We start from the raw sequence: 60,948 nt of genomic DNA on the forward strand, positions 1-60,948 counted from the left end.
CTCAGAAATTGCAGTAGCTCATGCATTCAGTCCCTGGTCTCTCTGCTGTTTCATGTGACACATTGTGAGCTTGTGGATCTGCTATTTTCAAATAGCCAATGTATACAGGATTAAAGTGGTTAAAGTCCAGGGGCCGCCATAAGATACGCCAAAAGAAATGTTTTAAATGATATATATATATATATATATATATATATATATATATATATATATATATATATATATACACACACACACACACACACACATTTAATTATTATTATTATTGTTATTATTTTTTTCAAAGATTTGTCACAAATTTACAAATTTACTTTGCGTAGTCTTGTACCAAACATATATACATGTCACAGTTAGTTTGAGATTCAGTTAGATGAGAACAGGTGGAGCAGGTGTTGCCTCCTTGGTTCCCCTAGGAACTTGGAATAATTTGACTGAGGTTAGGGTTAGGTTTAGGCATAGTTTTACTGAGGTTAGGATTAATGTTAGGTTTAGGCATAGTTGTACTGAGGTTAGGGTTAGGATTAGGGTTAGGTTTAGGCAACGTTTTACTGAGGTTAGGGTTAGGTTTAGGGTAAGGGTTAGGTTTGGGGTTAGGGTTAGGTTTAGACATAGTAGCATTCAGGTTAGCTCAGGTTAACTTCACCAGGTTAGCATTCACCAGCGTGGGACTAATGCAGTCAAATGCTCTACCACTGGGACATGAGCTTCTTCCACATCCAGGTGAACAAAAACAAGCGCTCCTACCCCAATCTAACTGAGTTACCCAAACTAACTGGAACATACATACTTCATGGATATTAGTTCATAAAGTGAATTCTAATTCATATTTTATTTTTGGTTTCCCCCTAGGTCGTGCGTTACCCCCACACCTTACAATGGAGCATCTATTCAGGATTCTGTTTTGGATTTTTACCCTCTCAGATTGCCTTCAGGCAAAACCTTATATTTCAGACTTCAATCCTGAATTAATCGGGACGCCCCTATGTGTAAGTAAAATGTAATCATTAATCGTTTTTTCAATCTGCATTTTAAACAAATCTTTTTTCAATTGCTACCAATATAATCTGATTTGTTCCACACAAATAGGATCCAGGTACACTATTCTTCACTCCCTCTGCAAAGGTAAGAGTAACTTGTATTAACTTTTTCGCCGCCGTTGACGGTGAGGATTGTCATTGAAAGGGTTAATACCATGGCGCCGTTGACGGTGAGGACTGTGAATCTTACTGTATATACAGTAAAGATATTATTACTTACTTAATGTCGCTCCGGTCCCGCTCGCATCGGTAATGTCGGCGATTTGTTTACAACGCACGTTGGGCGTGCACGCGAAGTGAAGCTCCTCAATGTTAAGTCAATGGCGAGGCCCATAAAGAAACTTCATTTAAACAAAATAGCCATTTTGAGACATTTTGCAGCAGATCTAAATGTAAACAAGGCAAAAGGCAGGGCGCAGCCATCTTCATCTTCTTGTCGCACACTGTCATGTGACTAGATGACGTAATCGTTGCCGTCAAGTGATAATCCAAAAAAACAAAAACAACCCCCTTCCGGCCCTTCAAAATAATAGCGGCGGCCGACGGAGGAAACGACGTGGCGCCGAGGCACCAAGCAACCTTCAGATTAAGAGGCAGCAGATGTGTTAACTGCAATTAGGTTAAGTGATAAAAAGTGATATTGTTGCATCTACAAGTAGATCACAAAGGCTGTGCAGGTAGACCACATGACATGCCCGTGAAAGGAATATGTATAATTAAAATATGTATAACGAAAAAATATGTAGGCAATAAACATAAATCACAAAAACTCTCTTTTTGGCATCTGTCACTTGAATTAAGGTGACTTGATTGATTCACATCACAAAGGGCCATTGTCAAGAGTTATTACAAACAACCTGAAAACCTACCATACAGAATGGGATGAAGACTTTTCCCCCACTCGAGTATTTGCCATTTCTTATATGTAACGCCAGTGCCGCTATCGGGTAAAAATACATTGGGGTGTGTAGATCATGTTGAGCAACTTCAGCTGTCAAAAAAGTGTGAGCACCCCTTTTGTAGCTATTCTTGCATCTACTTGTATCAGAAAGTTATTTGTTTATCTGTGTTTTTAAAAACCACATGCAAAAGGATGCATATAGGAGACGAGCTTGGCAGGTGTCACTTTTTCACATAGCTTAAACACAACCGATCTCATCTTCATTCAAACTACTGAACAGTAGAACTATCTATTATTCCTCTTCACAGACTACCAACATCCCCACAGGCTGTGTATACAGGTGTTTTGAGGCTGAATTGGACAATATTAAGCGTGAATGTACCATCACTGAGGGACAACGTTTCTTCATAGACATGACAAAGGATTACTTGAATAAAATACAAGATGTGAGTATTTATATTTATTTAAAATGACTGCATGACTGAATGCATTGCACAAACAGCCAGAGTTGAGATGAACTTGAAATGTTATCCTTGGTTGAATTCCCATTAGAGAAGATTTTAACAGGTATTTAAACCAGTGCCAAGTAGGGAGGCTTTGATTTACCTTTCTTTGGGTAATAATAGTCTTTGGTGGTCACCACAGATGGAACCTCAACCAACCAGTCTCAGGGAGAACACTCATGCGAGCTTTTAGCTCTTTTTGATATTATAAAAGTTGAGAAAGGATTTTGGCCTACAATAATATGTCAAAATGGTATAGCATTACAGAAAATATATGTTTATTTACCATATTTATTTAGACCTGAGGCCGATTCGAAAACTGTTTTCTTAAGAGTTCTCTGAAGAACATTCTCATAAAAACAAAACATGTTTTAAACCTTAAAGCTTTTACAGAAACTTACTCTAATGTTCAAACAAATCAATAAACAAACAATGAAAGACAGACATACATAGATTTGTATTTCTATTGGTTTGTTTTGATTTAATTTGGTTATAGAACTTTTTTAATGAACATAAGGAGAAATTCAAGTAATTTATAGCAATAGTCAGGGGTCTAAGCCCTCCAATGCATTTTATTTGATGTGTCTATCTGGATGAGATATAAATATATACATAACATCTAAAATTACATCGATGTGTTCCCGACATGAAAGGCCTACCATATAGGGTTTAGGCATTGGGTTGGAAATGGTTTGCACTCTTAAACACACTCAGTGCCAGCTATTTTGAAATAATCTTAGTGGAGAATTGAACCGGATGGAGTCTTGTTTTGTTTCCGGTTATTTCTGTATGCACTAGCATGCTAGCAACCGAGGACTGTACATGACGGCGATATTAATCAGTGTCTTCAGATGTATTCACTCTGGGACCCAGTTTCAAAGATGTGCCTATTGGGGAACCCAAAACGCCCGTGTGGCCCAGCTGAGGTTAGCCACACCTACAGTGTTGGGTGAATGGTAAAGGGGAGGGGTTGATTATATGATGTCATTTAATCAGTGTTTTTCGACCGGGCCTTTTGAGGCCCAGTCTTTCAGCTTTCAGGAAGTAACCAAAAATACACAGGGAAGACAAATCTTCACATTATAACCACACCTGGGGGTCTATTAGAGTAATATCAACTCCATAGACACATACAAAACAGAAAAAGTACAAAACTATGGCACCACCAAATGTATTTATAGAGTGATCAAGAGTTTATAATTTGCTGGAAATAATGCCATGCCTCTTCTCTACAGGGCCCGGCAAACTCAGAAAACTGTCACTGTGACAACTGGCCACAACGTCCTGTACAAGAGTTTCTTTTCAAAATGAAAGAGGTGGTTGAAGAGATGAAGGATGTTAAACGCTCAGAGCAACAAGTCTAAAGAGAAAGAGAACACATTGTACACCAAGCTACAGCGCTCAAAATAGCGCGCTACCGCTTGCTTCATATACATGAGAATAATCATTTATAAAAGCACTTTACTAATTAAATGTTGTTCTTAACACTGATTAAACAAAGTTGATGTCCTTTTCTATAATACCAAAATCCAGTGTTCCAAAACACAGTGACAGAGATGGTACCATCCTAGAAGTATCCAGGTTTCCATCTTAAAATCCATATCAACAACTAGAATATGGATTTGTAGCTGCTACATTTCTTGGATTATGGTGATATTTTATGCACTAATGTCCCAGGATCACATCTTCGGCAATTAGACTATATCACACTGCTTAATATTTGGAACACCGCAATTCATCCCTCAGTGTCTCAGTTTGTTTGCTCCGTTATTAGTTGGTCACAGACCAGTTTATGATTGATCATATTATTAAACAAAATGTATAACAGACACCACTGTTGCTTTTTAACTGTATAATAAATCATGCACAATATGTGTTGTTCTTTATTTGACTCCTTGAAACCTGGGGAGGGTATAGGCCCAGGGTCTATATACCTTCTGCTGTTTTCCTCCAGTAGACCACAGCAGTGTGGCCTTGTCAACATAGTTATTAGTAGCTTTTGATTGATTAGAATTATATATACATACAACACATGTTCTGTCTTATCAGGCCTAAAGGCCCTATGTGACTTGGTGGTCTGTTATCATAATTCTATCAGCTTTGGAGTGTTAATTTAACTACAGTAGGTCCTTGTTTTGGAATTAGTGGCTAATAGAGGGTATGCGCGTGACATATGCTATTAAAAGTACTGTAGGCCTACATCAGGCCTTGGAGGCATCTATTAACCAAATGTTATTAGTACTCTATAAGTTCTTATGAGTTCTAGAATTTCTAGACAGCACGATCGACAGGCTGCGACCACTCTTAACAATAAATTCACGCATAAAAATGTTCATGAAAACTTTATCAAATCCATCAAACAGTTTAAATGCAGAAAAGCATGAACATTATCAGTTCAAATTAATATATATATATATTTTTTAACTTCAATAAAAATACAAAATAAATTGCAACACTCTGCAAAGGAGATAAAATAAAGAATTTTAAGACAGCAGAGAACAGGTTATATGTAAATGGTGCATTTATATAGTGCTTTTATGACCAGCGCATCTGGTCATAAAAGTATCTGCCCATGGATGTTATGTATTTTCAGTTTTTCACATTTGTAGTAAACACCCATTTATTTACATTCACACAACACACAAGGAGTCATTGGACCACGAGTTATGAAGTATTTTGTCAGCAGACGCTAAATGAGTCCCATTGCAAAAGAGATACAATGTCTGGAGTTGGTGAGGACTACGTATGTAACGGTACGACATTTTACAGTATGGTACGGTATCAAATAAAAGACTGCAGTCTTAACTCATTGAATGCCAGCCTATCACCACTAGAGGGCGCCCAGTGACCAGAGAATAATAGAGATATGCTGGTAATGCATGCCCAAGCCCTGGAGCCATGACTTGCCTGAACACTTTCCTTTGTGCATGTACAGGAAGAGGATGAAGTTAGCTTGAAGTTAGCTATTGGCTACCAAGCATTTTAGAAGCCTTATTTTCGTCAACTTAGCCATGATTAAACCTTGCACACCTCATGCATGGGAAAAAAACAGAGAAGAATGAGCTCTAAAAAATCCAATGCAATCCTGGATTGCATTGGAGTGGATTTGTGCAGTTTGTTCACAGCTTTCAAACAAAAAAATCCGATTGGAAATCCGTTCAGGCATTCTTGAGATAATCGCCATTATGTTTTACATGTTATGTAAACAAAAATGGCTGCCCTGTATGTTAGATGGGGTTGTATGGGGGTGGAACATGCAAAATCGCGATTGAAATCATGTTCACCAGATTTGATGGGGTCCAAAAAAAAAAAAAAAAAAATTCAAAAACATTTTTTTCAATTTTTTTTTTTTTTTTTTTTTTTTTTAAAGCCGAACTTGTTCGGGATCGGCACTCTACGATACGCTAATAAAGCCGAACTAGTTCGGGATTGGCACTCAATGAGTTAAGTATTTGATTTCATGGTATTAAAGTATATTTTGAAAACTTTTTTTAAATGTATTTTTATTTTTGGTACCCATCAAAATTATGTTATTGCCTCTGATATAAAAAATTCTACAACATAATATTCAAATTGGGAGCAGGTTGTGCTTTGGCATAACGTCACTGCCATGCGCCAAAAACAGATCTACAAATGGACAAAGTCTTGCATTCCGGCAATACTTTGAAGTTCTGCACTTTTGAACAACAGAATTGATTGCGACATGCAGAAGTACTCTTTTGAATGAGAGACCAATCAATGTATTTGATTGTATGATGATCATCAATCAATGATTGAGGATCATACAATCAAATACATTTGCCTTTTTTCAATCCTCGTGTGGATGATGGATCATCTTTTATAGACTACCTTTTCCTTTTTTGGGGGACTAGCTTGGTTGGACTAAACCATGGATGGATGGCGTTCGAATATGAGCACCAGATGACTCAAAGTCGTTGGTGGCAGACAATATAGACGTGAAGTGAAATGTTTTACTTTATCACAAGTCTCTTGTGACTCGTGCGAGTGGAGTTGTGCATCATTATGCGCATAAAATAATTCATAAATACAGTGAGCTCGGAAATCTAGATACCGTGGCTGTTTATACCGCCGTAATATGGTATAGCGTTACATGCCTGGTGAGGACAGATGCATAGCTGGCCATGTTTCTTGGAAGTTCCCTGTAGAAAAAGCTTCACACAGCATCTATCTTCTCTTGGTTCCTCCAAACCCTGACAACACAAACAGTAAATGGTTTAATGTCTTTAGAAACAAAGGTGTGTCTTGTGTAGAGGTGATGAGGACTGTCTCTGGAGCCACAGGTGTGTCTCACCCTCAATCTCACTCCAAACCTGTCTCCAACTCATCTTTCCTACAGTCTGTCTCTCCTACCTATGCTTTGCTACATTTCAGCTTTCCTTTTGTCTTTTCCTTCCTACACAGTCTCCCTCTCATTTCCAGTGCCTATGTCATTTTGGAAAATAACTGATCTACATGCTCAACGCAAGGCGTTGTGAGCATGTAGATCAGAAATCTTCACAATAGAACCGTGTTATACAAAATGTAATGCCTCAACTCTTAGTGCTCGTCAGGGTGGTGGGGTCCCCAGTTCAAATATGATTATTTTGGGGGTCTCTGCCTGAAAAAGTTGAGAACCACTGCTCTATAATGACAGGCATGCCGAGAATAGGTTCAAAGTGTTGACTGTAAAGTGGCCCATGCTTTCTACCTGATGCGGTGCGTGTCCCAGTGCTGAAGGTGGGAGCAGGTCCAGGTCTGCTGTCGGTAGTATAGTGGGTGTTGTTGTAGCCGTAGGGTTGTCTCCTGCTACAAAAACAAAACTCAACAAAGCAGCTCAAATAACAGAACAAATGGAACAATAGAATGCCAATATCCAGACTATCTGCAGTGAGTGGATTAAAGTTGAGACGTTTCTTAAATTATGGTGTCGTTTTTTGGCAGATTTAGCAAAAGGATTTTCCACCCTACAAATGGCTGTGAGTTTTGTCAGAGAACAGAGAAGTTTCACAGCGATCTGAAGCACACGTCTGCAATTGACCATCAATAGCTCAAGTCAAGCAAAGAAAATTGGACTAACTGCAGGGACTGTCCTGTCCACCAGGGGCTGCCATTTAGACAACATTAGGAACTTCACAACTAAATTATTTTATTGCAATCAATCTACCAACCTCTGACTTCCAAACAGGTATCCCAGCATTCCTCCTGTCCCCATTCCTGTCCAGAAGCCACCGCCAGTTCCTGCGGAAGCACGGCCTCCTGGGTAATGTTGTCTGTTGCTGTAGTCACTGTGGAAGCCATAGCCTGGGTTGGCTCCAGCATAGCCTGGGTTGGCACCAGCATAGCCTGGGTTGGCACCAGCATAGCCTGGATTGGCACCAGGATAGCCTGGAGAGGGCCCTAGGATGGATATAACATACAACGTTTTACTTTTGTTACCATCTTATCTAAATACCCCCATAGGGATCAACACACTTTACCGATAGAATTATGAACTAGGCTTGTCACAACATAATCGTCTAATCGCACTTATTTGACATAATCGTCATAATAGTTTCCATGTTGAAAAATGGTGGAAATAGCAGATCTAAAAGCTCACAACGTGTCGTGATGCGACACATCGTGAGCATGTAGATCAAGCTTGTAGATCATCAACGTTCTTTTTTTAGTATAAAGTTGTCAAATATGTGAGTAATTTCTCTGTATATTTAGGTTATGCGTCATATCTTCCATGTGCAACTTCAAAGCCTAAAAGCCAAACAGAAATGTAATTGTCATCGACAAAAACACAGTTAAATCGTTAATCGCAATTACTTGAGATCGCCATGTCAAAATGTCATAATCGTGACAGCTCTATTATGAACTAGATTGGAATAATGAATCTCATCTCATCTTGTTTTTGTGTGTGTCCTACCAGTGAAGTCTGGTTTGAACCCAGGAGGTGGGGGTCCTGCGGTGTCTCCAGGGTTACCCTGGCCTCCGTGCTCCTGTTCCCTGGGAGTGCCGTTGCCACTGAGGAACAGCGTGTAGACGCCGTAGGCTATCAGCAGCAGCACAGCCACTCCCAGCAGACTGCCAGTGTCATTGCCTCCCAGTGGAGAGGAGCTCTGCTGTCTCTGCTGACTGTGCTGGTGATGATGCTTGTTGCCAGAGAAGAAACTGGAAGCAAAGTCTCCGAAACCTGAATGAAATGTACACATAAAGAGAGAGAGAGAGAGAGAGAGAGAGAGAGAGAGAGAGAGAGAGAGAGAGAGAGAGAGAGAGAGAGAGGGGTCATCATCAGACGCCACACCTGAAGTATCTCCATAACCAACCAACCTTGTATACTTAGTTGCCCAGAGTCCCACAGGGCTCTATACTAGGTACACTAGTATTCCCTCTAGTCTATACCAGATCTCTTAACAGAAAAGAGCAGATAATCAGCCTGTATATGCCCAAGATTAATAATATAAAATGGAAATCACACCCGTGTGAGCAGTGCCGATGATGATGATGATAGATCCAAATATGTGTGTGGTCAAACCGGTAAATTATTGGTACAATGGAAAAACACTTGGATATGTGACTAGATCAGTAATCGATTCCACGGAAAAGCATGTGGTCATACACACAAAGCCACGTATTGGAGCGGTTAGCACAGCTCAAAAATTTCAATAAAAACGTAGATTAATTGATTATGATGATACACTTTTTAGTGATGCTTTAATAGACTATGTTAGATATCGTCGTTGTCTGGTGGAAACCTTGTATGGCCAAAATCATTTTGTATTTAACATTTTAAAAACGATTTAGAACAGTGAAAATAGCCACTCTACAAGCACACAACGCCTTGTTGTGTGCTTGTAGATCTTCTATTTTCACTGTCGTCATACAAGACGACAGTCTTGTATGACGAAGCAGGGCTTCACCTTACGAAAAAACATGCAAATTGTGAAACTTGGAGATACAAGGTTTCTGCCTGACAGTGACGATATACTTTTATGTTTTTCATGTTTATCCTTTATCCAAAATCTAATTTCATCTAACATGATGCAATTCTTTTCTTCCACCCATGCCATGGTCATCATCCCTACCCCCAAAGGAGGAAGAGGAGCTGCCGGCTCCCCTCTTGCGCCCCTCCTCGGTCAGCTCCAGGGAGTATTCCAGTCCACAGGAGCCCTTCAGGATATAGGGGTCATCGGAATGGCTGTAGCCCTCACAGCTCACCTCAATACGACCAAACCGGTACGCGTTGTCCATGTCTGTCTTACACTCCCACTAGGAGCGAGAGGAAAGAGACACCATTTAAGAGACACAAGTTAATGACAGTGAATGCATGATAATTGTTGTGCAAATGTGGATCTGCTGGTGGCGCTAAAAGACAATGTTTTTCACATTGGCATGACAAAGGAGAGGGATTTGTTCCTCGACCGAATGGGATTTGTATTTTTTCTTTGTTTGGCGCTTCGCTTCATTACCTGTGCATCGACTCCATCCCAGCCTTTATTCACACACTGGACCACTTCGGGGACAAAGGCCCCGCAGCCTGCGGAGCCTCCAACACATTGGAGCTGGAGGACAGGGCTGGAGCGGCGGGCGGTGGTGTAGCGACCCTTATAGAGGGTCAACACACTGACATCACGCAGCAGCACACTGCCTGGACCTGGGGGAGGATAACACAGGCTGGTTAGTGGTCAGTCGCTGTTTAGTAGGGTTGCAACACTTCTTTTCTGCTATACCACCAAAATGTGGAAAGCCTTACCGAAGGCCATAAAGGAGTGTGGATCACTAGCATCCTTTAAAATTGCCCTGAAAAACCACTTACAGGCAGCAGCCATCCGCAACCGCAACTGGTAAAAAAAACTAACCTAGCCCAACCCTACCCTCCCCTGCCCCTTCTTTGTATATACTTACTTACTTACTGTTTAGACTTTTTTCTTTGTTCTCTCATTTTTCTTTTCTTTATATATCTACTGCATAGTACTGTGTTCTATTCGTCTCATTCAATGTTATATGAGATACTTAAATGGTTTCCTGTGGAAATAAGCTTAGTCTGTTCATGGATCTCCTTTTAGTAGACCTTGTACCAGTGAACTGTTCCGTCATGAAACTGTACCTTTTCCTATGCAAACTTCTAATAAAGTCTTCAATCAATCAATCGAACTAATCAATTTTTTTTTTTAATTGAATATATTGATAGATTGATATGTTGACAACAACTCTCATTTGATCCCACCTGACTGATAGTAACAGTGTGAGGTAGAGGTTTGTTCTTCCAGCACACGTTCAAGATGCTCGAAATAATTAGCCAATATGAGTCAATAAAAAGTCATCATTGCCATTTCATGAATTATGTAATATATGAAATATTGAGAATGAGATTGCAACGAAGTTATTGTATTTCTCTCTCTGAACACCAGCAGTGGAAGGGGGGAAACAATTTGCCCTAATCATATTGTCTCTTTCAGTGTAACCTATGTTATTCAAAATTCTGATTGCAGTACCACGTTAAGACACAAAACATAATTAAAGACTTTCTTTATGACCTCTAGTCCATAAATATTGTGATCACACTTTTAGGTGACGTCTGACGTGCCCTTATTGCTTCATCAGTGAGAGCGTCTTTCACTGCCTGCCTAGTTCCTCTCAAGCCAAGCGCAGTCTTTACTGTCTGCTCTGCAATTAGAGCTAGATTACTATCAGCTGCCCTAAAACCACTTTAGTTATTGGATACTCTCTGAAACCGGTGTTCAAGAATGGGATCCAAAACACTGTATTTCCCAGGGTCCCTGGTATGCATAGGAATCCGTATCCATAAATTATAAAAGTTCTCGACGGGAGTTACTTATAATTTATGGCTAATGCCATGACAAAGAAAGTTTAAGAGATCAAAATTCTGCCTGCATTGCACAGTATGCACACGACACTAGTACACCTAATCAATTACACGAATTAAAGCTGTGCGAGGCGTTGTGAGCGTGTCGATCAGCTATATTCGAGCTTATAAGTGGTTTAAAAGATTGACTAAATCGATTATTTATCACCGACGGTCTCCCCAGCTTGTAACAAAATGGACCGTCGTTACCAATACCACCAAACACGGAAACAAATTAACTCACCTTCATTCCAACTCCTGACGTGAACAACAAAAACAAACTGAACAAGAAATATGATAAATCCCTTCATCGTCGGGGTTTAAGATTCCAAAACGGCTTGAAATATGAGTCAATTACTGTCTGTGTCTAGTTGTTAACAGTAACAAAAGATGTGTGAAGGATGTTTACGTATACAATGCAATCAAAAAGTCGACATCGCTGCTGGCTGATGAAAGCCAAGTGAAAGATGAAATGTTTCCGGGTTATGTCATCTGTTTTGGTCGCTGTGGACCAATCACGGACAGGCACGACGTTTCTACGCGCGATCACTGTCCCCCTCGGGCGGACAAAGTTAAGTAGTGCATGTTATAATATGCTATGATTAGTAACATGGTAACACATCTTATATTACTTTAAACTTGAAAGAATGGGATTTCACTCAGCAGGTTTATATTTAAAAGCACTCATATGAGTAACAAATGTTTTATCTTATACTGTAGCTTCATATTATTCTACTTTTACATTTTATTTAGACTACTTTGTAGCTCTTGTTTCTCTACCCAGAATAATCTAACATGTAAAACATTGTGAATTGTTGAAAACTTTGTTAGATAAAACACATTTTATTTCATAGTTTTAGTGTACTCACTCACTATTACTCTACTAGAAAATAGGAACAACTGTAGCTGACCAAGACAAACAAATGAGAAATACAGGAGGGCCCATGATAAAACTACAGATTCTTCAGTGAGTAGGTCTAGTCTACATTCACTCGGGGGCTCAACTCCAAAATGTCAAGTGAGAAGACACAGCTGATACTGCCGTCACAATGAGCTATTTATGTACAAACTGAACAGTACTCTACTTATAAATATGTGTGTAGACCATACAGGATTGTTGATAGTTGGCTATTTTGCTTTATGGGCAATTATTCCTTTATTGTCTCTTATTGATTACTACTGTACCTGTCCATCTTACTTTGTATCTTATTGTTGTCCACACTGGAAGGAGGAGGTACAATAATTTCACTGCCTAGTGCCTACAGGCTAGCTATTGTAAGTCTTTGTGTCAGTAAAGACCTTGGAACTTGAAAGAGCGCTATAGCTTTTTGGTACACCTTTTTGTTTTGTTTGCTCAATTAATAATTGCCAATGATTACCAGGTGGAAAGGACAAACAGACATTTACAGGAATACAATGTTTATTCACTCAAAGTCCAAATAATTATTGCACATTTCTAATATTTTATTTTTAAACATTTTGGACAAAACAGCCAATTTGACATCGGGTGGCAAGACGTCCCTTTTGCCCATCTGACCTGTTACTGTTGTTGAAAGTTTGATTGATTGAAGACTTTATTAGAAGTTTGCATAGGAAAAGGTACAGTTTCATGACGGTACTGTTCACTGGTACAAGGTCTACTAAAAGGAGATCCATGAAAAGACTAAGCTTATTTCCACTGGAAACCATTGAAGTATCTCATATAACATTGAATGACAGACAAATAGAACACAGTACTATGCAGTAGATATGTAAAGAAAAACAAAAAAGAAAACAGTAAGTCTAAACAAACAGTATATACAAAGAAGGGGTAGGGTTGGGCTAGGTTCATTTTTTTTACCAGTTGCGAACGGCTGCTGCCTGTAAGTGGTTTTTCAGGGCAATTTTAAAGGATGCTAGTGATCCACACTCCTTTATGGCCTTCGGTAAGGCTTTCCACATTTTGGTGGTATAGCAGAAAAACGAGTTTGACCCTTTGTTGGTTTTGACTCTGGGTTGGAAGTGATCTGTGGCGCTGCCTCTGGTGTTGTAGTTATGGACATCCTTAATGTTTATAAAGTATTTTGACAGGTACTTGGGTATCATAGTGGTGTAGTGTATCTTGTACACCAGGCCCATTGCAAGTTGCTGTACTCTGTCATCTACTCTGAGCCACCCCACTGTTAACTGGTGAGTAGCGGTGAGGTGAGTCTGATAGGGAAGGGTAAGCAGGACCCTAATTAGTTTATTTTGGGCTGTTTGGAGTTTAGTTTTAAGGGCTTGTGGGGCGTCACGATACCATACGTGAACTCCGTAGTCAAATAGGGGCTGGATTATTGCACCAGCTATGGTCTTCAGTGTGTTGAAATTGACCATTGGGGCGATCCTCTGTAGGAAGCGAGTTCGTTGGTTGATTTTATTTATTACTTTAGAAGTCATCTTTTCGCTGGAAAGATTAGCTTCAAGGATACATCCTAAGTAAGAGATTTCGTTTTTTCGTGTTATGACCTTGTCACCCACTATGATTGTGAAGTTATCAACTTTTTTGAGGTTATGATTTGTTCCAAAGAGGATGGACTCAGTTTTTCCCAAGTGAATTGATAATTTATTATCGTTAAGCCATGTGCAGATCTTACTTAGTTCAGAGTTAAGTGTCTTTTCAACCTGCAAGTGGTCCTTGCCCGAGACTAGGAGAGCCGAGTCATCCGCGAACAGGAACAGATTGCAGTCGCAAGCAGATGCCATGTCGTTCACGTATATTAGGAACAACAGAGGCCCCAGTATGCTACCTTGAGGAACACCACAGCTTACTGGGAGGGGGGGGGACAGGGTACCGTTAATCTCCACCACCTGTTCCCTCCCCACCAGGTAAGATTGCATCCAACTCACTGCTGCGCTGTCAAGACCGATGGCTTTTAGTTTCTCAATCAGAATAGAATGATTTACGGTGTCAAATGCCTTCTGGAGGTCCATCATGACCATGCCGCTATATTTGCCGTCATCCGCTTCGCGTTTGATTTGGTCAGTCAAATAGAGAAGGCATGTGTCAGTGGAATGAGATTTTCTGAATCCAGATTGGAAGTTCTTTTTGGAAATGCACTTTGAGGCACCTCTCAACAAGTAATTCCAATGTGGGGTCAATTGCATAATTTCAGAATCAGAGGGTGCTTCAGAACCCATGAAAGCACCCACAGGGAAAAATGGCTGCAGATATTTTTAAAGAAACGTTAGCAGATGTACAAGATCCCAGCGTGTCACTACACACTGTCAGATTTTATATCTGCTATTTTTGAGAACTGCGGTTCTACTCTGTTAAACCAATTTTCTAAATCTTATGAGTTTTCTGAGAACTTATGATGCTATGGCTAAAATCTAAAATGACATAGATGCTTTAATTCCTTGAGTTAATGGTTAATAGGACTGGCCAGTTGGATGAGATTTGGACTAAAGTAATTGTAATTGTGACTGACTCCACCACAACAAGGGAGGATTATGGCACAAGGGAGGATAGCTATATTGATTCTATATTGAACCTTTCTATATTATTACAAATTAATAAACGAGTCCATACCCAAGTAATGCATGTACCCAAACTATGTTTGAAATGGGGAGATGCTTTGGGAGAGATCATTCGGATTCCGCCATAAATCTAGGAGATTAATTTAACCAATCAAACCTCCCCATAGAATTCACCGTGAAATAAGCTGTTCATACATAGGCCTATCAGACAAGACAAACACAAGCAACTCATTTTTGTATTAAACTCAGAACTAGAAATTGCATTTTAAACTAGAAATACTGTCCCTACGAAACAATGTGGGCTCGCATGGAACACCATGTATGGGCACAAAGATCTATCCAACAGGCACTCCAACTTATATGGGCATAAGGGTATTTAGGAGAATAAACTTGACCTATAAAGTTTTGGTATAACATACTGGTCTTGCCTTTCAGTGAGCCCACATCTTTGCTTTCAGCGAGTCGAAAGATTGCATTGCATGTGGGTGTTGTTGTTATTTATATCAGGTCACACTTGTTGGTGGTGATGTCACCAAGAACGCTGCTCCTCATTGGCTAAGGGTTTGTACTGTCGATAATTTATTTTGTGGAGAATAAACTTTGGTATAACATACTGGTCTCGCCTTTCAGCGAGCCCACAATGACCAAACTCAACCATAATTGTGACTTCAATTGCACCTGTAAATACAGCATACAGAATAACAATAATCATCAGAACGTATTTTTTAATTCCAAATTCCTTAGATCAAAGCAAAGCTTTGAGGGGAAAGTGCTGTCCAGAACAGCACTGTCCGGGCCAGATACTGTTAAGTCATAAAGTCTCAAAAACAGTCAATGCGTTACGCGAGTTCAAAGTGTTCTTTTCAACCGAGACAAGATGTGTGCGTAAATGTATTTATGGGGGACACAGGAGAGGACAGCGTAACCGTAGGGCTCATAGAGTCCATACATAGGGACTTAAATGTGTACACACACACGCACAAAGGTTGAGTGCATAAAAGTAGAATTCTTGCATAACATAGCCTACGTACACAAATATGCATACAAACTCAACCCTCTTAGGCTTCCACCCTTGGGGTCACACTGTGAAAAGAAAAAAAAAAGGTCAGTTGACAAATGGTCCAATAGATCTTCAAGACAATGCCAGCCACGTCTGATGCTGCTGTGTGTGGCCATGGTGGAAAATCTGACATTGCATCCAGGTGGGCAAAATCCCAGGTTAATCTCCACATTAAAAAAATAATAAAAGGCAAACAAAAGTGACAATGGATGGTGGGGCATCCGAATGCCGCAGGTTTAATGTACTGTACCTGCCCACCACTGAAGAAACAGCTTCAGTTCCTCCTTAGTGCCTCCGGTTTGGATGGGTGCTCCACACAACCCATGTGCCTAAACTGAACCAGCTGAAAGCTATAACCAATAACCATTTGATTGGTTGACGCCCCAACCAATCAAATAAATACGTAGAACAACAGCTGAATACCAATTACCAAGGGGACCCTTCCAAAGGGACTCCCCAAGGGCCCTGAGTTAGGACTTGGGACCATACATAATAGACTTGAGGTCGCCCCATTCTGCCCATTCCGTGTTGAGACAAGCTCCTCTATGGGTGACTTTGTCGTGGGCACTGACCTTCCTCTAGGTGCAGTGGCAAAGTATCTCTGGCATCTCTATAAGACACCATATGTGCTATGTGTTGTCTGCTGTATTCTGTGCTCCTCAGCGCTAAAACCTGGTCCAGGTGAGCCAGTATCTCTATATATTTCACTAGGAGAGCCCAACCCAAACCTAGGCCGTGTCTTCCTGAGATAGGTACCTTTCCTGATATCAGCCATGAGACGGTCTCGGTCGCGACGGTCTCCCTCACTTTGAGGGAGACCCTTGATTTTCTTTCCTTTCTTTCCTTTTCCTTTCTTGGATTCTTCTGCTTGTCGCTTCTTTCTTTTCTCCTCCTTGGCTGAATCTTCTTTTCTGTTTTTGTTATCCTCCAAGGCCTTGGTGAAGAGTGCACGGAAAGCCTTGATAGTTACAAAAAGCTCCTCCAGGGAGAGCTGTTGAGGATCTTCAAATAGGTACGCTGCCAGCTCAACTCTCTTTTTGTCAATCTCAGTCAACTTCTCATCTAAAGCTTTGCATGCCTGCAGGCATTCATCAATGTCTTTTGCATATTGCTCTGTCACATCTTCCACAGAGTTGGAGACCTTCTTTGACGTTTCCATCAGTCGTTTCAGTAAGGTACGAGTCTCTGATTGGCAATACGTCAAGCTAACTCTTGATGCCTTTTCACAGATCTCTAAATCATCTGGCAGTGCCAACAGTTCTGGTTGGTGCAGCTCTGCCTGCTCAAGGATGTGATGAAGCAGTGTGATATGGTACTGGTTGGATTTGATCTCACTAAGCTTGAGCAGGGAGCTGATCTTGAATCCTTCTGCCATCCCTATATGACTTCCATAATTAAGGAAGTTTCCAACATCCAGGATATGTCTGCAGAAACTGGCCCAGCGTCGGCTCTCCATGAGGGACTGGCAGGCTTCGTCCACCAGTTCGGCTTCAGTGCTGAACAAGTCCAGCACTGAAGAGGTTTCTTCACACAGCAGCATACACTCCATCCTCAGCTGATAACATGGGACAGTGAGGAGTGAGTTGTAGAGGCGGTCTACGTTACCCAACTTATCTTTGTCTCCTTGGAATTTACTCAGATTTTCAATCTCATGTTTTTCTGGCAGGAGTTTTAGGAGCTCTTTAAGCACCTCTACATCCAACTTCTCCCGATTCCCTTTCTGGATCATTTCTGCAAGTTCCTCATTCGAGCATTTGAACTGCTTCAGTAATATTGACAGATTCCTGATTTTATTAGGCTCAATGAAAGTAATCTCTTTAGGCTCTGTCCTTGCCGGCCCCTTGACTTTGTGTTCAGTCATTGGGAGACAGAACAGCTGTTCAATGATGCTGTAGTTGGGCTGTAGTAGTTGGGGAGGGTCTTTCTGACAGCCAGCACCCCACATTGACTTTGTGTCAGAAACGGGACAAAGCTTTTGCCAGGTGAGCTTCTTCATCCTTATGCTTGGGCGTTGCCCCTGGTCTAAAGAAGGTGGACGTGGTGGTGGGGGTGGGGGTGGAGGCGGAGGAGGGGGCTTGGGAGCAGAGGTCTTTGTTTCTCCATCATCAGACTTTCTCTGGTCTTCCGGATCGCTGTCCACTGCGTCCTGATCACCGTGGTCTGGGAGAGAGTCCGCTTTGGTGCTTCTGTCAAGTCTATCTTTCTCTTCATCTGTTGGGTCCTGCTGTTTGTCCGTCTCGTCCTGTTTTACGACCTGTACATCAGACTTCTTGAGGTCTTCTTGAGGTTTGACACTTCTTTTATCTGCCTGGGAAGGGCGGGGAGGTCGGGGCCTTCTGAGAGGGACTTTCGTTTCATCCAGAGGGTCTCTGTAGACTTCTGAAACATGTGGGGCTGAGGGGAACATGGTGGCATCTCTGCGCTTGGGCTGGGGTGGAGGTGGGGGTGGAGGAGCACACGGTCTGAATTTCTCCACATCCATCAGGTCTGTCTGAATGGCTTTGTGCGCATAACTGACCGGCCGTCTGTCGACCTCATAATGATCTTGGCTGGTCTTGACAGTGGAGATCATCAAGTGCTGCATGATCTTGTCTAAGGATTCCACCTGAGCGTCTTGTGGCAGCAGAATGGCTCTCGTAGTTACAGTCTCCAAGGCCTGCCAGATATCACAGCGCTCAGGCCCCAACAGCAGCAACGTCTGTAGGATGTGCAACAGTTGAAGGGAGGCTGGGGAGTTGCCCAACTTGTTGAACAGAGTAGTGAACACCTCCAGGTGCTTGCTCATGTCACAGGATCTCAACTGAGAGTCCTGGGGCAGCATGACGGCTCTGATAGTCAGAGTTTCCAGGTTCTGCCAGACATCATATCGCCCAGGGTCCAGAAGCAGCAACGTCTGTAGGATGGACAACAGCTGTGGGACAACTGGGGAGCTGCTCACCCTCTTGAACAGAGTGGTGAACACTTCCACCTGATTGACCACGTTAATGCCCACATCTTTCGCAGACAGGCGTATCTTGTAGTCCTCCAGGTGGAGACAGTAGAGACTCTTTTTGAGGGTGTTGATCTCTTCCTCCTTCTCTTTCAGCCTCTTTTGGAGTTCGCCAATTGTCTGGAACGTGTACTCTTTCATTGCACACTGTTTCTCCATAGCCCTGATTGTTTGTTTTGCACAGAATAGGTCTTCAGCCGACGTCCGCAGCTCATCAACCAGTAGTGTTTTCTCCTTATCCCATATCTGCTGCTTTAAAAACATCTCTTTTCTAACCGACTCTAAATGGTGTTTGATCACATTGTAGGTATCCCTATACATCACCTGAATCTCATGTCTAGCTCTGGTCTCCGCTGCTATCTGTTCCATTTCGTCTATCCTCTGCACCGCAGAGCATATATCTTCACAACTGAATTATGTTATCAGTGTAAAATATCAAAACACAGGACTGTACTACTAAATGCAAAAGACAAAGTTGTATCTCATATATGTAAGCTTTTCAGAACTGCTAATTAACTATTAGCATCCTGTGCGGAGTGTCCATTCATTGTAAAATTACGACACAGCAGTAGATGTTGTTATATGCCTTGGCATGACGTAATACAGACGTCATAGGGAGGGGAAACAGCTATATAGTTCACTTCAGTCTTGAGCCTGAGGAAAGTCCTGATGCAGAAGGCTATATGGATAGACAGTGGTGGTGGCCATTTTATGGTTCCACACATAGAAACCTCATTCATTTTTCCCATAGAGATTCATGAATATATGTGTGTGTGTGTGTGTTCGTTCAACTCTCCCAAGTTAGTGACCTAAAGATGACATGTCAATGTAGTTGACAGCAGTTACTGCAGAATCGTAAGGGCTACACTTATTGCCTTAGATATCGTTGTCTCCGCCAGGAAGAAAGGCATGGCCGAGACTGTTTTGCACTCAGTCGGTCTGTGTGTATGTCTGTCCGTGTGTCTGTTACCAGCTAATCTCTGGCACCGTTGACTCACTGCCAAACTGTGCGCACACACTCTGCCCCACATTTTTCACGAGCCTGTTCTAGTGCCGCCAGGAGGCAGACTTTTGTAAAACATTTTCTTATATGTTAGTGTCCAAAAATCATGCAAATCGGTACATAGTGTCTCTATAGTCATGTGATCAAGACGTTTGCAGGATTGGTCAATTTAGAACAAAATTCCACAAATCATGAACGCAGCTTGCGTTTGCCATACTTTTTTGCATGCATTTTCCTCTAGAAATGCCCACTTTTTTAACATTGGCCTGTTATAGTGCCACCAGGAGGCAAACTTTTCCAAAACAATTATTTTTACAATAAAATACCAAACAATGCACACCCACAACAACCAACTTTCCTCACCTGGCAGAGACCTGTGCTCAGAAGAGCACCGCTTCTAGTTAGGAGCTTATAGTTTGCCCTTGTACTGGTGGGTCTGCTCACTCGTACATAAGTTACAAATCAGTATATCAATTAACGAGTTTAATATACAGTAGAAGGCTGGCGAAAATAAGAGAAATTCTCAAAAATACTCAATCTCATAAAACAGTCTTTAGTTCGTATAACTATAATCATACAGTGTTATAAGCTGGTTATAATGCATTATATGGCATAGCAACTGTTACCTACTTTTAGGTTGCCCTCCCTTAGCTCTGGTCCATAGCGTTGAGAGGTCCACAAACGCTAACGTCCCCATATCCTCATAGTGTAGGCCTTCTGTCACGGACTGTGTTTGAGACATTTTAATATCAAACATTTTACATATAGGTTGAGAATGAGAATATATGAGAAACAATGTTTAGTCCCTTTTATTATCACTCGCCCAGTACAAATCTTGGCAGCTTCTTTGACATGTATACAAGATGAAATATGTTAAGGAATGGAGTTTAAAATAAAAGCAAACTCCACATCAAAAATGTTTTGTTCTTAGAATAAATGATATTCCATCCATCAAACTCCATGAAAATAATATAGGAAAATAACAAGCAAATGGTAAGAATATACAGAGTAAGCTTTTATATGATGGCTTCATTAACACCAATACATGAAAATGCTATTTGACAATGCTTTTAAAAGGATACACAATCTTTCACACCATTGACATAATTGGATGTCTGGTCATCAAGTTATACCAAAGTGACCTATAAAACTAGGCCTTGGAAAGACGAATCACAGTTAAGCAGATGTTAAATAGCACCCAATTGTCTATAGATTCCCTTCCAGAAGCAACATTATATAGATAGGCAGCTCTATTCATTCATAGAGCATGACATTTCTTCTCTACTTTATTTATTTTTACATTTTTTAAAGCTGCATACATCGCTATGTCAAATCCAAGTATTAAGTGAAGAATGTTGGAAGAGGTATTTTTACAAGATGACATAACACAGTTATAGAAAAAGAGACTGGCTGTGTAATATTAAAAAGATTCAACAGTAACCTAGGTCAGATATCTGTATAACAAGTAGCTTAAATCAATTTAAGCAACACATACTGTAATACTAGAAATGGTTCTGTTTGTCAGCACTACTTCAAGTAAAGTACTGGAAGGAAAATGTGGTTGGTTCTGTCAAAGAGAACCATGCTCATGTACCAACAGCATCACAAATGTGTATAGCCTACTGTATACACCATCTGTTGGGCTGAAACCTTGTACACACGTCCATATTTCAACATAATATTTTTGCCTTCTCGTAGATTAATGCTCCATTTCATCGGATACAAGTGTCGTGCAAAAGTAGCCAATCTCTACAAACTGACAATGTGTCGCAAAGAGATTGTCTATTTTGGCTCTATTTTTTCTCTCTCTCATTATTACATCATATTTATTGTGGGCCAATTTTACATCGGAGAGATTAGAGCTCTGCAATAGGCTTGTGTGGTAGAGGTGCTTGACCTTGTCCAAATTGGTCTCAGGGAAAGTCTCATTCAAATATTCAACACATTTGGTCAAAGGTGATCAAATTCTTGAATTTATCAAGCTCCTTCTAATACCGAGCAATGCAGGCTTTGTACTGTTAGCACTGTTATTTGCCTCTGCTTTCAACAGGCTCAGGAATCTGCAGCACGTTGGAATTCAAACTCATCCACCATCCAGGTCTGGCCACAGCACTTTTTAAGTTCAGGCAATCACGGGACGTTAGCTTGCCACAGATGGCATCACAACATGTCTTCAGGAACTCTAGTTGGATGCTATCCACTCAGTGAATGTCACCCATTCAATGGCCTTATGAGCATTAACAGCAAGCTGCCATCCTAATCTCTCAGTAGTTCTCTTGTTTTGCTATTTGTTTTTAAGTGAAAGTGCTTTTGTCTGTTTGTGGGTGTTATATTTAACCAATTCAAAGTATATCAACAAGATCTTTTGCCTAATAATAATACATATATTGGGTTCCCCTGTGTTGGACATACAAGGTTTCTGCCCGACAGCAACAGATATGCTGCACATGACTGGCTATCTTTGCACAAGTCTGACGAAGGCCTGGACGAGCTGGATGATTGTTTCCTGGCCTTCATGGCTTCCCTTGGAGCCTGGTGTGGGAGGTTTTGTCTGAGAGGAAGGCAGAATGCCACTGGCTGGGGACGAAGGAGAGCCCCTTCGGAAGTGACGAGACAGGCCAGAGAGAAGAGTGCTCTAGAAGTAAGGAGAGAATAAAGATCAGAAGAATAGCAATGAAGTGAAATAAATAAATAATAATAATAATCATAACCTATATTTAATCACTTAAACCATATACTGTATACACCTGGTTTTACGTCAAATAGAGATCTACAAGCTTGCAGATTTTCAACAAATGTTCATCCATTTCCCCCAAATCTTTGCCTATTATGACATGTCAAGAATAGAGTTGCTAGGGTTCGTGTGTTCAAAAGCTTTGGTCATTTCAAAACTAGAAGTCTTAGAAGTGAAAGAGAACCGATGAAGTCGGGAGGTCTCACCAATTCAGAGCTCAGCTCTTGCTTAAGCCTCTGCTTGTCTCTAGGGAGGATAGTGGGGTCCTTCAGACATCGTACAGCTTGGGAGATTAGCACGTAGAAACAGTTCTCCATTGTGAACATCAGTAAAGACCTGGACAGTGGGGGGAAGAAAATAGTTCACCTACTGTATAATAGAAAGACATGCCTAAAATAGGGACACTAGGTTGAAATTGCAATGTTATAGAGCACATTCTTTAGGTGGAATATTGCTCACTACCTTCACCTAGTATAAGATCAAACCAAATATGCCTAGATTTGGTCTGAATTTGATAGTCAACTTCCAACTTGGCAGTCACATCCAGACTGTCCCTGGATGATGGGATTCAAATGATCATACATCATACATCATCATTCAAGAGGAGCTGACAATGTTGAACTTCATACTATTTAGTAAAAAATGGCTTATAGTGACTGGGGAATCAATGTACTGTATAGTACTACGGGTTGGCACTGAGGAAGTGAAATCTCAGCATTCTCAGTGAACCAGGGCAAATGTGTCAAGAGTAAAACAAAAGTAGGGAAATAATCCTCGGTACTGTACATTTTCCATATAATACCAATCATACTTAAACACAGAGGGAAGAAAGGGTGCCTTCTTACTTGAGTGCTTGGATCTCCTCTGATGATGCCAACGAGGCTATACTCAATGAAACTGGCTCTTTCTTCTTCTCCATCTGCTCATGGAAACAACAAAGTTGGGGACAACGGCTATTAGGAGCACAAAATACACATTTGGTACTTGCACATTTGGAATTTGCACAATGTGGGCGCTGGGAAATGACAACATTGGTTGTAAACTAGCATTGACAACTGCACTTTTACCTTGCTAATTGTTAACACGCAGCTATAGCAATGAAAGCTGAGAGATTGCACTCAGTCTCTCTTGAGCACAGAGTTTAGAAACTGACTGGTAAGTTTACGGGGCACCTACCTCTCCTAACATGCTGAGGGCCACATTAATGGTGGCCAGCAGAGTTCCAAAGGAAGGAGGCACATCTGGGTCAAAGGGTGATGTTGTGAAGCTGAGGACAAACAGGGTCCTATACTCTGCCATATCCATACACTGACACAGACAGAGAGAGATGCACGTTATTTCACACACTGACAGAGATATACATTGTGGACACATTATGAATTGGACGCCTAGAGGTTTGTGAAGCGTGCCTGGGCAAGCTGCTGGGTGAGCAAGATACCCCCATAAGTCCGACATCTCATTACTCTGCGATGGTTAGGTATAGCGTTAGGGTTTAGGCATAGTTTTACTGAGGTTAGGGTTAAGGTTAGGTTTAGGCATAGTTTTACTGACGTTAGGGATAAGGTTAGGTACCATCGGACTAATGGCAGGTCGGAACAATGGGAGGTCGGCACAATGCCAAGGCACGGAACAGCCGATGGCCTTGAGTCAACAAGCACGGCCTCTGAGTTGGTGAGCCACGGTGGACAGTGGTTAAGAAAAACTAGCGCTCATTTACCCCCCCGTCTCAGCTGTGAAATGTTTTAAAAGTAACCTGAAAGCTCACAATGTGTGGCGATATACATAGCAAATACAGCGACAGTAATACGTTAGATTACCTGGTCCAGTAGGATCTGGCAGCAGTCTGGAGTGAAGTGTTGCAGAGTAGCCAGGGTTTTGCTGAGGATCTTCAGAAGGCTGCACTGTACAGCCAGCAGGGCCTTCTGCTCCGCCTCCTCCCTCTCCCCTCCCCCCACCGCCTCCTTGGAGGGAGTCTGTGCTGGGCGGTGGGATCTTGGGAGAGGACCAGGGGGTAACGTCTCACCATTTTTAACCTGTATGAATTACATACAAAAAATACATGATTATTAATCATAAAAGGCATAAATTTAGTGATAATAGATTAACATTCTGTGAAAATATTCTCCCGGCTGTCCCCAACAAACACCAGCTAGGAATTAGCCCAATGAGAGAATGTATAAAAAAATGACTATTAAGCTCATAGGTTTCACACTCTCTGCTGTTATTTTCCCTCCTACAGTGTAGAGTGTACTGTTGTAGAATTGTGTACAAAATCTTATAAAACAAAACATACTTTGATTTCAAAAGACTGGAAATTAAAAATGTGTGAGACCTGGAGATAGTGATGGAGCATCTTCTTGCTATGGAGGAGATATGTACACGTCTGACACAGGTAACACAGGTTTACCTGCATAGAGAGAGAAATGGAACCAAAACGAGAAAGGGTTAGGGTCGATCCATACCGTTATAAGGAGCCTAACTAAGTTCGGTTCGGCACTAGGCAAACCCAAATATGGTTCGCATCCCCCGGTTCGGGGGGGCGTCAACCGACTAAATTCGGCTCTACGGTGCTGACGAAATGTTGTGACCTCCCGACTTAATTTCGGTACTCAGCGGTGTCTTCTCATTCATTCAGCCCGGCTTCACGTTCATATTCTCGGCTGTGAATCCAAGGAAACAGCGGTCGTTTGGGAGGGAGACACGCCGACTTTCAAATGCTTGTGTGGCCGTGTATTGGGCTTCGCAGAGCGGACACAAGTCAGCTGTCTCTCGCTGTGGCTGGAGACGAAGAGTGGTGGACTGGGAGGCGCGCGCGCGACACACTCACTCACACACTCACTCACACACTCACACACTCACACACTCACACACTCACACACACACTCACTCACACACTCACACACTCACACACTCACACACTCACACACTCACACACACACACACACACACACACACACACACACACACACAGCTGCGTGTATCGCTAACGCGTCGCCGACCGTTTTAAAGACAAAAGAAGAGCTTAAACACAACTTTGCTAATTGCTATTTGCTAGTGTTCCGTGTTGATAGGTTTTCCACGACGAGTTGTGACTGTGTGATGACATGCATGCAGCAAGGGAGGCGGCAAGTCTATAATGTGAGCTTGTAGATTAAATGTTTTTACAGAGCTCGATCGAGCGTTTGTGAGTGTGAGAGAGAGAAGAGACCCCGGCCCCGCTGGAGCTGCTACTCACTCACTGGACCTCCAGTCATTCAGCGTGCAGCGCGAGGGAAAGTCAAATTTGTATCCCCCCTGCAATGCTCATTCATCGGCCACAAACGTTGTCATGCCACGGACCTCCAATATTTACAAGCAACTTCGGCACTAGCCGTTAAGAAAGTATGGATGAACTCCCCCCAAACCTAAATAATTTCGGGTCGGGGCGTCCTCCCGAACCGAAATTAGTTCGGCTCCTTATAACGGTATGAAACGACCCTTAGAATCTAACCGTTAGATAGTTGTACTGCAAAAGTATCAAACATATAACTGAAAGGCAACAATAGTGTTAGTTTCTCTTCGGACGAACCTGTACATCTCTGAGTAGTTTGGGCAGGTGGAACTGCCATTCCTTGCAGAAGCTGGAGAGCTGCAGCAGGAAGCCTACTGTGTGGTCGGCCTCATCCAGACACACCAGGCTCTGCACCGTACGCACTGCGTTTAGACACTGGGCAGCACAGAGGGGAAAGCATTAAGCCTGGTCCGTAGCATATCGATCTGGTGGAAACCTTGTTATGTACAAGACTGTTTCTTTGATATCATTTTATTTTAATTGGTGAAAATTTCAGAATGCATTGGGAAGTGTTATGTGCAATTTTCACCTGTTCTCAACATGACAGGATTCACATTAAATATATATCATCTTCTTACCTGCAGTATGCGTTCTTGATGTACTCCAACAAAGTCCAGGGCTTCATTTATGAAGTTATAGCGTAGGGTCTTGAGCAGACTCTCCATGAGAGACATACACAGTCGGTACACCCCTGGCCAGCAGGGGGAGTCCTGGGCTTTGCGAGAGAAACCCTAGACAGACACATAGATACTGTTAATATGTCATTCCATCACCTCCATCATGTCACTGTATCTAAAAGAATCTAGGGTTGTTTCAGTGTAAAGCTCTATTCTTTTACCTGTGAGGCTCCATTTGAAGAGACTTCATACACGCTGAGAAGTGGAAGACAGATGCTCTGAATAACTCCAGCTCCAGCAACGGCTGCTGCCCCCTGCAAGACAATTTGAGGCTTGCATCAGGGGTATTTCACTTAAAAAATATTTTCATCATCTACTCTGACATCATCTAGACTGTTGCGTGCACCGACTCATTTAAGCTCATTTAACTTCAAACACAATATCTAAACATCGAAAGAAGCAACTTTATTTAAAAGTGCGAAAAACGGTAAAAATTAGACGTGTACTGGTGCATTTACCTGCGGCGTGCGGGCCAACGTGAGGAGCAGGTGCAATGCGGCCTCAGTGAAGTAAACGTTCTGCTTGGAACGCAGACTGAGCTCCAGGGCACTGAGAACAGAGGGAAGGACTGGAACATTCCTCATCACTGACACCCAGTGTTCTCCGTCCTCATCAGCACGACACAGCTCCTTGGCTAGGTGCAGTGCCAGCACACAAACCTGACAGAGAGACGCACCAAATGGACAGAGCTTAGTTTGCAGTCGGAAATTGGCACAGCGTAAAACGCCTGGCAGATTCAGAGCTCTTTCACAAATACCTTCTCTAAAACTATTGAATGTTGCCATGGTAAAAATTAAAACACTTTTTCAAAATGGTTCATAATATTAACCTGACCAGTCAACTTATATTAAAGCGCAGTTAGCCCTGTATGTATACTGTGTTGTACAACATGCTCCAACAACGTCATCGTTATAGTTGGCATGATGTATTACTAAAAAGTGACAGAAAAGTCTTCGTCACTCCTCAAATATTAAAGCCTTTTCATCAATTAATCCTAATTGAACAGATTATTTGCTCTAAAACATGTACTTGATAATTTGCTGATACTTTCCATTCCTTTTATCATGTGATAAATGGTTTACTTTTATGGATAATTGATTATACTATTACTACGTAGCCATGTGTTTCCTAAAACCTAGTGAGAACTGAATTTGGTTTGCGGACCCGTATTTACAGCATTAATTAGTGCAAATAGCCTACGTATTTTCACTATTTATTTTGTTTGGGAACCCGTGATGCATCCCCACCCCATCTCTTTGGTCCTTTTGAAGACTGCGGGGAGTGTCTGTCTCCATGCTGTCCTTGTCCTCCAGCACGTCTCCTGCTTGGCTCGTGTGGCGAGTGCTGTCGATCAGAGCCAGGGCCTCGTCCTTCACCGTCTCACAGACACACAGCAGAAGCTGGGGCAGCTGGGATATTTCGCCACCTAGTGAACAGTGAAATTGCAGGGTGCATTCATCCAACGACTAATGCACACATACACTGTTACTGTGTGACTAGTGTACACACTTTCATAAATGCTTTATCTGTCTGGACTCATCAACAATATTTTCCTTTAAAAAGTGTAAAACGTGATTGTAAGAAACGCACCATTGAGTCCCTGTATCTGCAGCACAGATATGAGCGCAGAGAAAACTTTGGCCGTGGTCCTCTCCATCAACTGCTGGTCAGCTTGTAGGACACTCTCCAGGATGAGGGACAGGGGGGACAGGACGTCAGGGGCTGTCGCCACCACACTGCAAAGGACAGCAGTGAAAGACATGGATGTGCTGCCACAGAATGGAGTGGAAAAACGGTCTCATACTAACATACTTCACAGAGTGCACGTATTCAGTACAGTGTAGACACGCACCTTCTCCACTGTTTGAGGAGGGTGAGGAGCAGAGTGGCCATCATGGATCCAAGACGCAGACAAGGGACCGACGTAGGAACCATCAGCTAGAGTAGGAGAAGCAGTTCCGAAGCAGAACAGAGAAATGGGAAAATCTAACTGCTGCTGGACAACTAATGTAAAGAAATTAACAAAAATACAAAGACAACGATGTTATAGGTGACAAGAACTTAAGGGAGCCAATCCTGGTAACTCACAGCTGCTTTGGTACCATCCAGGACATCCATGAAGAGCTTTAGTCTGGTCGAGTCCTCTGTCAGGTGCATTATGTCAGACTACAGGCAAAATCACACATCAATTAGCACTAGAACACAATGTATTGTGGGCAATCAGCTCGATAGCGCTGTGTTACACATCTACTGTAGATGTCTGCTGTACATAATGTCAACACTGCACATTTCTGAACTAGGGCTGAGCAATATCTTGATATGGACAAGCTGTGATGGTTCTGATAGTAAACTGTGGCCTATGGTCGCAATGAAACTAGATGTTGGATTATTGGATAACGTAATTTTTTTTGTGATATGGCATATACGTTTAGCCATTTTAAAGGCTGCATTACCGTTAACGTGAATTTGGGGAACTTGCCTTTACCTATAGCCACTTACAGTATATCGTCGTTGTCGGGTGGAAACCTTGTATGTCCAAGACCGTTCGTTTTGTATTATCATTTTAAAAATGAACTAAACTAGTGAAAACAGCAGATCTACAAGCACACAACGCCTCGCACCGCGAGGCGTTGTGTGCTTGTAGATCAGCTGTTTTCACTACTTTTGTGCGACAGCCTTGTATGATGAAGCAGGGCTTTACTTGGTGAGAAAACCTACGAACTTGAAACTTGGAGATACGAGGTTTCTGCCCGACAGCGACGATATGCATTATTGATGATTGTTTATTAAAGATCTCATTTGTCAAAGCATCAATATTCAATAGTCATCTCTACAACTAACTAATGCACTAATGCACACCAACCTGGGGGTACTTGAAATTAAAGTTTGAGAAGCACTGGTTTGTGTACAGACATACATGGCGAGACATTAAGTGTACAGACATACATGGCAAGTGGACAGCTAAATTATTGATAGTTAGTAACCAAATGGCCCCTTACAAGTTGGTAACACTGAGAGTTATGGGATCCTTGAGAACTGGTTAAAGGGCACTCAGACATACATGGCTAGTGGACAGGATGAGCAGCATCCTCCAGGCTGAGATGAGCATCTGGGTCTCAGAGAAGGAGTTGATGCCCTCCTCTTCCGTCTCCGCCACGTGGCACACCAACGACTTGACGTACTGGGACCAGTACTCGTAGCGCCTCCCGTTGGAGAACTTCTGCAACGAGTCCTTCAGGGACTGCTCCAGGGAGCCACTGTGACGCCACAGAGAGTGCAATGTTTATTACCATGGCTTTAACTATTAAAAATAGCAGATATACAAGCTCACAACGCGGCACAGACTGCCACGCTGCGAGCTTGTGGATATTTGTAGAATCGGATCAAAGATATTCAAATACTTGCACAGATTTTCACGATTTAAAATAAATAGCAGATCTACAAGCTCGCAGCACGGCACTTGCACTGCGAGCTTGTATATCTGCTATGTTTTAATAGTTAATGCAGACAATAATGGTTAAAGTACTAATAATGTGTTACCGGTTTTAATGGATTAAAGTAAAAACGAATCCCACGACTGAATATCACTACGTATTGTGAGCTGGTGGATTGGCCATTTTCGCTAATCATTTTTGCACAGAATAAAATAGGGGAGCGATTTATGAAAGAATAAATAAAATGAAAAATGGACGTACAAGATTTCTGCCATATACAGCGATTATATAGCAATGATAAACATGTTAAGAATTGAGAAATTACCTGACAACATAGTAGATCTCCAGGCCAATTATTTTCATGACAAAAGCACAGGTTTCCAGAACACAAGGCTAAGAGGAGAACATTTTAAGATCATTAAGTTGACACATGACATGGCTTTATTCAATTTGGATGTATATTTGGTTATCAAGGTCTAAGTCAGTAAATACCTCTGTGGTGTCTGGAGGAGAAGTGAGGGTTCCAAACAGAGGGGTTGTTAAATTTTCCCAAAACTTCTCTCTGTGGGAACACAGCCATACATTAGTTGTAATCAATCATCCATCTAATAAAGAGATCCCACATTCTAGGAGTGCAACAGCTAATGGAACAAATCTGATTATAAAAAATAAAGGATTGTTTAATAAAATAATCAATCCATATTTTGGAAATGACATTATAGGCGAAGGAATAAAAAAAGGAATTGCAGATGTACAAGCAGTGTGTAATCAGCTATTTTCACTATTTTCTATGACACTGTTGTGTTACGAAGTATGAAATAACACAAAAGTGTCTTATATATAAATTATAACACTTCTTGCTTATACAATTAATCAAAAAGGTTATTGGTAAAATAATTGCAAAGAAAAGAATCGACAGTTGCAGCCCTACTACTCCCTGATCCAAACAGATATTAGCCAGAGACAACATGCTTACTTGGTCCGTAGGACAGAGATGGCACTGTCCCTGCGATCTTGCCAGAGGGCCAGAAGGAAGGCCAGGGCGGCCCGGTGAAGCAGAGGAGGGCACCAGTACTTCCCCTGCTGCTTGGAGTCAATGAGATCCAGCACCACCTGCAGACAGCTCCATTCTCCCAAGAGGAACTCCTGCAGGCCAACACATGCCATGAAATTACCAGAACATTTTTACCCATTTAGGCCTAGAATTATTGAATGCTTTAACCAGTGAAAAATAGCAGATATACAAGCTCACAGCGCGGCACAGAGTGCCACGCTGCGAGCTTGTAGATCTGCTATTTTTGAAAAAGTCGTGAAAATGTGTGCAAATCTTTGAATATATGTATTTTCAAAGCGAACGTTTGTAACTCAAATTTTGCTTCTGGGGGGTCCCTGGAACTAGATATTTTGAGATGCGGGTCCGTGGCCAAATACATATCATTTTGGGGGTCCTTCACATGAAAAGGTTTGAGAACCACTGACATAGTAGTCTCTCAAGAACAGACGAACTGAGCTCCAGTTAAGTGAAAAGGACCTTTTCTTTGACGATGGCTGGCCAGATTGCTGACATAGAAACATAGGGTTTTCAAAAAAGTCTTAGAAGGATTCAAAAGACACTTATAGAATCGGGTTTCACGATTTTTCAAAAATAGCAGATCTACAAGCTCGCAGCGCGGCACTCGGTGCCGCGCTGTGAGCTTGTAAATCTGCTGTTTTTCAATAGTTAAAGCATAAAATAATAATACACTATAATGTGTACCCGTTCTAAATGGGTTGACAACATGAACCCTAGCATCCTTTTTCTGGGCGTGTCAAGAATACTACCGACCTACAGACTTAAAACACATGGCACAAACGTACACCGAGATTGTAGATCAGCTATTTTTAATATTTCACAATTCACACACTAAGTATACAGGGTTTAAGAGGTGAATATACACAGAAGTGAGTATCAAACATGTTTGTCCTCACAACAGATTACATTTTAGGGTAAAAGGTACGCTAGTAAAGAAATCATGTCCCGAAAGAAAATAACACTGCCTTTTTATCTCACCCTTGAGCCCTCACTTCCGTCTTTGACTTCCAGATTAAGGAAGAGCTCGATGAGGCCAGGCTGAGTTTCCACGGCCACAGTGAGGAACTCCAGGATCATCACTTTGATCCTCATGTCTTCTGTCTTGCTCTGCAGTCGAGTCAAGAAGGCATCTCGAATGGCTGCAGCATCGCTGCCTAAACACGCATACACCGACATGGGCGCCACCTAGGGAGTCGGGACAAAACAAAGATGATTTGGGCCATAAGAGATCTGTGAACATTTGTTAAAGTTCTTTAAAAATGTTATTCTTTTCACTTTTGTTTTTATTTTTCACATTTCATTATATAAATAGCAGATATACAAGCTAACTATGTGTAGATGACTGAAGTCATACTGATGATGGTACTGCAGGAAGATTCTAAAAGAGGGATTAAGTGGTTAATCGATATGCTGCTATCAATAGAATAATCGCTTAGAAAATAAATAAATAGTTGCAGTCTTAAAGCAAATATATGAATTGTCAAGTAATGTTCAGCTGCCTTACAGTGGCAAGCCTCTTCAGCAACTGGATTGCCAGACGTGGAAGAGCCGGGTCATGTTTATGGTAAATGTACTTGGCCAGGACAGCGATCAGGTTGTTGCCATGGCCCCCATGCTGGGTCAGGGCCTGTTCCAGTGGCGACACCACGTCAGAGGGCGGCTTCAGGCGGATCACATTGTTTGTGACAGAGAAAGCCAACTTCACTGTCTGGATCAGGATCTGACCTGGGCCTTCAGAGCCACCACTAGACGATTACATTTCAAAGAAAAGGCAAAGATATCACAGCAATAGTGACCACAAGTTCAACGTCAACAACATTATTTTGAAAGACAAAACGCTTCATGTTTTCTGTTGATGAATAGAAAAGGACAAAACGCATTCAACAGACAAGTAGCAAAGTATATAGAGTAGATCTGACACTACTAGGCACGATAATAAGAGACAAGTATTTGTTATTCAGTCATACCTGCTGGGCTGTGCGGCTATAACCACATCGATGGTGTCTACTCCTACCCCCATGATGTTGACCACGGCCTGGCCTGCTTCAGTGTTAGCCAGGCTATAGATACATAGAGACTGCAGGGTGGGAGAGCTGGAGCAGGAGAGAGAGCACCAAAAATGTGTCCTATGAAATCTGGTAATTGTAGTTGAGCAGCAACATCCATTTAATCTGAAGAACCATAATTCCTTTCTCCAAACGGTCCTATTCCTGCAGCACGTCTCTGGCTTGGCTCATGTGATGAGTGCCGTGACTGCTGTCAACCCCTGAACCTAACCCTACAGCCTTGATATTTGGGTGTTTTTTTTTTTATTATCCTGAAAACGGATTTCTCCTGATGTGAGCTTACAAGCTTATATGCTTTCCAGCCAATGTACATGCTTTTCTCTAAGTTAATTAACTTCAAGAAGATACAAGTTTGCAATGCAATCTGAATACAGGAATCTCCTGGCAGAGTTTAATATGATTATAATAGGACTGTAGTTCATGCAGGGAAGTACAGAAACGTTGTCAACTGGATATTAAACAGTTTAAATAGTGGATGGATTGTTACCACTAACTATCCCAAAGCCATGATGTGAGCACGCAAATGATATAATTTTGCTTCAGTTAAAAGGAACCATTTAACAAGTATTGCATGAAACATTAACATCAGCCAAGGAGACATCAGTCTTACCTGACTGAATCCTCTCCCTCTGGAGTGAGGTTGAGAATTGCATGGACCAGCTCCAAGATCAGACAGCCTGCATTAAACAAGAACAGTAGCAGCAGATGTTCACTTTATTTACCATACAGCCACTGCAGCTTCAGCTAGAGGCAGACCGATGCCAAATCTTTGGGTCCAATGTCGATTTTGGAGAGGCCTCGCCCACTGTTTGTGTGTACCAATGATTACTGATATTTAATTAAAAAAATCCATGTAAAGTGTAATCAATTAGTAACTTTTCAAAAATAGAAAAGAAATCTAAAAAACCCAATTTATAAGCTTGAAAGGCAGTAGGATTACCTCTGACATTATTTTAAAAATGTGCCTATAATGATATGCCCAAAACGCCAGGTTGATAAATCATAATTGGCACAACTGCTGATAACAAAGAGTCAAATAATGACTAATCTATAGGTCTGGCATTAGCCATCATTGTTTCATGACACGGTCAGAAAGGTCCCCTCACCTATCCTTTCTCTAACACCATATGTGTTGTAGCGCCACTTATGGTAGGTGGGCAGCATCTCCTTCAACACTAGCAGCACACATGGGATCAGGCCTTTGTTCTGTGTGCTGCCGAGCTGACCCTGGGATAAACAGAAACAAACAAAAACATTTAGAGTTGGTATAGGCAGGTTGCTTGCATGTTGAGATCACAGATTTATGTGAATGAGTGTAAACTAAACTAGAGTTATCATCATTAATTCAGTGTTTCTCAAACATTTTCATGTCATGGACATGAAAAATGTTCGAGGTTTTTCAAAATGTTTTGATTTGTTGAAAAGTGTTCCATTTGGCTGGGGACCCCATCAAGGAACAACTGGCGGTCCCTGGACCCCAATTTGAGAACCACTGCACTAATTGATAGGAACTTCTTTCAGTCTTATACCTTGACCAAGGTAGTGATGAGGCGCAGAAAGGCAATGGTTACAGCGTACTCTCCCCTAGGCTGCTCGATCAGAACCAGCAGGTTCCCATAGTTTCCTGCCTTCATGCCTTCGGCACTGCAAAACATACATTTGGTTTCATTAAATAATTCCCCTTAGTGAAAATACAATACCTCATTCTCCTATAAATTTGGTAGCTCTCCATTAAAACCATTCAAACTCTGGGTACCTTATGCATTGGGCCATGTTGGTCAAGGGGCTGGAGGCAAAGGGGAGGAAACCAGTGTGATGCAGACTGGACCACACCTGAAGGAAGAAAGAAAGAAAGAAAGAAAGGCAAGTGTGAGTAAAGGATATTAGGTTAAAGTGGTGACTTGTCTTAATGGAATGCCTTGTTGAGTGGCACTGAGAATATAAAACATATTTCACACAATTTAAGCTATACATTGTTTTTTCGTACATCATAGCAAAGAATCAGACAAATTGCAAGTTCTGTAATGCACACAAACCGTGACCATCTTTCCAAATACTTCAACACAAATATGTGTATTCTTACACTATAAATAAACATACCCAATATATCTACAGCACATTCAGAGTGCCTACCTTCCCTGGCATCCTGGCAGCCAATGCAATGAGGCAGTTTACACAAGAGGCGATCACATCCACAGGAGGATTGATGACTGATGTTAACCTGAGGGATACGTCGATAAAAGGTAATGTATATTAAATAGATTCATGACATTCAAACATATACTATATTTTAACAAGAGAAAAAGACAAATAATTCATAATGATAATAATACATTAAAGATTAAGCTTAGTTAGTGTGAGGCAGAGCTGTACTATGTAGCGAGCAACTTACCTCTGCAGCAACATGTAGATCCGAGATGTAAGTGGCAACAGACAATCAGACACAGTCCAGTCTGTACTTATAATCTTATGGACCAGATCCAAGACGGGCTTCACACGTTCACAGTGAGCCATGACATCTACAGGAGGGGGGGGGGGGGGACAGGGTTCATAGTTAAACACAGCAAAACATATATATAATCTTCTTTTTTTTTGTTACATTAAATACACGTTTGACTTTTTTATGCATTTGGGTCCAGTCAGGTACCTGCAGTTGAAACCACGTGCAGCAGCATCTCAACCTCACACGTGAAGAGAGTCCAGGAGCTGTAGGAGTAGTCCCAGCGCACTATGTAGGTCTGGTCACCACGCACCCCCACCTGACCAAACACTCCTTGAGGCATCCGCAAGTTAGTCTGTCCCAGGCCTGAGGGTCAGGATGCCAGCAGTATACCATGAGGAATGGATATATCAGAGGGATCGTTAGCAAAAGGAATCCAATCAACATGGCAAGTTAAAATTGTGCAAGATAAATTGCAGTTTCCAAAGTTAATCATGAGAAAAAGGAAATTGTACTGCCTCTGTCTCAAATACAAGAGACAGTTTAGCAGCAGACATAAAATATGTTTTAAATATGTGGGAAAGGAGTATACAGGGGTTAAAGCCAAAAGAAATCCCAAGACTGAAATGTATTTTCAGACCATGTCCCAATATGTGATTTTTGAAACGTGGCACGTGCAGCGTACACTAATATTTGGAGTGTTTCCCTGAAGTTCTGAACTGCCTTCACTGAATGTGTGTGCGCCAATCCATGCTTCATTTTATAGAAGTATCTTCTGAAATTCTGTTGTATTCTATGCTAGGCTGGCCAATTCAAATACTCATATCTTGAAATTAGAACAGCTTTTTAGTTATAGTTTATTATTTTGCAGATCTGCACTGCACTGATCTCAGAAGTAGCTCCTATGGAATTCTCAAGACTGAAATCAGTCCCCAGGACTGAGAACTTTAACCCCTGAGTATATTCACATTTATATATATAGTCATAAATACATTTAGTGCTAGTGTGACAGCCTGTGCCATAAGACATCAACCACACTAACCAAAGGGGTAGAGGAGCTTGGCTGTCTGTCTCCTCCACAGTGTCTCGTCATCTTTGGACAGTATGTCACTGGGCTTATGTTTGTAGACTTCCGTGTAGAAGGACATCTTGTCGAGAAACGTGTACACCTGCCACACAAAGGTAGAAATCTATGAACACATTTCCAAATACATGATATACTGTAGGTTTACGAATTTGTGTGTTTATATTAATACCTTTTTTGCAGTTGACTTGTTTGACAGAAGAGCAGTCAGGAGCTGCAACAGGGGTCCTATTTTGTGAGGGAACATCCCAACTGCGCTGTCCAGAATCATTCCTAATCCCATGTTGGGCTTCTGAATGAAAAAGATAAAGAATAAAAAAATCAGAATTCATGTGGCAATAACTATACTACAAATATATATATTTTTTTCCTCAATCAAAACAGTTTCTTATGAATTTCTCACCATTTCCCAAAAGACCTCAGCCAGGCTGGGAGCAGAAAGGACTTCACAGGCAGTGTTGATCAAGTCCTGTGGAAGCAATGTGTTACTAGTGGTCTCTGAGAATGTACAAATGACCCTTACGGGTCCATTTTGTTGCATTTGTACACCAAGCTCAGGATTTTTACAGTGTACAAACAAATACAGGGACATTATGATGGTGGAATTAATATTGTAGAAACAGTCTCTAGGGCAGTATTTCTCAAATGCATTTTTTTTTACTTTCAAAAAGGTGCCCCAGGGTTACCCCCATTTGAGAAACAAATATCTAGGATGATACCTGTTGGTTGCCCAGAGTCTCTTCTTCAAAGGATGTGATGACAAATGAAAGGAGGCCATAGATGCACATCTTTGCTGTGCTTGCTGTGCACTAGAAAATAGACAATGCAACCGGTAGAATGAACACATTTTACAGTGAATTTTAAAATCAAAAATTATAATGTGTATTTGTGAAATGTGGATGTATAGTACATTTCTTTTACTGTACGTTACAAATTACTTAATTGAAAAAGAACAAGCCAGACATACAATAAGTTGGGTAGAGTGGAGAGGTGGTGAATGACATTAGGAGAAATACAGTATGGACATTTTGGGACATTTATTTATAAAACTGCCCAAAAAGGTGTTGGGCATGTTCCCTTACATTATTCCCAGAGCCGCCAAGGCCCTGCAGCATGGTGGGCAGGTACTGGAAGACCCCCAGCTGCAGGGAGGTGTTGCCTATCTTCCTGATGACAGGGCTGGATTCCTCTGGCTTCAGAGTGTGTCTCAGCAGGACCCAGGCCAGCAGCACGGGCCCGTGATGAGGAATGTCACCGAAGGTAAGCAGCAGCTGGTCCATTTCCTGGGAGGGAAGGTTTGTCTCTTAGTTATGACTGCATTACATTTCTAGGAAGGGAGTCTTTTTTTCCAATATATTATATTAACACTATTTCAAATGGTGAAAACAGCCAATCTACAAGCTCACAGTTCGTGGCAGTGCGACGTGTTGTGAGCTTTTAAATCTGCTATGTTCACTTTTTTTTCTGATAGAGATTTTTCCTAACCAGCCTTTTTGGACTATTATGCAATTTGTGAAGAAAATACCTCATTTAACTCATTGAGTGCCTATCCCGAATTAGTTCGGGATATATGATCGTATCACAGGGTGCCTATCCCGAACAAGTTCGGGATATAAAAAAAAAAAAAAAAAAAAAAATTTTTTTTTGAAAAAATTTTTTGATTTTTTTTTTTTTTTTTTTTTGGGACCCCATCAAATCTGGTGAACATGATTTCAATCGCGATTTTGCATGTTCCACCCCCATACAACCCCATCTAACATACAGGGCAGCCATGTTTGTTTACATAACATGTAAAACATAATGGCGATTATCTCAAGAATGCCTGAACGGATTTCCAATCGGATTTTTTTGTTTGAAAGCTGTGAACAAACTGCACAAATCCACTCCAATGCAATCCAGGATTGCATTGGATTTTTCAGAGCTCATTCTTCTCTGTTTTTTTCCCATGCATGAGGTGTGCAAGGTTTAATCATGGCTAAGTTGACGAAAATAAGGCTTCTAAAATGCTTGGTAGCCAATAGCTAACTTCAAGCTAACTTCATCCTCTTCCTGTACATGCAGTCATGCACAAATGAAAGTGTTCAGGCAAGTCATGGCTGCAGGGCTTCTGCATATACCAGCATATCTCTATGGGATTTTCTCTGGCCACTGGGCGCCCTCTAGTGGTGAAAGGGGTGGCACTAAATGAGTTAAGAAACACAATGGTGATAAGGAATATTTTAGCAATATGGTCAAGTCACTGTAGATCTTTGCTCTAGTTACAGTACATTAGGGCTGGATACAATTTTAAAATATTGTGATATTACACCACAAGACATTCCAAGCAAAACAACCTTGGAGTGGACCTGGCAGTCAAATCCACTGTGTGTGGCATTTCGGGGAGGGGTTACTCCCATCACAGAAAGAACATTTAGGTTCACTGACTGACTGATCAATTAAAAAGTGCTGATGCAATATCTACTACATATTATGGACTCAAACCAAACCTTGCTGATGTCAGGGGTGTTAGAGAACTGGTGCTGCTCAGTGCTGTCCTCCAGGGCACATTTATGAAGAAAGTCTACGTCCATTCCCTCAACAAGGATAAGAGAGCTGAAATAACTGCAGCCAGACAAAACATAAAAGGAAGAAATAACAATATAAAACAAAACAAAGCATTGCATTGATTAGTTAATAGATGGATTATACAGGCTAAATCATGAAAGTTTTGACTTAATATACTGTATACACATCCATATAACCAACATTGTCCCTTCCTTCAGTAAATGTGCTTAAGATTGATTAATTCTCCTCTTACACTTGGTGATTCAGATGTATTTATTTATTATAACAGCAAAAAAAAAAAAAAAAAAAAACGTTTCAAAGAAACTCCCAGCCCTACTCTCATATTCTTTATATGAGCACATCTAGGTCTGTCACGATGTGACATTTTACATGACGATTAATTGTCACTGAAATAATTGGCGATTAACGATTTAATTGTGTTTTTGTCGTTGATAATTACATTTCTGTTTGGCTTTTAGGCTTTGAAGTTGCACATGGTAGATATGACACATAACCTAAATATACAAAGAAATTACTGACATATTTGACAACTTACTACTTAAAAAATAACTTTGATAGTGGAAATAGCCGATCTACAAGCTCACAACGCGTCGCGATGCGGCGCGTTGTGAGCTTGTAGATCTGCCATTTCCACTATTTCAGAAATTTTTCAAGATTCACGATTATGACAAAATAATTGCGATGTCAAATAATCACGATTAGACGATTATGTAATAATTGTAACAGCCCTAAGCACATCCTAAACTGCGCGCGCACACACACACACACACACACACACACACACCCACAGCCACATCCACACACACACACACACACACACACACACACACACACACACACACACTTTCTTACCCGATGCGGTCAACCAGAGTATCCATGCTCTTGTCCACTAGGTGTCTGTTGGTCTGCCGCAGGCCAAAGCCCTGTTCCTTGAACATCTTTGTAAAGCTCAACAGGTCAGAGGGACTCATCTCAAAGTATGCATAATACAAGAAGAGGATCTCCAGCAACAGGGACTGTTCTCTCAGACACTGCAGGAACCACCGAGACACCTGCCTCTCCGTCTGGAAGTGAAACACAATGTTTTAGATAGTAATATGATTATCACAGAACGCACTTACTAATAGTGTAATGGCTGTTATCTAGGTCAACCTCCATTTTTCCTATACAATAACTGTTAACGTATGATCACACCCTTCGTGGGAAGGGGATCATTCTGTGGATGTAATTATATTGTTATATTGTCCAAATTATGCAATTTTAATTGACCACCTGAGCTACAAATAAGTATATGAAGCAAAATAGCCTGAGCCAAAGGCTGCCTTTTATCAAATGTAATCCCGTCAGCCATCAGTACGCCACCACATACAGTATATATTTAGATTACAAATCCTGTGGTCAGAAATCAAATTATTCTTACCATAAAGTTTCCATGTGTTTCCCATGTTGGTGCCTCTGCTTTGAATAAGTTCTCAAACTGAGACTGGTAGCTGCTAACCAGATCCTTCTCAAGTTTGTTAACACAATTTGAGTACTCCGCCTGTACAGACAAACACAAAACTTTACATTAAAAATTCTTGTCGCAACGTCATGTGTTGTGAGCTTGTAGATTGGCTATTTTTGTGACTTTTGTACAAGAAAGTAAATTACAAAGAAACAAAACATTTAAATATGCATTACAAGGTTTCTGCCTAATGGCAACAATATTTTATTTATTTATTCGGGAGGCTAATGGGTGTTGCAGTTGTATTTGATCAATGCGAGTGAAACTTGAACCCCTTACCCTGTAGGGATGTCTCTCATCCTGAAAATATGTCAACAGGAGTAGGACACATCTCAGTAGACAGATACGTTCCTCGTAGTAATAGTCAGATACCTGTGGGCAAGGAAACAAGTAGACTTCAAAGAGCTAAATGAGAAAGTATCTTATTATTATACTGTATATAAACTAGTTTCATAGAGTAGAATAAAAGGTGTTTACTGACCTTCAGTAGAAGGACTTGGCTCTGTCTCTCATCCTGAAGAACAGTCTGTAAGATAATATAATTTGGTGATTGTTACTTGTGATATCTCCACACCGTATATGAATATCAACACTAATGTTGAGTGAATCCAAGTGGGCACACACACCTTTAATGAATTACGGGTTCCTCTGTAATCCTCTTGTAGGTAACATTGCAAAATCTGCACACTCTGTTGCTCATCAAGACCCTGCATTATGTAGAATATATCCATAAATGAGTATCACGAGTCATGACACACACAAAGGAAACATGACTTGGATATTTATATAAAGCAACAAATAAAGTAAAATACATTCTCACCAGCAATTTGCTGATCCTCAGGCCAAAATCCTTCAATGTTGGGGGCACATCTTTGTTGGCTTTAACTTTCCCAGCAGATGACGTGCTGTGACACAGCAAAATTGACAGTTACAGCAGCAGCACCACTTTGTTATAAATATTAAACTGTGTTCCTTGTTTGAATCAAAACTAGTAGAATTATACCTTGGTGGTTTATAGTAGCTCAGTCCTTGATGTAGCCGTTCCCAGTGTCTATCCAGCTCTGCCTCGATTTGAGCCTAGGGTTCATAAGGAGAAAGTAAAAAAAACATATGCAAAATAAAATGTTTTTGCTCTTTTTTGCAATGCAGCCACATTTGAAAATTTCAAACGGTGTGGTAGACATTGATTTGACTCAGACCCCAAAACACTAGTTCATTAGTTGATTAACATTCATATCCCTGTGAGGGTATAGAAGACATACCGGCTCTCGCAGTGCAGACCTTCCCAGTAATATGGTCCATAATTCTCGACTGCTCCTAAGAGAAGAATGGGTTTAATGGTGAGATTGTTCATATTTCAAAAGCAGTGTACAAATAGAAAGCAAGCCCAGCAGATCATAGTAAATGACTTGTGTTGCGGTAATGCAGGTATGTGAAAGCCATGAGGTGACTAATAGGGCAGTCAATGAACATCTGCTGGCTTGAGATACTGTACTTTGTTTATTTAAAAAGATCCATCACTGGGTCCATACCAGAACACTTTATAAAACATGTTGCATAAAAACAACAACATTCAATTACATGAATATACATAACAATTGCCATGACAGACTGGAGTGCATCTTTTCAGTGCTAGTTCTAATATAAGCAGCCTATAACAGTGTCTTGTTTGTTTCCTGTGGCAATGTGCAATGAAAATAGATCTGCAAGCTCAGAACGCTAAAGTTTTAATTCAGCTTGCAGATTGGGGCCTCATGGGCAATCATGCACAGACAGAAATAGTGCCATCTCTTATAATAATGAGCATAAGTGTCAGTGAGGACTGAGGACCATTTATATGAGGTTGAACTTGAAATGGGTGAAGTGGTCCTTTAATTATCTGTTGCTGTGTGGAACTTTTAAACAATGGTTGCATGAAACAAACTGGTTGTATATGAAACGATTGTTTCAAGAGTAAAGCAAGACGAATATAGTAAAATAAAACAAATTGTACTCTGTCAACAATGCCTCCTACAATGACTTTTTCTAAATGAAATAACAGCACCAGGGCGTCACATTTCAGTGGTGTGGTACCCCACCATCCTTATTTAATATGAATATTACATCCTCATTCCTCAAATAAATAAATATTACTGAGTCATTCCAGTTATAAGCTATTCTAGTGGTGCTCAACCAAAAATCAAAATAGAACTATACTAGGCCAACATGAGCCACCACTGAAACACAAGCATCAAGAAACAAAGTCATCCAACACAACCACAATAAGCCATTTAGCGTGTGAATTCAATTGACTTTTTTTTAAATTGACATCAGATCAGTCAGAACAGCAGGACGAGATGTACTAACTCGTTGATCCAGGCTAGCATTCCATTCGACGTTTTCAACTGACAACGTTTTCAACTGACAGAAGTGTTGAGACTTTTTACAGTTGAATTATGTTAATTAAAACATTGGTTCTTAAAGTGGGGCCTGAGGAAAATGATAGTTATAGGAACCAATTGGACCCTTATGGTTGGTTATGGGTATGTAATTCATAGCGAGTCCATTTGTACACTCTCAGAGTTGATTAAACGTTGTTTTTACAATATATGTTGGGCTCCCAGAGATAGAAATTCAATGAAATGGGGGTCCGAAGCCTAATGTACTGCCTGGAGTCTGGACTGGGGGGTCCTTGAAATTAAAATGGTTGAGAATCACTGCTAGAGCCGTAAACAATCTGATCTTAAGGGGGTCCCTGGCTGGCATATCCTTTCAAATGGGGGTCCGCGGGCTATTAAGTGTCAATTTGGGGGTCCTTGACATGGAAAAAGTTTGAGAACCTCTGCTTTAAACTTCATGCAGCTAAAAAGTAACACAGCTGCTGTTGTTGTCATGCGGTGTGCAGCAGCAGCAGCGGCTATGCTAAAATAACGTGGCGGCAACTACACAACTTATTCCACTGTAATGTCTCAGTGTTAAGGCTAGCTATGGTGTAATGAACATACATTGAGTGGATTTAGAAAATACTATTGTTCGCCATTGGCAAATGTCACTGTAGTTGACAGCAAAGAAGACAACAAAAGTTTAACGTTCGTTTATTACCTGACACAAATCTCCGAGTCCGCCATCTTTTTTTCCTGCCATGTGATTGGATGTCACTTGTCTTCCGTTTCCGTCTCTTTCCCCCGCCCACTTTTTAAATATATAATAAAAAACTTTTATCATAAAAAAAGAAAAGAGAAAAATAATACGTTAATGTGGAATTTAATGGATTTTTCTTTGATTTCTTCATGAAATTACTGGAAAAAATAATACTAATAAACATTTAATTTTTTGGGGAACGTTTATTGAAAATGTCTTTGAAAAAAATCACACCCGTGTGAACTGAGCGGTGGTCGTGGAGGCTGCGCAACAGCAAAACAAATATATATATATACCTGTATATATATATTATAAAAAATATTAAAACAATATTAAACAAAATATTAATAATAAAATGCATGTCACTCAGGCCGCCACTGGTATCCATCCTTGTGTGTGTGTGTGTGTGTGTGTGTGTGTGTGTGTGTGTGTGTGTGTGTGTGTGTGTGTGTGTGTGTGTGTGTGTGTGTCTGGTGTGTCTGGTCTGGCCTGAACAACAGCGCCCCTCCCTTAACATGTGTGGTCAAAAAAGGTACTGTAGGCTACATACAGACAGACAGACACGGACGGACGGACGGACGGACGGAGACAGACAGACCCACACACACGGCCACGTATAGGAGCGTTGTGACCACCGCTCAAAAATAATAATTAAAAACTAAATGGAGGAAACAAAAATAGAGGGACCCATACAAAATGTGTCCGCGACCCACAAAAAAATGGGTCCCGACCATTATAGAGGTCCCCGACCCAGTGTTTGGGAACCGTGACGTAGACACCACGTGACTTGACTGTCAGACAACATGGCCACCTCCTCCTGGCTGCGAGGATCGAACGACAGCTGAACTGTCTGACACTGGAGAGGAGGCAAGAATATTGTCTCAAGAAAAGAACGGAGCGAGCATCTTTTCCCACATCACAACACCAGGGAACAAACAACTACACGGATGTGGTGCGTATGCATTGGTGCACATTCATTTTAAATGAATGTGAAGGTTAATTGTAATGGTTTTCAGCACCTAAGACTAGTTAGCTCTTCTTCTGACTGTAACGTTCTGCTTGCTCGGTAGAATCAGCTCAGTTGTGATGCTTTTAGCTCGATGCTTTCCTCTTAGATCGCAGCATCCGTGGCTTCGTTGCATCCATTCTCTATTAACCATGAGAGGGAAGGAACCAAATGAACCAGACAGATCCACTTGGTTTCATTATGTATAATGTATCATCTCATAGTTAAAAAGAAAAATGGATAAATGGACACTGAGGATGATGATTCCAGCCACTGCTCTGCTCTCACTTTGAGTCAGAAGAACAAAAGGTTGAATGCACAGTATAAGGTTGAGGGGGGAAAAAACAAATCCTTTCCGTCTCATCTGTTCACCATTGTTTTGTGGTTTTCGTTAAATAGGTGAATGGTCATGATCATCAGCGTCACACTGCTGGACAAAGTTCAAAGTTCAGTTTATGATTAAGCCATGATATGATGACTCATTGGGCCTGATTCCACAGTTAACTCCCAAACTTCCAGGAACGCAGAATAACTGGTGCTATTGTCTGTCTATCTATCTATCTATCTATCTATCTATCTATCTATCTATCTATCTATCTATCTAGTTACATTGATAGATACTATATAGGTACTAGATTCTAGTACCATTATCTATCAATGTCAGGAATGTTCTCTGTCTGTTCATCTGTGTGTATCTGACATTTGATATGCTCAAATATGGAGATGATGACCGACATGATAGTCCCTGTACTGTACTGTACTGTACTGTACTGTACTGTACTCTGTACGCTGGGAATTGCGCTACTGTGTGTGTGTGTGTGTGTGTGTGTGTGTGTGTGTGTGTGTGTGTGTGTGTGTGTGTGTGTGTGTGTGTGCGCGCGTGCGTGTACATTTCCAGAATCTCTGTTTGTGTGTGTGTGAGGGGCTCTCAGTCAGCTTTGCTGATTGGTTGAAACACATGTGACGTTTGTGCCGCTGTCATAGATCCCTGAACTCTCCCAAGTTGGTGCGTGCTGCCATCATAGATGACTGACATCATAGACTGGCCTCCAAGTACTCTGAAAACGGGTACTGCACGAGTATCTGTCTATTTATTCACAAAACCTCTGTCTTGTCTTGTCTTGTCTTGTCTTGTCTTGTCTTGTCTTGTCTTGTCTTGTCTGTCTGTCTGTCTGTCTGTCTGTCTGTCTGTCTGTCTGTCTGTCTGTCTGTCTGTCTGTCTGTCTGTCTGTCTGTCTGTCTGTCTGTCTGTCTGTCTGTCTGTCTGTCTGTCTGTCTGACTGACTGACTGACTGACTGACTGACTGACTGACTGACTGACTGTCTGACTGTCTATCTGTCTGTCTCGGGCATAACTTGGGAGCGGGCGCCGCCCAACCAAACGGCCACTTGTGTGCCGCTTCTTTTTTTTGTTATGTGGGCAGACTGGGCACCGGCTCCTGCGATTGGCTAACCCAATCCATTGGCTTCACTGATTGGCTGGGCGTTGTGTAACATTTATATGAAGCAATTTATAATGCTTCACCAATATAAGTGTCGACGTGTGAGAACACGTGAGATAAGCTTGAGCCTCCGACATGTGCATCTGGTAAAGTCGTATAAAAGCATGTAACCAACGACTTTCAAATCGTTCTCCACTTGCGTGGACGTGGTGCCCGAGTAGGGCTGGCGCCCAAAGGTCGGCTGTCTAGTTCTATTAGATTCCACAGGTCTGTCTGTCGTCTGTCTGTGTGTGTTTATTTGTCTGTCTGTCTGCAGTCTTTGCCCAAATAATCAAGATGACTGACATCATAGCGCTGACATCATAGATGACTGACATCATAGTCTGGCCTAGAAGTACTCTGATAACTGGTACTGCACAAGTCTATTCTGTTAAAAATGCATTCTGTTTATGTCATATTAAACCCACCTTGAATGAATACTAACATATTCTGATTTGTTTATTTTACAGATCAAAAAATCTACAGTGGCTATCGAACGATGACGTGTGCTACAGAGAGGAAGTGACAGAAGTGGGCATCAGTGGTTCAGAACGTCTGCCCAGATCTCTCCTCCACCATCTCCATCCACCCTGCAGCCATGCAGATCAACCCCGTACTGGTGGAGTCCACCGTGGTTCTGGCCGTGGTCCTGTGTGTCCACATGGCCGTGTGGAACCAGCTCTCCTGGTCCTGCATAGCCCTTTTCATCCAGGCTTTCTACGTGCAGCATAAATGGGACCGCCTCCTTAGGTCGGGCGGTGCTGTGTTTCAGTTCCGTCCCTCAGCAAACAGTGGCATCGTCCCGGCCTCCATGGTGATGCCCCTGCTGGGCCTGGCACTGAGAGAGCGGTGCGCGGCCTCGGGGAACGTCTACTTTGAGCGCTTCACCATGGTGGTTGCCGTCACGGGCATGATGCTGGCTCTGTTCCTGTCCCTGATTGCATTGGGCGTCACCAGGCCGGTGCCCACAAACACTTGTGTAATAGCGGGCATTGCAGGCAGTGCGATTTTTTATACGACCAAACAGATGCTGACAGTATCTGAAGTCATTGAGGTGCTGGAGGTTCTGTTGATATTTGTCTACCTTAGCTTGATTGTGTTGTACCTGCTGCCACGCAGCTTCACGCCTGGGGAGGCCCTGCTTATCGTCGGGGGAATCAGCTTCATCGTCAACCAGCTCATCAAGCGCTCTCTGAACCTTGCGGAGGTCAAAGGTGATCCAGTGAACTATTTCCTGCCAGTTGTCGTGGTTGGGTCGCTGTTACTGGGGGTATTTTTTGCACTGCTTTTCTGCTTCATGGAGTCCGAGACCTGGGTGTCCGCATTGTTCTTCCACATGATGACTGCAGTGTTGGGACTAGGAATCCTCATGCCTTGGCTCTCCCTTTTCATCCGCCAGCACCCGCTCGTGTGGCTGTTGGATTTTGTCATGTTAAATGACAGAAGATTCTGCTTGTTGGCCTACTGGGTGCTCCTGGCTACTGTGGCCACGTGTGTCGTGTTGCACCAAAACTACCAGCGCCAGTCTGGCTCTAAGAAGCACCAAGCCTCAACTGTCGTCAGGAAGTACTTCCATCTGATCGTGGTGGCCACGTATGTCCCAGGGCTTGTTTATGACAGACAAATGCTGCATGTGGCGTCCGTGGGCTGCCTGGCGGTCTTCTTGCTCTTGGAATACGTACGGTACTTTCGGATCCGGCCTCTAGGACAGCTCCTCAGGCAGCTGCTCACCTTGTTTCTGGATGAGCGGGACTCTGGCCCCCTCATCCTGACTCATATCTACTTGTTGCTTGGTATGTCGCTGCCCGTATGGCTGTTCCCTGGGCCGTGTGCTCCTAAGGGGATACTACCCGGGGCAGGCGGCTTGGTGCCTTATGCAGGAATTCTGGCAGTGGGGGTTGGAGACACTGTTGCATCTGTGTGCGGCAGCACCATGGGTGAAATCCGCTGGCCAGGCACAAAGAAAACCATGGAGGGGACCGCTACATCTGTATTTGCTCAGATAATTGCTGTGGCTATATTCCTCATCTTTGATGGGAGCATTAATCTCAACTCCACCTACTCCTGGATTGTTGGCTCCATCTCATTGGTGGCCATGCTAGAAGCCTACACCTCTCAGATAGACAACCTCCTCCTCCCACTGTACCTCTTCATTCTGCTGATGCTCTGAGTCTGACTGGAATATACTAAACTGGACTTACTGCACAAACAACAACGGGGGCCGACTGACCCCTTCCTCCTTCCCCTAGCTTGCGCTAGAGGAAAGAGAGGTGAAAGTAAAAAGAAAAGTGACAACAAAACACAATAGTAATTGTAGAGCGCTGTATGAAACAAAACGTTGCTGTCGGGCAGAAACCCTGTCCATATTTAATCTATCGTATTTTTCAATAAATTAATGCCCTACTTCATACTTCATTGTATGGCAGTGTCATGCAAAAGCTGCAGAAGTAGTAGATCTACAAGATCTCAAGCTTGTAAGCTTGTAGGTCTTCTATTTCTGCTATTTCTGTTTACATTTTTGCCAATAATTACATGCCCAAAATAGGGACACCAGGTTGGAAGTGGTTAAGTCTGTCTGGGTTTTATCAATTCAACCAATGAAAAGTATTAACAAGAGCTTTGTGACTACATATTATACCTACATTGGATCCATGTAAACACAGGTTGTTTTTTTCCCCCATACATTTTTTTTACATACAAGGTTTCCACCCGACAGCAACGAAATGAGCATCCTTGTCATCAAGTGAAAGGATATGGGAACTGTTCTGTATAAGCTGTGAAGTCGAGCCATTATTAACAGTATTGATGTAACGCTGGGTTTCCATAAGGGAAATCATTCTGACTACTGCAAGAATGGGATACATAATTATTCCCTTGTTTTATTTAATATAATATGAAAACAAATACAAATGGCACTAACAATTCTTCTCTTTACCATGTGGTAAACATAAACATGATATGGATCATGGGAATCGTTTCAGTAATAGTTTGTTATGGATTGTTGTTTGATCCTAAGATAATTATTAAACATGAGTGGATGAGTTGGCTCTGTGGTTTTCAAAGTGGGGTCCAGGTCAGGAACCCTTGGGGTTCCTTGAAGGATTTCCAAGATGACTTTTACAGGTCTGTAACAAGGTCAGACAAATGCTGCATGTGTACAAATGGAACCATTCAGAGTCATGGGGGTCCTTCAAATTAAAACGTTTGAGAACCACTGAGCTTTCTAAATGCTATTGTTGGAGTTGTGTCTGTATTGATAGCAGACGTTTGAGGTTTCTTTGCGAGTCACAGACAGGTCTGTGCCACTGACACCCCAAACTCCTGAATTATTCATCAGGAGATGGACTTTCGCAACACGCCAAAATAGTTGCTGTTGGGCCGAAACCTCTCATCTTCATATTTTACTTGTATGTTTTATTATTTTTTTCACTCAGAAGTAGCAGATCCACAAGCTCGAAACTTGGTGCGTAGCTATGCGTTTTTAGCTTGTAGATCTGCTACTTTTGCCATTTCATTTTATTTCCCCTGATCCTGAAGTAACAGTTTTGGACAAATGAGGTTTCCACCTGACAGACAGGTGTACAATCACAGGATTATGGATGTCGGTACAGACTGTTGACTGGATGACACATTTTTATGTTTTTGGTTATTATTTTCTATCTTGTCCTGTTTCTGCAAAAGGATGTACAGTATGCCTTTCTATACGTAGCCTTTGAAGAACATTATTTAAAGTGAGCTTCTTGCAGTTGTTTTGTTATGAGCCATTTAATGTGATTATAATATATTGTTTTTGCCTATCATGGAAATATTAAGGACTGACTACTGGACATATTTGCCTTAAAATCAATATTTTCTATCATTTAGTACTGTAGGTAGTCAAAAGGCATGGTATCTTTTAAGTTTGTTGCCTGGGCTGGATGATGCTTCTAAATGGCGGCAAATGATTATCCTCTTGCATGTCACTAATGTGAAATCTCATACTGTAACGTGTATTTTTGTTAAAATCATGAATTTCCCTGGTTTAAGGAGACCCTCTGTATGTATATGGAAAGCGATGTGACAGTGAGCCTTTAAATCCCACACTTTACAAAACAAGTCAGCCAAAACAAATGTTTTGAGTTCAAATTAATTTTGTCCAACTTGTTTAGCAATAGTTTATTAAAACATACAGTATATATGGATTGGTATTTATTTTACGGGTATGATTATGCTCAACTCTCCACAGACTATTTACCTTTTATTTATTTTTCTTTAGCATGAAACCAACATATTTGATTCACCTTCATATGTAGAAGTTGATATTTTCTAATGTGGTTATGACATTTATTAACAGTTCTTTATGCCTTTTCAGTATATGTTTTAACCTTGCCACTTACATATGTCTGAAACTTGTATTGCATGTTGACTGCATCATTAAAGATTTCTTTTGTGCTTAAATACTTCATTTAGTTTACAGAAAATAGGAATTGATATCAATCACATTCAGGTCTGGTTTCAGATTATTTTAAATGTACATTTAACCACCTTGAACTAGGTGTCCCTGTATAGACAAAATAGAATGGATCAGATTTACAAGCTCACTCACCACACATGCGATATGTGAGCGTGTAGATCAGGGGTGTGTTCTAGATTTTCTTCGGAGGGATATGATAATCTACCTGCGTGTGGTTGTGGAGATACACTACCACATTTTCAATGGATGAAATGGTTTGTACTAGAGGCTACGCTTTGCTATGAAAATTTTCACAGGTCACACTACGTATAGCGTACCAGTACAACACACCACGACTAGTTTAGATCGGCTATTTTCAAAACTTCTAAATTCTTTAACATTGTGCCTATATATATGAACGAATGAATGAATTACATTTTAAAAGAGGGTTTCAGCTGTGTGTGAGGGTTGAAAAAACTGATCGTTCTAACAGTGAAAAGGCTTTTCAGTAACTCATTACCATCTTAGAGTTTGACTGACTGTCCATTTGTGCTTGCTTTGTTCTTACAAACATTTCTGTGTTATTTTCTCCTTACTCTCACATTACAGTAGACAGATGTAGATTGTGTTCTTATGTGTTATGCATGTACAGTAGATGGAAATAAACCCAGTGTCTGATGGGTCCATATAAATAAATAGATGTGGGTTCAATAATTTAACTGAACTTTACCATCTATTTAATCTATTACCACCATGTTCATCAACGGGGGTTCAATGTCATTAAAGGCAAAATAAAGAATCTAAAATTGATTCATCACTTGACACATATATTTAGAATAGGAATATTGACCATTATTTGCCTGAGAAATATAATAGTATACATCTTCATAACAGGTTGGATTATTTATTAAACTAGAAGAATATGTTTTTGACACCTTATATACAGTATACAAAAAATCACTCAAATTGATCAGGAATGTAAATTAGCCTTCATCAAAACACCATTTAAAATAGCACAGTAGGTCTATTCCTACAGTGTTGACTCAGTTAGGATGTTTGCAGTGTTCTGTTACAGGGTGTGTAAGTGATATGTTTTTATGTAAATATGTTCATTAAAATGTTAAAGCTCTATATTCCAATAGTCATTGCTATGTGTTTGTTCCCGTCTCTCCAGCTCTTTAGTACCAGTTCTATCCAATGTATACAATTGAACACATATTTTAACAAATAAATATCACTTACACCCCCATTAAAAACTGTCCAGGCTGAAGGTTTTGAGGGGGATAATGCTGTTCCATCTTCAGAAAAGATAAGATCCCGATTACATCTCAGAACTAGCAGCAAAAAAACGTAACATCTTCATTTGGTGTAGAGTGCTGGAAAAGGAAGGTCCTCTGTGGGCTGCAACCTTTGAAGACCAAACAATGTAATGAGTTATTAACTAGTTAAGAGAGGGATAACTACAAATGAAAACAAATCCCCACAAAGAACCCAATGATCTGTAAATCGTCACTGTCGGGCAGAAAAGGTTTCAAATATGTGCGTTTTCTTTCATAAAGTAAAGCCCTGCTTCATCATACAAGATTTTTTAAATCATTTTGAAAATGATACATACAAAACGAATGGTTTTGGACAAACAAGGTTTCCACCCGACAACGACGAAATGCACAAATCAACAGTAAACACATCTAAATGTGCGTTCCTCACCAGTTGTCGGGGCTCCATCGTGTGTCCTGGGACTCCATGACATGGAACGTGTAGACGTGGCGAGAGTCTTCAGAGGTGTTCTCAGCGCTGCGATGCACTACCTCACCATGAATCAGCACCACCCCACCTGAACACATACATCATATCACTGTCGGGCAGAAACCTCGTATCTCCAAGTTTCAATTTTCTTTTTCTTTTTCGTAAATTAAAGCCCTACCTCATCATATAAGATAAGATAAGATAAGCTATTTTCACTATTTTATTTAAATCATTTTTAAGATGAATGCAAAAAGAATGGTTTTGGACATACAAGGTTTCCACCCGACAACGACAATATGAATACCTCGCGTGGTTAACTGCACTTTTTCAGTTTCAGTCAACCTGGCATCCATATGTTGGGGATAAGGCCCAAAATTATAGATTAATAAGAGAAATGAATCCCACGAAATTCCCACAAAACCTATTTAGATTCATATATATATATATATATATATATATATATATATATATATATATATATATATATAGTTAGCAGATCTGCAATTGTGGTAGAGAAATGTGGTTGAAAAAAGGGCTCCCGCACATTGTGGTAATGAAAACATTTATAGGGAACGTTTTGTTCCTTCTCCTGTTGTTTTGACCTTTCCGTTCTTTTAACAAATTAAGTTAAAATAGCCCTTACCCGTTCAAAGATATGAGCTCCAAAATGATGTGCAGTGTGTGGGTTATGGGATGTGCACTGTGCACACAGTATATGAGGGATGGAAAGTAACTTTAACTGGTGCTTGCATGATGTACTGTAGGAGCATCAATGTAAGAAACCCGTTTCGTTTAATGGCTACAGAGATACTGTCCCCCCCCCCAAGCCCGCCCGCCCACCCGCCTGCACACACACCCGCCTGCCTGCACACACACCCGCCTGCCTGCACACACACACACACACACACACACACACACACACACACACACACACACACACACACACACACACACACACACACACACACACACACAGAGCTGGTTAAACATTTTGCCTCATGCTAGATGCAGAATAGATGTGCCTCAAGCTAGATGCAGAATAGATAGTAGATACACCATAAAAATGCTAATATACAGCATACGATTTGTGAAAGTGACAAACAGGCTTCACAGTTATGTCAGGTGTGTTCATATGCTTATGGTGATGCGATTTCAGATCAATTGCTCCAGCCACTGAGGAGAAACGCTGTGACAGACACTCAGACATTCGCAAAATTATAGTATAGATGGTATGTAGCTTGTAATTGGAGGCTTGGAGAAAAATTTGAGAAAACGATCACCTGATGGTTCAGATATACGTTCAACATACTGTAATATTCAGTTGTCATTTAACAAAGTCTAGTAATAAAACCACATTTTAGTTACAAATGCATGCACAGTAAGATGTGGAGTGTCCATTGAACTCTCTCTGTGTACATGTCAGCTAACGACTGTGTGCCTCTGGACCCATTTCAAGATTGTGCCTCAGCCTATTTCACATACTTCTCATACATACATTCTGTCCTTAGCCAACAGTTCAGTTGCCCCTTAAGGTTGGGGAATGAATAACCTCACTTACCCTTTTTAACAGGAGCGGCAATAAACTTCTCTTCATCATAGGTCTGTTCTTTACCAGCAAAGTCCGTCAGGGGATAGGTGCCTTTTGGCGTGCGTACCATTCGCCGAGAGACGCCAACTGGGGAAAGGAGAGCAAGTCGTCATATAATAATGTTTATTTATCCAAAAAAATATAAAAAGTAGCAGACATAGCAGTTCTACAAGCTCAACACACGAAATATAGAAACACAAGGTTTCCACCATACCATACAGTCAATGGAGTGTTTTACACTTAATATAAAATAGGAATACAATTGTTGAAACGGATTCCGAATGTGCCTCTCTATGGGGGGACAAAGCTACCACCAGTATGACAACAATGCAGTGATTGATGGGTTAATATTTCAGTTATCAAGCAACAAAATGCAGTCAGTTTTATTCTGATTTTGAGCTTACTGTTTTGTGACCCTGGGATGAACCAGAGGCAGCCGTTGTTAAGAGTGGCGTCCTCTAAGGCGATCCACAAGCCCATCACTCGGCCCAGCGGCTCTGTATACAGGAAGGTGGCATCTTGGTGTGGAGTCACTAAGAAACAGCGCAGAACCTGTTAGCTACTGTACTACATTAATTATGTTCTGGCACACATTGTTTTACTGCTAACCACTTCCAAACCTGGTGTCCCTATTTTGACATTATAGGTGAAAGTTGGCTAAAGTTTAAAATAATAATACAACTCCTAAATAAAGAAATAGCAGATCTAAAGTATAAGAACACAACAATCAGTCACGTTGTGAGCTTGAAGATCAGCTATTTACATTCAATACTGTTCTACGATGGTGTATAATAGTAGGGTGACTGACATCAAGGTTAGAATTGGGTCCATCAGTGTTCATTTGTGTATCGTGGCTGTTTGCTTACCCTCCCCACCAATCCCTGGTTGCTGAAAAGGAGAAGGAAAGAGGAAAGTGTTTTTTTTTCCTTCTATGCTGTACCTTTGAAGCTGTGGTATCATTTAGACAGTGTTATGCTACGTTCACATTATCAGTGACCCTAACTGCCAAAGCATAATCAGCTACATTTCTGCGTTGAAGTGTTGCCAAAGCCACACTGCATAAATTCAGGGTAGGATTAAATAGCACAGGGAACTGGTTAATGGCAGTAATGAGGTTTTTGCCCATTTACAGAACAGAGCAGGAATTGTGGGGAGAGAGAAAGGGAATGGAAATAGTGGAAAAAACATCAACATATTGTTTGATGCTTCACTACGAGTATTGGAGTGCGGAAAAATAACATATCTTTGTCACTGCTCGTGTGAATGCAGCATTAACACCCTAAAATATTTCTCTGAGGTTAGAAAATAGATGACATGCTCTTTACCTTAAAAATGTACATGCTTTGCAATATCACAGGCCTTTTAAGACTCAACTTCTTAGCGATACCCTATAGGAGAGTGTTTACATTCAATATCAGTGTTGATTGCATGATATAGAATATCAATATTGTTATTATGATTAAGCTGACAGCTAACTCACCTGAATTTGAGGTGAATGCGTAACTCTTTTGAACACATGCTCATGGGCATGTAGAGCTACAGGTAACAAAAAAAGTATTATGCTTATTTTCTTTCTTATTTCAGTTATGTAAAATGTCTTTATTCCACAAGATAGCAAACATTCTGAAACTCACCATGTCCGACTTTATTCAAGGACTTTTGTTTAGGAACGATGAATTCTCCTATAAGTTAAGCGATGATTTATCCATTAAATTTCAAATCTGTCCTTAATTTAAAGAAATTACGAAATAAACATAATAGGCTCGCGCTCACCTTTTTCACCAAAAACTCCTTTCTCAAAGAAAAAACGGATCTTATCTCCACTGGTAATGAAATAGTCAGCATTGCCCTGCAAGACAGAGGGTTTATTTATTATATCTGATACATCAATGCAATACAGAGATAAGACATATAGGCGGATTGATCAAACTTGGCACAGGAATAATAGTAGGCTATAGGACAGTTAAGGACAGAGACAAATGCTATCTAGCAGCTGAAATCCCTTCAAGAAAATCACATGAGAGGAAGGGCTATTATACTGTATATCAGCATGGGCTGTGATTCAGTTGTAAAAGATAATCAGAGCCATGCCGATATACCGTACAACCAGTGGTGGAAAAATAACTTTTTTTTTTCTTCTTTTCATGTACGTATGTAGTGCATGGCTTATAATGACTGCATGAGGCTGCCGAGAGCTCAAAGTAGCTCCAGTGTAAGCCAGATGTTTGTTATTGTCAGGGTACGTACCTACTCTGCTATGCAATATTATGTACAGTTTTATGTATAGAGTATCTGGTCAGTAAGTTACATAATCACTGTCATAACAGACCCTACACGCAGGTCTGTCAGGTTCTCCGACTTTGAAACCATTGCCGCACATGTCAGAAACTGAACAATGTGGACTATTTGCATTTTATTTTATTGTATTGTTATTTTATTGTGTTATGTTGTTTCTAAATTGTGATATGGATCTCCCTGGGTCTGAAATAAAGATTGAATTGAATATCAATACTACCATGAGGAAATACTCTTGTATAAAAGTAAAACATTTACTTGATTGAGGGAAGAGTACCAAAAATAAAAGTACTCATAGTATGTCCCATTTCACACGTTCGTCATGTATAAACATCTTTTGAAAATAGCAGATTGCGATGCGTTGTTAGCTTGTAGGTTGTCTATTTTCAAATAGCCAAAGTAGGCCAATATATATGGCTGAAGTGGTTAACATAATTTATGCAAGTAATAATAATTAAAATCTAGAATGCAACTACTAGAAACTAAAGATGTCAAATAATTCTAGTGGAGTACGAGTACAATATTTTCCTCTTAGATGAAGTGGCATTAGAAGTAAAAGTATTGAAAATTGGAAATACTCAAGTACAGTACTTGAGTAGGCCTACATGTACTTAGTTACTTTCCACCACTGCGTACAACCAGAGGGACATACTAGCAGACCTAGTATAAAGTCCTGGGGACACTGGCCAACTAATTATATATATAGGGTTTAAAGCTGCGATTTTATCTTAAAGAATAATTAATGAGTATGTTAATACTATACAAATAGTAGCCTACATCTACAGTGGTTGGAAGTGGTCTCCCTACTCTTCCAATGAGTAGGGGGACCCTATTGTCAGGTAGGACCCCTACTGGTTGACAAGCAGTACTACTTGAAGGGCAATATTTCCCCTGGTCAAGCCAGGATTGTCTGTTGGATGAGCAGTACAAATTTGTCTCTCAGACCCTTGTTCAAATCCCGGGATTTGAACAAGGGTCTGAGAGACAAATTTGGAGGACATTAAAGTTATGGACTACAGCTTTAAGAAACGAGGATTTACATTAGGCTAGGCATAGGGAGTACAACATGGCACTCTTACCTGCATCTTTTACATGCATGAATCAAGAGTCAGTGCATGAACAAGAAAGAATGAAGAAAGACAGTTACAATAGGCCATAGCAGTGGGCGAGGTTTACTGGTGCCACTAAGAAAGATCTCCCATTCATCTATAGACTTTGACAAAAATATTGATATCAATTATTTTAAGCCTAGAATCAAGCCATCCAGGATCCTGGTGAACCATGACCATAAAACCATTGATTCTGAGGAGGGGAACATGCATATTTAATTATATTATATATTTGTTTAATGATTTTTATTTATTTTCTTTATTTTTCTTCTTCACAGAATCAAAGGTTTCATGGTCATGATTCACCAGGATCCAGGATGGCTTGATCCAAGGCTTAAACTAATTGTTGTACAGCATGGTTCACCTGTGACTTGAGTTGCTCATCCTGATCGGTGGAGAATGTGATTCGACAGTGCTCCGGTACGTCCATCTGGTCCGCGATCTCTGCCATCCTCTGCTTCAGTTCATCACACTCATCGGAGGACAGGAGGCCCTCCATAACCACGTAGCCATCCTCCTCAAACTGTTGATGATTGGTGAGAGATGAAGCCATTCTACAGTGAGTGTGTGATGATGAGGAAAGTGGATGCAGTGCCAAACCCCAAATTACAGTATACCTCACTGGGACAAAATGACCCACTTAAAGGCCACCCATTTTCAATATTTAACTATGTAATTAATATACCTTAACACAGAAGGGGTGGAACTTTTTTTCTATTTCCACACAACTCCTCTAAGGTAGGCTACATTAATGACATAGTTCAATATTGAAAATGGGTGGTCTTCCCCTTTAAGTTGCATATCAGTGTAATAAATGTCACTTTCAGTGTAAAAACATTACAGTTTGAAAACAAGATGGATAACAAATTACTTATAGCCTACTATCGTTGTAATAACAAATTATAGGCTACTATAACAGTGCAACATTGCCATTATATAATCATATTTAGTTGTTGCAGACCCTATTTACAGTAGGCCTAGTTGTTTAGTGGGCTAGCCAACATTAGAAATTGTAAGTGGTTTATTCCTGAATTGATCTGTTACCGCCCCCCCCCCCCACCCCCAACTCACGCACACGCGCGCACACACACACACACACACACACGCACACGCGCGCGCACACACACACACACACACACACACACACACACACACACACACACACACACACACACACACACACACACACGCACACACCACGCCCACACATGCCCCCGTCAATTAAAGTAAATTGTTGCAGGCTCGTAGACGTTGTATTGACTGATTGATGATTTACGTTTTTATTGACAGACAAATGTTGCTTATAAATCATATGATGTTCATGAATGTTCAAAAGGATGCAAAACACGCTGACGCTCGAGAGCTTATGTGGTCCTTTGAGTTCAGTCTAGTTGGATTTAATGCAACAAACTGACTCCATATTGTTATAATCAAATACTAACCTTTTGCACGTCCCGATCCGTCATGAAATCCATGCTGTTGCTGTGTAGCCTACTGCGAAAAGTAAGTAAGTAACTGCAGAGGACGGAGTGGGAGTTTTCATCCGGGAAACATCGACCATGTGATGAACGTGTCCAACTTGATTAAACTGCAACCACAGAGGAGAGGACTAATAGGATTTTGTACTTTAACCCTTTCGTTAACTGCTGAGCAAATCCTCTGATCACGTGTTTCCCATACAGGGTCACAACACAACCCATTTGGGGTCGCAGACCCTTTTTAAGGGGTCCTGACTCGCGAGAAATATGACGTAAAAAGTTTTTTTTTTAAAGATAATAAATATGTTTCTAGTTCTTTCTGAAATGAGGTTCTCTTCTGGATATCGAGCTTGAAAGCCCTGATAGTCCTGGTGTCTGTAGACCACCAGACACCAGGACTCGCCAGACTGGACTGGTCTGGGACATCAAGGCAATCCAGTTTGTTTGGAGTTCTTCTGACTAATTTAAGGCATGCATGAATAATAAACAGACAATAAAACAGACAGTAATGTTAACTTTTAGTGTTCGCTTTATTATCACTTGTCAGAATGGTAGAAAAGTCAGGGCAGAACATTTGTTAGTCAAAGCACAATTATCCAATTTGTTATTCGACTCTGGGATATCACAATCATTCATAACAATCTATATGTATGAAGCCAATGTTCATTCCTTTTGGCAACAACAATAAAGGCTCTATCAACACATATGATAGACAATCATTTAATTCACTCAGCTCCAGTTTTCTTTCTAGTCAGCCAAATTAAACCTACAGTATATGTTCAGCCACAAAAACGTTTATTGATTATGGAGTTCTTGTATTACTGGGTAGATGAATAGCATTCATATACTGTACAATGTGTAATGTATGTGACATACAGTATGTCACAACAATAAGCTAGTATGCCTTGATAGCCCAGCCCCCCCCTGCAAAGATGAAAAGTAGCATATCAAATCAAAGTTGAATAAAATTGATTTGTTTCTTAATCATTGACATATCTACATTATAGGCCTACAGTGAGTACAATCATGTCAGTGCAGAAGTAATAATTATAGCCTAATCAAATTAGATATATGAAATTAAATATTTTGTAATTTTGGCAGTTTGAGAATAATAAAAAGTTTGGGTTGTGACCCTGTCAATAAATAATATGCAATGTTCTTCCATAACCAGATTAACCCTGGTGTCCCCGTTTTGTGCATGTCATTATTAAAGATTTTAGAATTATTTTTGAAAGTGGGGATTGATTACTCATGCCATCGACAGCATCGAGACATTGAGTTATAATATAAATATTTTTTGTTTTGTTTTAGTCACATTCCTAAGACAATAATTTAATTATAATAAATGTACCGCCATTGATTCCGGATGGGGACCCAAATGCATTTGGGTGCCCATCCGGCACATATTCAACTCTCCAAGTCTCCATGGCATGAGTAATCAATAGGGAAAAAAAGTTATTTGGGGGTGAACTGCTCCTTTAAGTGGTTAACCATTCATGCATGATTATTTCTAGTGTTACACAATACCCCAGACTGGGGGATGCGGAGGGTAAACTCCTCACAATAGGGAGATAGATTGTCAAGTGTTAGTTCAGTTGTGTAATCATGTGTACTTTGGATAGAAGCAGTGTCCACTCATCAGCCATCACCTAGGCAACAACTCAACTTACAGCTGTGTGTTGACCCAAAAGGCCTCCGCATGTGTTAGAACAAGCTGTGAAATCCTGCTGCAGTAATATTAATCCAAATGCTTCAAACTGCACACATCTGACTGTTTCCGAGTTATGTGGTAACATAAAAAACAAACAGAACAAGATAAAACCTTTAACAAGCATTTTCGGGGCGCAGTGAACAACCAATGGCATTCAGGTGTATGCTGCTGATTTGGAGGTTACATAAAGTGATAAAATGTGCATGAGCTGCATTTAATCTAACACTACTTAA

General features: G+C 41.0%; 5 protein-coding genes and 1 long non-coding RNA gene across 8 annotated transcripts in view; 2 read left to right on the plus strand and 4 right to left on the minus strand.

The window, feature by feature from the left end:
- Nucleotides 1–3,941, plus strand: part of LOC308299345 — a 4,685-nt gene extending 744 nt beyond the window's left edge. The window contains exons 2-5 of the long non-coding RNA XR_013962760.1: nt 850–986; nt 1,087–1,122; nt 2,247–2,384; nt 3,677–3,941. This is a non-coding gene — a long non-coding RNA (uncharacterized lncRNA). The remainder of the gene's footprint in view (nt 1–849; nt 987–1,086; nt 1,123–2,246; nt 2,385–3,676) is intronic.
- Nucleotides 3,942–4,768: 827 nt separating this feature from the next.
- Nucleotides 4,769–11,760, minus strand: saraf (store-operated calcium entry-associated regulatory factor). 2 transcript variants are annotated; one of them, XM_080743118.1, is made up of 7 exons: nt 11,537–11,760; nt 9,896–10,080; nt 9,512–9,695; nt 8,353–8,619; nt 7,610–7,838; nt 7,150–7,244; nt 4,769–6,652 (listed from the first exon to the last, which is right to left on the minus strand). In XM_080743118.1, exons 1-7 carry the CDS (start codon nt 11,601–11,603, stop codon nt 6,627–6,629), a joined length of 1,053 nt encoding a protein of 350 aa, XP_080599244.1. In that variant the 5' UTR covers nt 11,604–11,760; the 3' UTR covers nt 4,769–6,626. The 2 variants fall into 2 exon arrangements, with proteins under 2 accessions (XP_080599244.1, XP_080599243.1); XM_080743117.1 differs by having other exon boundaries at nt 7,150–7,247.
- A 4,700-nt stretch (nt 11,761–16,460) lies between these two features.
- Nucleotides 16,461–18,980, minus strand: LOC308299686 (inverted formin-2-like; the record flags this gene model as incomplete). Its single annotated transcript, XM_080743476.1, has 1 exon — nt 16,461–18,980. The coding sequence occupies one exon, from the start codon at nt 18,978–18,980 to the stop codon at nt 16,461–16,463; it is 2,520 nt and encodes an 839-aa protein (XP_080599602.1).
- A 1,655-nt stretch (nt 18,981–20,635) lies between these two features.
- On the minus strand, nt 20,636–43,865 carry nup188 (nucleoporin 188). The gene is made up of 43 exons (XM_080742972.1): nt 43,831–43,865; nt 42,012–42,066; nt 41,753–41,826; nt 41,570–41,654; nt 41,376–41,456; nt 41,231–41,275; nt 41,029–41,121; nt 40,666–40,785; nt 40,098–40,309; nt 39,167–39,281; nt 37,763–37,963; nt 37,400–37,489; nt 37,084–37,149; nt 36,853–36,972; nt 36,639–36,765; nt 35,804–35,962; nt 35,549–35,675; nt 35,290–35,377; nt 34,913–34,989; nt 34,686–34,800; nt 34,263–34,383; nt 33,767–33,833; nt 33,058–33,183; nt 32,595–32,835; nt 32,069–32,275; nt 30,995–31,164; nt 30,511–30,580; nt 30,344–30,411; nt 29,646–29,841; nt 28,673–28,750; nt 28,437–28,522; nt 28,175–28,320; nt 27,832–28,010; nt 27,043–27,243; nt 26,746–26,838; nt 26,486–26,638; nt 26,145–26,282; nt 24,909–24,983; nt 24,394–24,609; nt 23,753–23,884; nt 23,422–23,495; nt 22,783–22,912; nt 20,636–22,477 (listed from the first exon to the last, which is right to left on the minus strand). Exons 1-43 carry the CDS (start codon nt 43,854–43,856, stop codon nt 22,298–22,300), a joined length of 5,223 nt encoding a protein of 1,740 aa, XP_080599098.1. The 5' UTR covers nt 43,857–43,865; the 3' UTR covers nt 20,636–22,297.
- Nucleotides 43,866–44,700: 835 nt separating this feature from the next.
- dolk (dolichol kinase) lies at nt 44,701–50,819 on the plus strand. Of its 2 annotated transcripts, XM_080743072.1 has the most exons (4): nt 44,701–44,821; nt 45,860–45,943; nt 46,634–46,726; nt 46,827–50,819. In XM_080743072.1, exon 4 carries the CDS (start codon nt 46,955–46,957, stop codon nt 48,524–48,526), a length of 1,572 nt encoding a protein of 523 aa, XP_080599198.1. In that variant the 5' UTR covers nt 44,701–44,821; nt 45,860–45,943; nt 46,634–46,726; nt 46,827–46,954; the 3' UTR covers nt 48,527–50,819. The 2 variants fall into 2 exon arrangements, with proteins under 2 accessions (XP_080599198.1, XP_080599199.1); XM_080743073.1 differs by lacking the exon at nt 46,634–46,726.
- An 857-nt stretch (nt 50,820–51,676) lies between these two features.
- On the minus strand, nt 51,677–59,097 carry phyhd1 (phytanoyl-CoA dioxygenase domain containing 1). The gene is made up of 11 exons (XM_080743018.1): nt 58,969–59,097; nt 57,891–58,049; nt 55,896–55,971; nt 55,757–55,804; nt 55,603–55,658; nt 55,448–55,510; nt 54,989–55,010; nt 54,527–54,655; nt 54,093–54,209; nt 52,496–52,622; nt 51,677–52,196 (listed from the first exon to the last, which is right to left on the minus strand). Exons 1-11 carry the CDS (start codon nt 58,999–59,001, stop codon nt 52,148–52,150), a joined length of 879 nt encoding a protein of 292 aa, XP_080599144.1. The 5' UTR covers nt 59,002–59,097; the 3' UTR covers nt 51,677–52,147.
- Between the last annotated feature and the right edge of the window lie 1,851 nt (nt 59,098–60,948).

The sequence above is a fragment of the Nannobrachium achirus genome (genome assembly GCF_963921795.1).
Source record: "Nannobrachium achirus genome assembly, chromosome: 15".
Lineage (NCBI taxonomy): Eukaryota > Metazoa > Chordata > Actinopteri > Myctophiformes > Myctophidae > Nannobrachium > Nannobrachium achirus.

Bases quoted from the DNA above. Each gene is read 5' to 3' on its own strand.
- saraf (XM_080743117.1), bottom strand. From the start codon at position 11,603: ATGAAGGGATTTATCATATTTCTTGTTCAGTTTGTTTTTGTTGTTCAC. The intron at 9,696-9,895 runs GTAATGAAGCGA...TCTCGCTCCTAG, and splicing joins GGGATGGAGTCGATGCACAG to TGGGAGTGTAAGACAGACAT. The intron at 7,248-7,609 runs GTTGGTAGATTG...TTGTTTTTGTAG, and splicing joins TACCTGTTTGGAAGTCAGAG to CAGGAGACAACCCTACGGCT.
- nup188 (XM_080742972.1), bottom strand. From the start codon at position 43,856: ATGGCGGACTCGGAGATTTGTGTCAG. The intron at 34,990-35,289 runs GTAGGCACTCTG...TTCTTCCTTCAG, and splicing joins CTGCCAGGATGCCAGGGAAG to GTGTGGTCCAGTCTGCATCA. The intron at 26,839-27,042 runs GTAAATGCACCA...ATTGTCTTGCAG, and splicing joins CGTTGGCCCGCACGCCGCAG to GGGGCAGCAGCCGTTGCTGG.
- phyhd1 (XM_080743018.1), bottom strand. From the start codon at position 59,001: ATGGATTTCATGACGGATCGGGACGTGCAAAAG. The intron at 55,805-55,895 runs GTGAGCGCGAGC...CTTAACTTATAG, and splicing joins AGGAGTTTTTGGTGAAAAAG to GAGAATTCATCGTTCCTAAA. The intron at 54,210-54,526 runs GTAAGCTCAAAA...TCCTTTCCCCAG, and splicing joins CATCCCAGGGTCACAAAACA to TTGGCGTCTCTCGGCGAATG.
- dolk (XM_080743072.1), top strand. From the start codon at position 46,955: ATGCAGATCAACCCCGTACTGGTGGAGTCCACCGTGGTTCTGGCCGTG.